The 72,089-nt window shown below is 36.2% G+C and overlaps 1 protein-coding gene across 1 annotated transcript; it reads right to left on the reverse strand.

Moving 5' to 3' along the window:
• Window positions 1-3,339: 3,339 nt before the first annotated feature.
• On the reverse strand, window positions 3,340-31,249 carry LOC121969915 (protein DETOXIFICATION 33-like). The gene is made up of 8 exons (XM_042520233.1): window positions 30,975-31,249; window positions 4,890-5,431; window positions 4,712-4,798; window positions 4,580-4,636; window positions 4,246-4,484; window positions 4,049-4,167; window positions 3,703-3,789; window positions 3,340-3,593 (listed from the first exon to the last, which is right to left on the reverse strand). The coding sequence occupies exons 1-8, from the start codon at window positions 31,227-31,229 to the stop codon at window positions 3,543-3,545; spliced, it is 1,437 nt and encodes a 478-aa protein (XP_042376167.1). The 5' UTR covers window positions 31,230-31,249; the 3' UTR covers window positions 3,340-3,542.
• Between the last annotated feature and the right edge of the window lie 40,840 nt (window positions 31,250-72,089).

Below are 72,089 nucleotides of genomic sequence, written 5' to 3' on the forward strand. Positions count from 1 at the left end.
TAGACGTCGGAGAAAAACCTGAAGATATAATATAACTAAGCATACAATCCTCAAAACACGAAGAGAGAAAGAGAAAGGATGCCTATCCAACAACGACGAGTGATCTTCCGATCCAATCATTTGCTTCTGGAGTCGATGTGGTGATGAAGGATCGCTAGACGGAGGTTCTGGATGGCGTAGAATGGCACCAAGCCGATTCTCCCTTTGACGGCTCGCCCCCCCAAGGAGAAGGGTTAAAACCCTTCTTATAGGCTAGGGCACGACGTCGCGCTGCATGGTCATGCCAATATGGCACGCCCGTGTCTTCTTTTGTCTCTGGTCATGCTGCACGGTCGTGCCGATTGGCACGGCCATGTGAATCTGGGACTCGGCTCCTGGGACACGGCCGTGTAGGAATTGCACGGCGTTGCACTGCTTGGCTGTGGTCGTGGGGGACACGGCCATGCAGGATTGCATGGCTATGCAAAGATCTGTCTTTGGTTGGCCGCATGGTCCTGCACTGCTCCTCTTCTATTTGGCCACACGGTCGTGCGAGGTTGCATGGCCGTGTTCTCTAGCTTATTCCGGTGCATCAACAATCGTTATTTTTTCTCCAAAAGGTGTCCCTGTCAATACAAAACTAAACAAAAAATAGATATCCGAACAAAAAAAGTATATATGATGAGTATATGATAAAAGAGACGATCATGCAAAAAATATATACGTATAGAGCAAGTGAATGTACGTTAAAACATGCATAAATGATCATAATATTTACGCATATCAGGGTCCTCCAAACCTATCGAGTCCACCTACTATATGTCAGGTCCACTTGATCTATCTAGACTTCTTGCCTGGTTCTGTAATCCGCTAAGAATTTTCTTGTCTAATATCAGGTGCAGCTAACCTACTAGGGCTTTTTGAGTTGAGCATCCTGTACACTGATTAATTCATCATATACTAACAAAACTTAACTTGAAGTTTTAACAATATCAAAACATAGGTTTGATTATGGTGCTCCCTACATCAACATAAACATCACAGGCAACCACAAGAAAACACATGTTCTAGACATAACCATAGATTAAAACTTCATTTAGGAATTATACTTGTAGGATGACGTTTAACGGAAATGGCATCAACTAGCAAGACTCATAAGACTTGCCTCTATTTGTATCCACTCCAAGATTTCTTCAAGATGACTTCGAAAAGCCACAAGTCGTGTCTCTGTTTCAGTACTAACCCAAGGGAGAAGATGGCACTATCTAAAAGAAAAACCCATGGTTCGATTTGGTGCCCAGCAGTAATTGCAACTCGGCAACACCAAAAGGAAGGCACAACAACCTCTTGGCTATTGTCTGACAACTAGAGGTGTTGCTATCGGTAGTTATGGATGACAATAGTGGGTCCGAAGTGCCTATAAGAGCCAGTGATAGGGCTGTTGATGGCTGAACTAGGCTACGGAGACACAAGAAGGGGCAAGCCCCTTTTGGTCGGTGGCAACAATAAGAGAGGGAAAGGGAGAGGAGGAGAAGAAAATAAAATCTAAAAGTTTTTCTATTCTTTAATTTTTTTCCCATGGAGGGGTTTTTATGCATTTTTATTCGGGTTTGAAAAGAAAGTCCAAACCTATATACCCAATAAGCCAACCCAATCCATTACCAATAAGCTTAGTTCAAAACAAAACCAACTTAGTTTAAAACTAAAGTAATTTTGGTTCATAACTAAACCAAAGTAGATCCAACTCGCCTATAAGAGGTGTGGCCCACTAATGCTTCTGACCCAACAAATACTTTCTATATTTGCCCTTAGGACTGTAAATGAACCAAACATTCATGAACAAACTTGGTGTTTGACTTAGTAAGATCTTGTTTATGTTCATTCAATATATACAAGATCAATTAATTAAATAAGCTTGAACAATTCATTAAACTAAACAAATAAGCTTGAATATATATGTATTCATCTCATTAATATTTGTTAACAACGTTCATGAATAATGTTCGTAAAGAATGTTCATAAACCATGTTCATTAATAAATCTCTTATCAATATGCTAAATAAATAAAATAAAATAAACAAATAAGTTTAAATTATCAAGCTCAATAACCAATCAAAAAAGTAAAAGTTTCAAACAATCAAATAAGTTGAATTGAGAACTTGATAACATCCAAACGAATCAAGCTTGAACCAAACTCAAGCCAAGCTTGAATTGAGAGTTCAATAACATCTAAATGAACTAAGCTCAAGCAAAGCTTCAAACAAATTCAAGTTCATAAAAAATAAATCAAGTCAAGCTTGAACAATCATTTCAAAAGTTTGGTTTATTTTAAGCTCAGCTCTTCTTGGCTTGGTTATCTTATCAAATAAGCTTGAACATCTCAAAGTCTGGCTCGACTCGGCTTGTTTACTACCCTATTTTCCCTTCATCTGGGCCTACCAGACTTAATATTTCTTAATTTGAGAATCCCATTCTAAAACTTTTTTTACATCTTTTAGATATTCACATAATGCTTGTGACCCAATAGATTTTTAATTATGTTGGTCATTCGTAATTAACTATTAATTATGAATATATCATAAGTGGCATCTAGTAGTACATCATGACCAATAATTGACCAGAAAATCATAGTTGATCCCAGAATAAATTTTGAACCCTTCAGTAGTTACAGTTATCAATGTGTATATTCCTTTTATTCATTTTATACCCACTTGGTTCAGGACATAGTCTAAGTGCCAATCCCCACTAGGCTGACTACGTAACCCTTAGCCAAATTATAATTCATTGTCTTGTGAATTCAAATTACTCAAACACATGTCTAAGAAGATCATCCTCTTAGCATATTTTGCTTTAGTCAAAGACTTATGAGTAATAATTCTGATAAAAGACCTTAAAGTATACGTCTCCTTTATAAAAGGATTAGTGAATCCTCTGTGGGATATTCAAATATCTTTGGATATATTGACTTATATCTAATATCCCAAACCTACACCTCCTATGAGATATTTTGCTAAAATGTCAAAATATAAACTTGCATTACCAAGAAGACTTGAATACTTGAAGTCTAAGGAAACTTACACTCGAGCTATAATGAAATCTTCGTTGACATATAAAGAGCCACATTAAATCTCATAGCAAGTCACATATGATAAATTAGTTACCCTTAACTAGCATCCACATATTAATTCTCAACATCTCAATATTTTCTGCCAATAAGGATCAACTACTTGGTTAAATCAATGAGTATAACATATGTTAATCTCACAGAATTGGCGATGTTCAGTCTCATCAATTCATTGACTAGGGAATATTTGAATACGTATATAATTACACATGATGAGACATCCATTAATTGTGATCTAATCACAGTTTCTCTCATATAATGCATTGTATTGTGCACATCATTAATTAAGTTTAAGATCAAATCACATACATATAAAATGCACCTTCAAATAGTTAATTTTATTTATCAAATAAATAATATAATTTTTAAAGCGATTGCATTTTGGGCACTCTCAAATATAGCATTTGTTCCTCGATATCCTTTATTGGTTGGCTCATGATTAATTCACAGAGCTTCCCCACTTTCTTATCCTAGATTGTGCTTCCTTTGCCTGTATGCATGAATTCATGGCCAATCTTAATTCAACTTCAAATGAGTTTTAATTAGTTATATGAATTCACAAAGAAAACATAAATAGAGATAGTTGAATCAATGATCACCTCCTTGTCCCAGTTTGTTCCCACTGTAATGCCAATGAGCACTAAGGTTTGCAGTCCTACTCCTATGAGCATTCCATTCCACATCCCCTACATCCAAAAATCATTAATGAGAGAAATGAATTAAAAAAAAAGATAGTTCGGTGTATAAAGCTCCCACCAATATGACGTCCGAGGAAGGATTTATTGTATACAATTTTATCTTACTTTACAAACAATTATTTTTGAAACTCGAATCTATAACCTCTAGGTCACACAACAACAAATTTACCGTTGTGCCAAGACTCCCGAAGAAATAAATGGTAAGAAAAAAAAGGATTATGATATCATATCAAATTCTTATATATACCTTCACTCCCAAATCAAAATAAAATGATAGAATGTAACCAGCAGGAATTCCCACAAGATAGTAGCAGCCTAAATTGACATAAGCCACCAATGTTTGCCATCCTGCTCCTATTGCCACACCTGCAAATGCTCAGGTAATTAAATGTCGAGCTGTTGCTGAAAATTAGGAAATTAAGAATTGATGATTGCCAAAAGAACCTGTAAGAACAGGTTGGATGCTGCTGAGAAGAAGTGTGCAGGCAAAGACCAAAGCAAGGTCAGTGATCGCATGCACAACTTCTGGGCTGTTAGTGAAGGGTATGCCGTAGACATCCCTGAGAAACAAAACCAAGGAGAAGAAGAGGATGCCAAAGAAGAGTGATGACACAATGACTACCAGTATCGAGAACTTGGCAGCTCTAGGCCTGCGTGCTCCCAGCTCATTTGAGATCCTGACACTGTATTGAATATCGATTTGTTTTAGAAGGAAAAAAAAATAAATATGAATATATATATATATATATATATATATATATATATATATGTCAATCACCTGATTGCAGCATTGAAGCCAACGAACACCATAATCTCCCAGCCATATAGGTTCATGCTGGAAGGGGAGAGTCAATTGGTCACACAAGTTAATTGCTAAGAAACTAGAATACTTAAGCAGTTGGAGACTAACCATATTGAAATAGCAGCCACTGCAACTTGTGCGTTCTTCAGGTTGCCTGCTAGGACAATGAGGAACATGTAAAACCAGTACTCCACGCTGCATAAATAATTAGAGGCAAATGCATTACTTATTACATTATGTTGTTGAGTATAGACGAGGCAATTTAACGATCAACTTGTGTGCGTACCACATCATGACTGCAGAAGCTATGGAGAGCCTGGAAAAGGCCGCGAGGTCCCTGAAAGCGCCCCAGCTAAAGCCATTCCAAGCACCAGGGCAATGCCCCATGGCGATGTATGCGAACTGGCCGAGCACCACGAACCACCACGCGACGTTAAGCGAGATGGCCGCCCCCACGAGGCCCAGGTTGAGCTGCGCAATGAGGAGCCAGCTGAGGAGGAGGTGCAGCAGTAGGGCCACTGCAGAGACGGCGGCCATGGCCATGACCTTGCTCTGGGCTTGCAGGAACTTTTGGAGGGGGAAGTTGAGGACATAGGCGAAGAGCTGCGGGATCATGTAGAGGGAGAATTTGCCGGCGAGGAATGCAATTTGGGGGTCCTGGTGGAAGAAGAGGAGGACCGGAGTGGCGAAGACGTAAATGGGGAGAAGGCAGATGGAGGTTGCGGTGAGGATGACCCAGGAGCGCTGCATGTAGACGCCGAGCATGTCTAGCTGCTTGGCTCCGAAGGCCTGGCCGCAGAGTGTCTCCAAAGCACTGCCCATGCCGAGCTGCGTCGGAGAGAAGCAGATGAGATGGTGTGTGATTCTTGAAATTAACCTCAAATAGGTAATATTGTCAAATTTAGTAATTGGCTGTTAGAAAAAGAATTATGGGAGAAGAAATAAAAGAAAATATGAGAGAAAAAGATATGGAAGAGGAGGAGAATCTTTATGTAGAAGAGAAGGAAAATAAAATAAAAATTCAACTTGCTTCATTCATGAAAAAAAATATACATATTTATAGATTTATTGAATAAGCATCAAACTTAGATAATCATGATCTTATTATTATTATTATTATTTTATCTTCACGAAATTCTTATTCCTATCATGATTGTCACCTCATCTATTCTATCTCCACAAAATTTTATCAACAACTTTTATATCTAAAAAAAACAAGTTTAATTTCCAACACCCCTCTTAAACTTGATTTTATGACTCTAAGCAAATATCGCATCTTGATGAAGTCTTCAAATTTGAGTGGCTTGGTAAAAATATCAGCAACTTGATCTTGAGACTTTATGTATTCCACTTGCACCTCTTTTCTTGTAATACATTCTCTGATATAGTGAAAGCGTGTATCAATGTGTTTGCTTCTATTATGGAAGACTGGATTTTTTGCTAGTTATATTGTAGACTTATTATCAACTCGAATCTTGGTTGCCTCTTCTTGTGGTAAACTTAACTCATTCAATAAATTTCTGAGCCAAATAACATGACAAATACATGAAGTCGCAGCTACATACTCCGCTTCACAAGTAGAAAGTGTGACAATTGGCTGTTTTTTTGACATTCAAGTGAAAGATGTATCTCCCAAAAAGAACACAAATTCTGTAGTACTCTTTCTATCATCTATATCTCCACCCCAATCACTGTCGCTATATCCTTCAAGTTTGAAGTGGTTAGATGTTGAATAAAGTAATCTAAAATCTATCGTACCTCTAATATAGCGCAAAATTCTAAGGTGGGTAGTAGTTGGATCTTCCATGTAGCGACTAACAAGTCCAACAGCATAAAGAATATCAAGCCTTGTGCACGTCAAGTATCGTAAACTTCCAACCAAACTTTTAAAAAATGTTGGATCAACTTTTTCTTCTTCATCATGCTTTGACAGCTTGACTCCACATTCTACTGGGGTATTTATAGGCTTACTGTTATCCATCTTGAACTTCTTTAATATCTCTCTTGCATAACCTGCTTGTGAGATGAAGCTTCCATCTTCCCTTTGGTTCACCTCAATGCCCAGATAGTATGTCATGAGCCCAATATCAGTCATCTCAAACTCTTTAGTTATCGCTTCTTTAAAGTCTCCAAACATACTTGAATTGCTTCCTGTGAAGATCAAGTCATCAATATATATGTATACCATCAAAACATCTTTATCCTTACTCTGAATGTATAATGCATGTTCATAAGGACATTTGATGAAGCCTTTCTCTTGCAGGCACTTGTCTATTCGGTTATTCCATGCCCTTGGTGTTTGCTTTAGCCCGTAGAGAGTCTTTCAATTTTAGAACTCTGTATATTTATCCTTTAACTTCATAACCTAATGGTTGCTGAATATAGACTTCTTCTTCAAGAACTCCATTTAAAAAAGCAGATTTTATATCCATTTGATGTATTTTCCACTTATTTTAAGCTACTAAAGCAATAATTAGTCTGACAATTTCTAATCGAGCAGCAGAAGCGAATACCTCATCATAATCAATACCAGATCTTTGACTGTAGCCTTTTGCCACTAATCTTGTTTTATATCTTTCAACTTCTCCTTTGGCATTCTTCTTTATTTTGTACACCCACTTCATACTGATCGCCTTATGTCCTTTAGGAAGTAGTTAACTCCCATGTGTCATTCTTCTCTATCACCTTGATTTCTTCATCCATCGCATCTTTCCACCTTTTAGTCTTTATAGCTTCTTGGAAATCTATAAGCTCGTAATACGCAAAGAGACAAAATAGAGTAATATTATCTTGATTTTCAGTTACCTCATAAATGTCTCATAAGCTTCTAAAGCGTGGTACTCTCTCACCTAAATTTTCACTTGAAGTTGATGCAGATGAATTTCCTTGAGTACTTGATGTTGGTGTTACTAGTTGAGTAGTAGATTCCTCTCTTGTTTGCTCCACCCTTGGTTGCTCCACCCTTAGTTGCTCCACATCTTCTTCTTCAAAGTACGGGAAGAAGTTGTAATCTTCATTTCGAGATTCTCAATTCCATTCTTCTTCTTCATTAAATATGACATCTCAGCTGATGATTGTCTTCCCAGTATCTGGATTGTATAGTTTATACCCTTTTGAGTTAGTATCATAACTAATAAAAATAAACTTCTTACTTTTATCATCCAATTTGCTTCTTGCTTTATCAGGCACATGAACGGGGTTATACTTCCAAAAACTTTTAGATGAGAAATCTCAGACTTCCTTCCACTCCACGCTTCTTGTGGTGTCTTGCCCCACACACTCCTTGTTGGTGATCGGTTGGATAAGTATACTGCACATGCAACCGCTTCTGCCCAAAGTTCCTTTGGTAGCCTCTTGCTTTTGAGAATGCTCCTTGCCATGTCAAGGACAGTTCGATTCTTTCTTTCTGCCACTCCAATTTATTGAGGGGATCTTGGAACTGTCAAGGGTCATCGTATTCCGTTGGCTTCACAAAATTCTTAAAATTCTTTTAAGGTAAATTTTCCTCCTCGATCAGAACGCATAGCTTTGACCTCGAGACCGCTCTCCTTTTCTATGGTAGCTTTAAATTTCTTGAATATGCCAAGACCTCCGATTTTTACTTCAAGAAGTATACCCAAGTTTTTCGAGAAAAGTCATCTATGAAAGAATGAAATAATTACTCTTACCAAGTGAACTTGGCTTTATCGGACCGCAAGCATCTGTATGTATAAGTTTAAGAGGCTTTTGAGCTCTTGAACTTGACTCCTTTGGAAAACCTCTTCTAAATTGTTTCCCACGTAGACATGTTTCACATACTTGATCAGGATGTTTGATACAAGGTAGTCCTCTCACCATCTCTTTCTTTGAAAGCAGTTCTAGTCCTTCGAAATTGAGATGTCCAAATTGAAGATGTCATAGCCAAGTGATGTCTTTGTAACAAATTTTGAGACAGTTGATAGCATCATTTTGAATATTAAGTAAGAACATTCTATTTTTTGACATAGGCACCTTAGCAATTAAGCAACCAATATGATCTTTCAAGATGAGCATACCATCTTTTAGATGAATATCATATCCTTTTGCCAAAAGTTGTCCTATGCTTAGGATGTTGCTCTTCATATTTGGCACAAAGAAAATATTTGAGATAAATTCATGGTTTCCATTCTTCAAATAGATGAGAATGTTACCTTTGCCTTTTACCTCAATCTTTGATTCATCTCCCAAGGATACATTACCACCAACTGATTTATCAAGCTCTACGAACATGTTTCTTTTCCCACACATGTGATTGCCTACACCAGTGTCGAGATACCAAATTGTATCTTCTTCTCTTTCATTATCTTTATACGCTAGCAGTAGGGTGTTATCTTCTTCTTTTCTTTCTTCCATAATTTGCTCTTTCATATACTTTATTTTTGAGCAATCTACATTCTTTTACATAATGCCTAAATTGGTCACAATTGTAGCACCTAACTTGAGATTTATCATACCTCAAGTTTGTGTACCATCTTCCACGTCCTCTTGTTGAATGTTCTCCTCTTTCATTGTTGTTGTTGGAAACCCATCTTTGCTCATTAGGACGGCCTCATCCATATCCACAACCTCTTCCACGTTGACTTCTATTGTTACTGAAGCTTTCATCTTTCTTTGTCTGTTGAAGAGTCGTCTTTAGGAGTTGTTGAGTAATTTCTTCATTTATCTTCTTCTTTTCTTCATGGGCTTGTAATGAACCCAGAAGTTGCTCAATCATCATGACTTGTAGATCCTTGGTCTCTTCGATGATGGTTGTAATGCTATCAAATTTTGAATCCAATGATCGAAGAATTTTCTCAATAATAGTTACTTCTTCTAGTTTCTCACCATTTCTCTTTAGTTGATTGGAAATGGTAGAGACTCTAGAAAAGTAATCGGATACTAACTCACCTTCTTTCATACAAAAAGCATCAAATTGACTTCTTAATGTCTGAAGTCATACCTTCTTTACTTTTTCTTCTCCTTGATATGAGATTTGGAGCTTTTCCCATGCTTGCTTGGCCGAAGTCGCACTTGAGATTTTCTCAAAACCATCCGCATCTAAAGTTTGATAAGTGAGAAAAAGAGTCTTCTTGTCTCTCTTTCTTAAATCTCTCAGACTATCTTTTTTTGTCAGAGTTAATATTGAGTCATCACGTGGCTCAACGTAGCCTTTTTCTACAACCTCCCAAACATCATGAGCTCCAAGAAGCACCTTCATCTTGATACTCCAATTGTCATAATTACTTGCTTTGAGTACTGGAACTTGGAAGGGAACCATACCTCCATTAGCCATGGCTCTGATACCACTTTGTTAGAAAAAGAATTATTGGAGAAGAAATAAAAGAAAATATGGGATAAAAAATATAGAGGAGGAGGAGAATCTCTACGTGGAAGAGAAGGAGAATAAAATAAAAACTCAACTTGCTTCATTCATGAAAAAAAAATACATATTTATAGCCTTATTGGATAAGCATCAAACTTAGATAATCATAACCTTTTTAGTATTATTATTATTATTTTATCTTCACGAAATTCTTGTTCCTATCATGATTACTACTTTATCTATTCTATTTCCACAAAATTTTATCAATAACTTTTATATTGAAAAACAAGTTTAATTTCTAACAGAGACGACCAATGGGTTGGATACGATATGGCATGAAGCAAAGGTAATTTACCAGAAGACACTTTTAACTTTCAGATTTTTGGATGCAATTGTTTCTCACTTTATTGTCAGTGATATTGTATTGAAATGACAATGTCATTCGATTTTAAAGGATAGCATAATTGTGGTATGCCAGTTAAAATGAATTTTTTTTTAATTTTTAGAATTATTATATCTAATTTTTAGGATAATATTATATTTTATGAGTTAATTATATTCTTTCTCACCTATTTTCAATTTTCTAAAATAATAGACTAATTAATTTTTTTATTAATAATGCTTAATTAATTTTTTAACTTAGCTTAATTAATTATTAATTAGATAAATTTATTTTTTTAGTAGCCAAATTCTAGCCATCCAAACTTATCGATAGTTAAATACAATACTACATTAATATTGATTTTTAAAATACATTATGAGTTATGAGTGTTGTTCTTTACAATTCAGTATCAGCGTAGTATTTCTTTAAATTTTCTTTAAATGCAACACCAGTATTTAGTGGAAAGAATAGAATAAAAAAATAAATGTAACCTTCGAGAAATATAAAAATTAGGTATGTCTTTGAATATTTCTATAATTTTAAATGTGTGTTTGATTAATTTCTACATGAAACAATGCTCAGCACAACCCAACTTTTAATATTTCTATAATTTTAAATGCGTGTTTGATTTATTGCTACATGAAACAATGCCCAGCACAACCCAACTACAAAATAGATTGAGTCAATCCGAGATCATTATTGGCGTAGGATGGTGCTATAGGATGGGGTTCGTGGACTAAGATAGCACGGGCAACATGAGTTCGGGCCGAATATGACGCATATTATAGGCTCAACTCCATGAGTCTGCTTGTTTTAAACTAATTTTTTCTAAATTCTAACTATGTTTAATATTTCTATTAACTAATACTATATTATTTATTAATATATTTATATCCACCTTTCTATATGTCACTCTTGTTGTCATAATCGGCAAAAAGGTGGAACCGTCACCCTAGCGGTCATAATCAACAAAATAAGACATAATATTTATTTTTTAATGAAAGGTGGAACCACCAACGGCCCCATTAGAATTGGTCCCATGGATTAACATATATAAAAGATGTACAATATTAGTCAAGGATAGTTATTTATATATGATGAAATATTATATCTTGAGTAGATATCCAAGAATTGGTATACATGAATTTGTACTTTTTTTAAATCACCTCTACATCAAATCTCACACTCTCAAACAAAGAATGGTTCCTTATCATCCATACATAATGGATCATGGGTGACATAGTAAGGTATCAAACTTTCAACAAGCTACTAGTCCCATAGTAGTGGAGGATGAAGACCATCAGCATCCTACGATATGTAGACATCTTCTGTCTCATCTGCAACTAATATCTGATCCTCCTCCATAACTATTTGAACAAGTTGTATGTGAAGAACAGATGCTCCTACAACTCCTCTAATCCACAAAAGGTGCAGCTCTTGCCATCGATGCAGTCCAGCCTATCCCTAGTAGGCAGTCTCTTGTATGCTAGCATCTATAAGGTGAAGGCATGACTAGGCTGTAAGTAGGTTATCATCTTCACCTATGGCTTTCTCGAACTAGTACCTTTGAAATAATCATATGCCTTTTGTACTCTCCCCTCCCTTGTCCGGACTAAACCATGATGTCAAACACTGTACTACAACCTATTAGAATCCAACTGTGGCTATGAAACTATCCCTAATCTACAATAATCTCTTGATGAGAGGAGTGTATGTGTGCTTGGCTTGCCAATCCCAAAAATATATATTCTTGAGATAGTGGTGATGGATCCATCTTATCCATAATTTATACTACTTCTGAATCTACCAATAGAATTGTCAGATGGGTCGATCAGTAGTGGGACAGACCAACCCATGGCGGACCTACCATTTAGTGGGGTGAGACAGGACAGGGTGGGACAAGGTGGGATAGGGTGGGGTGGGGCAGGCTGACCCATCATCTTGACTGGTTGGGAAATCCCCAACCCACGATGGGTTGCGGGTTAGGCAGGCCAATCCACAAGCCCACCCAAAAATAAAAAATATGTAAAAAAGATTAAAAATTTTAAATTTAGATTACAGATTAAGCGGGTTTAGAGCTTATGGCTTTCATGGAACTATAATCAAGCAAGGTTTTGTGTGTTTATTATCTTTGGAGATTCATGTCAACAAAGAAATTATGAAAGGATTAATAATTTGCAATACTTATTTGGTTATGGTATATTAATTTTTTTCCTAATGAAGAGTATAATTCATATTTATTTTTTTCTAAAATTTAAGTACACAAAAAGAGCACCTCTAAATCTCTTATTCCTGCTTCTTTTATTTATTTGAGAAAAAAAATTCTTTGGAGAATTTTTTTCTTCTCAATCTGCTGGCCAACCCAAACTTGCCACAGACTGATCAGCACGAGTCACGAGATTCAACTGGTCGACCCACCTAGATGTAAGTACCCCATGGTAGTTTTGGTATGATCAACCAAGTCAAATTAGGTCCTGTTATGTTCGATCCTTGTGTCTAAGTGTACAGAAGCTTAGGAGCATAAGAAATCGAGCGAATAACTAGCAAAAAGGATGGCACAGGAAAGAGTTGACGAGCTCAATGCGTCTGAGGAATGAGGTGCTGCGGAAGAGTACGCTGGCGGACGAGAAGAGTACAACATTTTCGAGGGATGAGAAGTCAGAGCGGAAGATTGCTTGAAGAGAAGGCCGGAAGATGGGTTCGAGTGAACCCAATTCTGGATGTCCAAGATCACCCAAGCGACAGAGAAGGCGTTGAATGGTCAGCACAAGGCTAACCAATCCAGGTGCCCGAACCACTTTTGTTGGATCGAGACCGCGTTAGAGGGGGGTGAATAGCGCTCGTGGCTTTCACGCATTTCGGATTCATAAAACGATCGAGAATTAAGCATAGTGGAAATAAATAAACAAACACACACAGAAGACCAAGGTATTTACTTGGTTCGGAGCCTGTGGCGACTCCTACTCCAAGGCTCGCGATCGTTGATCACTTTTTGGTGGGCAACAACTATAATTTCGTAAAAGTGTTACAAACTAAGTACAAAAAGAAATTATACCAACGACAATAGAAAACAAAAATTCGAAAGCTCTGGGTCGTCGGCATCGAGTTGTAGCTTTGTCGGACTGTCTCGTTAGCAGCTAATCGAGGAAATATTGCTTGTCAATTGATATCTTGAAGTGCTGCTCGAGATCTGCTTATATAACCTGCTGAAGGCACCTCCAAGCATGTCCGAGGCGCCTCCAAGCATGTCCGAGGCGCCTCCAACTTGCCGAGTCACCCGCGTGGATCAGAACAGAACTGGTCACAACTTATCCTCTTGAAGGTGCCTCCATCACCCGTTGAGGCACCTCAAAGCAGCGGTCCAAGCTGCCTCCAATGACCATTGAGGCGCCTCCAGCTCCTCTTCGCAGCCAGCTCACACTCTGCACCCGAGGCGCCTCCAAGCTCCATGGAGGCGCCTCGGATACTGTTCATCCGAGGTAAACTTGGTTCTTTTGACCCTGCAAGACATGTTAGTCCCAAAAGCACACACATATCCTGCAAGACAAGGTTAGTACATAATAATAGCATATTTATAAATGTTTGACAGTCACCGGACTGTCCGGTTCTAACTTCGGATTTTCGACCGGAAACCCTAGGTCGAACCGACGCCTACTTTTCCCTCTTTCGGGGAACGCACCTTCACCTACTCCACTCAGGAGATCATACCTGTTGCCAGTCCGGTCCTCCAGACTGGCTGGACTTTCCACCTAGGGTTACCACCCGCTACGACCTAAGGTTACCACCCCTAGGATTTTTCTCCACCTAGGGTTACATCCCCCTACGACCTAAGGTTACCTCCCCTTAGGATTTCTCCTCCACCTAGGGTTACCACCCCCTAGGACCTAAGGTTGCCGCCCTTTAGGGTTTTCCTCTACCTAGGGTTACCACCCCCTAGGACCTAAGGTTACCGCTCCTTAGGGTTTTCCTCTACCTAGGGTTACCACCCCCTAGGACCTAAGGTTACCGCCCCTTAGGGTTTTCTACCTGCCTAACCGCAGTTAGGACTTTCTGCAAACTTATTCACACATATCAGATCACAAAACAACTTAACTTGAACCCTTTGTCATAATCAAAACATCGGTTCAGTCGTCGGATGCTTCCTGCACCAACAACTTTATTACTAAAAGGGTGCCTCAATGAAATGGATCAACTTTGGGTCCACATCATCAGCAGTCCAGGTGCTTGGAGTGGGTCTGAGCGCCTGAAAGTGAATAAAACTTTATCACTTGGTCGTTGCATGGAGATAGAGTTTTTCCATGCTGGGGGCGCTCGGAGACTATTCGAGTACCTGGATTGTGCCACATCAGTAAACGATCAAATTCGACTAGCAGACTATAAATAAAGCCCTGGTCATAGTGGTTCCAAAAATACACTTCTATATTTTGAAATCCATTCTATTTTTCATTTTCAAGCTTCACTTTCGTGTATGAGGTTTCTCCGCCTCCGATATTTTATTTGAGAAGGAGATCTTTATAATGAGCATACTTTCTTTGGAGTAGCAATATTCTGATTGTAAACCAAGTAAAATTATTTATCTCATACTCTTCTTAATTCTATTATCTTTTTGTTAAATATGTAATTATTTAAGCCCAATAGTTTGAGAAAGGTATACTTATTTTTTTATTTACAGGGCAATTCACCCTCCTCTTGCCGGTCACATAGGATTTACAACTGCTATCAGAGCCCAACTGCTTTGAAAGAACTAACCGTGAACCGAAGCACAGAAGACAATGGCTTGAGCAAGTATCCACCCGCCTAAGTTTCGAGGGAGACATTGCCCACTAGAAGAAGAAAATATAGGTATATTTCAAAATAGATTTCGATATCTTTTTAATTTTGAAAAATGATTTTGTAGTACCAACCGATAGCAATGGTGAGCTAAAGAAAGAGGAAAACTGGACAAAGAAGGAACAAGCCGAATTTATGGCTAATGGAAAAACATAATTCAATCTGCTAATTGTGCTGCCACCACAAGAGGTCAACAAGATCAGAGTTTATAAGTCTGCAATAGATATCTAGAAAAAATTCCTATAGCTTCAGGAAGGATCCTCCGAAATCAAGCTTGCAAGAAGAGATCTACTTCGGAGCCAACTGACAAATCTTCGACTAAAGGAAGGTGAAACGATCCCTCAACTACACGCCAAGCTAAAGTAGTTAATAATTGAACTCAAGAATCTCTGGGAAAAGGTAACTAATAGAGATTAGCTAAAGTATGCGCTTAACTCTTTTCCAGGAACACCAAAATGGTCAACCTTAGTAGATGTATACTACATCTCTAGAGACTTAGAGGTAAGTAATCTAGAAGAGTTATTTTCTAATTTTGAAATTCATGAATCTAGATGTACAGATCTAAAGAAAGAGCCAAATCAAAACATTACCTTAAAGGCAAAAATGGATGAACCAGATTCTGAAACATCTCTCGGCAATGACAAAATGATATTTATGGTAAGAATTTTTTTAAAAAAATAGATCTAATAAATTCAATCAAGTATAGGCCAAAAGAAGAAAAAGAAAAGTGAGATGCTATCACTGTAATGAAGAAGGGCACCTCAAAGACAACTGCTCAAAATTAAAGAACAATGATAAGGATAAAAGACTAACCCAGAAAAAGTACAAAAACCTAGAGGCGACATAGGATGAAACATCGTTAGAGTTAGAGATTGAAGCCTACGTCGGACTTGCATTGATGGCAAGTCACCAAGAAGATAACAAAGCAAGCTCATCTGAAATTAGCATCGAGAGCATTGATGAAAGGGGAGCAATATTAGAGAGAAGCAGTCCTACAAGGGGAGGATCATATAATGAGATCGACAAGGTAAGTCAGGTACAATCTCTACCTCCTGACAAGTTATATAGGTTTATTAAGGTACAATCTCTACCTCCTGACAAGTTATACAAGTTTATTAAAATACTGTCTAAGAATTTTTGTCAATTAGAAATGAAAATAAAAAATTATTAAAGGAAAACAAAGAACTAAAAGAAACCTTAGCAAAATTTTGTTGATTAGAAGATTTTGACAAGATGAAATAAAATGAAAGATTGAAAGAACAAATAGAAAATTTTAAAAATTCTGCATGTTCAAATTTTACTACTTCAAATTATCAATGACTAAATTAGTATTATAGATATCATAAGGGCTAAATTAGAAAATAATCATGAAAATATGTTTCTAAAAAATTTCTCATTAATCTAGTAGGTAAGAACCTATATTGGGTTCCAAAATCATGCTTAGGCTAAATTTTCATGTATGTTCTAACTTTTATTTGCATTAATATTTTCATTGCATGCTTAAAATTATTTTTTTTAAATAAATTGTTTCATTTGATTTTTTATAAAATTAATTTTTTTTAATTTTTTTTTTTTTGAAAAAGGATTTTATTACTTATCTGTTGGAAAAAATTTAATTTTTTTGAATGTTGTATTATTTTTATGAAATTTTTAACAAAAATTATATCTTTAAATTTAAAATTATTTGACAAAGTTATTTTTGAAATTTTTATTTTTTATAATAAAATATCATCTTCTTTGTAAAATAAAATATTTTTAAAATTATTTGATCATTATTGAATTTTTTATAAAAATATTAAGTTTTAATATTAAAAAAATCAAAAACTCAATCTTAAAAACTTTAATATTTCTAAAGATATAACTTCTGTTTTATATATTAACAAAAAGATGCAAGAATTTTTTAGCTCAAAATATACTTGTTATGTATTTTTAAAAAAATATATATATATCTTTCTATAGAAAATAAATTATTATTGCTTATATTAATTCCATTTATTCATGGAAATTTATCACTATTTGGATATTCCTGTTTACCAGTTACAAAAATTTTCAAAATTTTTCAATGATTAAAAATATTTTTTTCTAAAATTGATTTATAAATCACAAAAATTTAGATATTTGAAATATAGACTTCATAATTTTTCTGAATGTTATCACTGTTTTTGTATCTCTTAGAATTTATTTTAAATTTATTTTCAAAGAATATTTTTATTTTTAATGTGATCAACTAGGGAGAATTATAGATTAAGTATAGGAGATGTATATTTTTTGTATTGCATAACATGTTTAGTAATTGCAAATTATTTAACTATTATTTTACTACTTTTTGTTTGATTTTACCCTAACTTAACTTGGATTGCTCACATCAAAAAAGAAGAAATTGTAAGTATCCCGTGGTAGTTTTCGTGTGATCAACCAAGTTAAGTTAAGTCCTATTATATTTGATCATTGTGTCTAAGTCTGCAGGAGCTCCCGAACTGTTTGAGCGCCCGGACAAGATGGTCTAGGCACCTGTACCACTTTGGTGCTGAAAGGGTGCCTCAATGCAATGGATCAACTTTGGGTCCACGCCAACAGCAGTCTAGGCGCCCAAAGCAAGTTTAGGCGCTCGGAGCGGGTTCGGATGTCCGAAAGTGAATAAAACTTTATCAATTGGTTGTTGCATGAAGATAGAGTTTTGTCATGCTGGGGGCACCCGGAGATGGTCCAAACTCCTAGATTGTGCCATATCAACAAACAATCAGATTCGACCAACAGGCTATAAATAGAGTCCTAGTCACAGTGGTTTCAAAAACACACTTTTGTACTTTAAAATCCATTCTATTTTTATTTCTGATATTCACTTTCCTGTATTAGGATTCTCCACCTCCAAGTTTTGTTCGAGAAGGAGATCTTCATAGTGAGCCTACTTTCCTTGGAGTAGCAAATAGACCTTTAAAGGATTATGTCGCACTAAGCGCTAGAGGCTTAAGGTCTACCATCACTAGACCCTCGATTAAGATGAACAACTTTGAACTAAAGTCTGTTGTGATCTCAATGGTTCAACAGAATCAATTTGGTGGAGGACCTACTAAGGATCCCAATCAACACTTAGAAGTATTCTTAGAGATATGTGGTACCATGAAGTATAATGGTGCCTCCGTAGATGTTATTAGATTGTTTCTATTCACATTCATGTTATGGGATAAGGCTAAGGCTTGGCTAAACTCTCTTTCAGCATACAACATAACTACATGGGACCAATGTGAACAACGGTTCCTCGAAAAGTTTTTACCTCACTTGAGGAATCTTATCACCAACTTTATGAAAAAAAAGATGGAGAATCCTTATTCAAACCTTGGGATAGATTCAAAGGACTTTTACACCAATGATCTCACCATAGATTAGAGAAGTGGCTCATCGCCTACACCTTCTATAATGAAAGTACCTACCAGACGAAAGTGTCCCTAGACTCCGTAGTTGGTGGTGCTCTAATCAATAAAGGGTTGGATGAGGTTGAGGAGATCATTGAGAGAATGATACTTAATCATCATAAGTGGGTGTCTGAATCATGTAACTTTGCCAAAGCCATTGGTAAGTATGATGTGAACACATTTGACTTGATTGTAGCCAAAATGGATGTGTTAGCTAAGAGGTTTGATATGTTTAATGAAAATTTTTTAAACCTTACTAATGCATCTTATGAGGTATGTGGTGATGCAGGGCATGCAGCAGACATATGTCAACTGGGAACTATTACTGCCCAGCTAGTGAAAATTGAACAAGCGGATGCGATAAACAACTTCACTGCAAGGCTGAACAATCCCTACTCAAAAATATATAATCCTAGTTGAAGAAATCATTCCTTTTTTTTATACTAGAACAATCAAAATCAGGGAGGGCAGAGAAATTTTAGGCAAGCTATGGAAGTTTAATTTTCCTCCCAACTAGATAGAATGGAGAAGATGATGGAAGGTTTTATAGCCAAGCTATCCCAGAGAAGAGAAGATGTTAAACAACTGAAAGGTATGGTCAATAATTTTAAAAGTCAAATTAAAGTACTTAAAACTTAACTTGCATAGGTTGCTAGCTCCTTGACGAGAACTCTGGGGAGATTTATAGGACAACTGGAATCGAATCCAATTGAGCATTGCCACACAATTGTCCTGAGAAGTGGTAAAGCCCTAACTGAACCTCCTGTGCCTCAAACGAACAAAGAAGGTGACCAAGTCCACATGGATAGATATACTTAGAAGGACTTTGATGATGATCATACTCAAAAGGAACTTGAGAAGAAGAATGATAAATCTAGCCACAATCATACACTGAGAACCTATGTACCTCCAATGCCCTTCCAATAAAGGCTAGTGAAAGCTAAGAAGAACGAAGAATTTGAAAAAATTTTGGAGAAGATCAAGGTGTTGTGCATAGATATACCTCTCTTTGATGCTCTAGACCAAGTGCGAAAGTTTGTCAAGTTTATAAGAGACATCATTTTGTACTAAAGAAAGAAGGACTTTGAGACGATATCATTGAAGGAGGAGTGTAGCGCACTGATTCTGAACAAGTTGCCTCCAAAGTTAAAGGATCCAAGAAGCTTCTCTATACCATGTAACATCGGTATAACCAAGATAAGGTAAGAGGTTAACCTTTTATACCAGTTGTCCAACGTTAAAGGATCCAAGAGGCTTCTCCATATAAGTTGTCCTTGGTTGAACCCTTTGGAAATTGGGTAAGACGTTAACCTTTCATACCATGCCCTAGGTGTTTGTTTAAGATCATATAAGGCTTTCTTAAGTTTAAATACATGGTCAGGATGATCTAAACTCTCAAACCCAGGTGGCTGACCTACATAAACTTTCTCTTTTATTAGGCTATTTGAAAAGGTAGATTTTAGATCTATTTGATAAAGTTTAAATCCTTTATGGGTTGCATAGCTAAGTAGCATTCTAATGGACTCTAGTTTGCCTACTGAGGCATATGTTTCATCATAGGCAAGTGCCTCTACTTGACTAAACCCTTTAGCAACTAGTCTAATCGTATTTCTAATAATCTCTCCATTTTCACTTAATTTATTTCTGAATACCCATTTTATTTCTATTATCTTTTTATTTTTAGGTGGTGGTACTAAGTCTCATACTTCATTTCTCTCAAATTGGGCTAACTCTTCTTGCATAGTTATGATCAGTCTGGGTCAAGTAAAGATTCAACTATTATTTTGGGTTAAATTTTTAAGATTATGGATATCTGACTTAAGTTTCTGAAGGATGACCTAGTCTGAACTATTAGGTATGGGTCACCAATTATTTGGTCAATTGGATGATTTGGGTTGACTCTTATGGTTCTAGTAGGTTCATTCATTTGAGGTTGATCTTCTTCTTCTTGAGTTAGATTTTCATTGGCTCCCCCTTGATTAGTGTTACTTTGAATAAAACCAATTGATTGAATCTAGGTTTGTTCTAAATTTTGGTTGGATTCTTCAAATTTTATATTTGAGGTTTCTTAAATTCTTAGTGTAATTTTATTATATATTCTATAACCTCTATTGTTTAATGAGTATCCTACAAAGATCCTATTTTCTATTTTTGGTGTAAATTTTACTAACTATTCTCTTGTATTTAGTATGTAAGCTGGCACCTAAATACTTTAAAGTATTTAATATTAGGTTGTTTGTTATAATATATTTCAAATAAAGTTTTATTATCAGTTTTATTTATTGTGGTTCGGTTTTGTACATAGCAGACTGTGCTAACAGCTTCTGTCCAAAAGTATTTTGGTATGTTATACTCATTTAGCATCCTAGAGGCTTTAAGTAGAGTTTTGTTCTTTCTTTCTACTATTCCATTTTGTTGAGGTGTTTTAAGACATGAATATTCATGATGGTAACCATTTTCAAGGCAAAATTAGTTAAAGTTATGATTTTTAAATTCACCTCTATTGTCACTTCTAATTCTTTTAATTTTTAGGTTTTTTTCATTTTCAAATTGTTTGCAAAAATTAATAAAGATTTCAAATGTTTCATCTTTATTTTTTAAGAATTTTACCCAAGTGAATCTAGAGTAGTCATTTATTATTACTAGGCAATATAGGCTAGTAACCACTATCCCCAATCATGTGTTTGGAGCAACCACTGTCCAATATCTACTTAGTTTCCTACAATAGGTAGGAGTTAAGATTAGTTTTATTTTAAGTTAATTTAAATTTTAAGTTAAATTTAAGTTAATTTTAATTTTAAGTCAATTAAAGTTAAGTCAATTTAAGTTAATTTAAATTTTAAGTTAAGTTTAATTTAAGTTAAATTTTAAGTTGATTTAGTTAAGTTAACTTTTAATTTTAATTTAAGTTTTAGATTAAGTTAAGTTTTAGTTAAGTTAATTTTTAATTAAGTTAATTTAATTTTTTATGTTTAAGTTTTTAATTTTAAGTTTAATATAATTTTTAATTTTAAGTTTAATTTAATTTTTAAGTTTAAGTTAAGTTTATTTTTATGTTTAATTTTTTAATTTTAAGTTTAATTTAATTTTTAATTTTAAGTTAAACTTAATTTAATTTTTTATTTTAAGTTTAATTTAATTTTAAGTTTAAGTTTAATTTAATTTTTAAGTTTAAGTTTAATTTAATTTTTAAGTTTAAGTTTACTTTAATTTTAAGTTTAATTTTAATTTAATTTTTAAGTTTAAATTTAATTTAATTTTTAAGTTTAAGTTTAATTTATTTTTAAGTTTAAGTTTAGTTTAATTTAATTTTTTAAGTTTAAGTTTTTAAATTTTAAGTTTAATTTAATTTTAATTTTAATTTTAACAATAAGTTTAAGTTTAATTTAATTTTTAAGTTTAATTTAATTTTAAGTTTAAGTTTAATTTAATTTTTAAGTTTAAGTTTAATTTAATTTTAAGTTCTTAATTATCTCACCCGATCTATGTTTTCAATCAGGGAATCCTATAATTTTATGAGATGAGTTAAGTTTAATTTTAGAGTTTGGTTTAACCTTATGTTAGATTCAGGTTTAGTTTTGGGTTCAACAAATAGATATTTTTTAGATAAACTTCTGGGCTATGGTGAGTCACCTGGGCATCATTAGAGTAACTATGTCTTCGAGGTTTTTCAAATAGTCTCATTCACTAAACTTAGTACAAAAGCTTTGTCTAACTAGTTAGTTTTCGCAAGGGGTAACTTCAGTTAGTTCCATTAAGCCAAATGCACCAGGTCAAAGTCATATCTTCCTAGTCATGCATAAACAAAGCTTCCTTAACCTATTATCATCCAAAACTTTACCAGTACCGTAGGTCTAGTTAAACTTTTGTCCCTTTTTACTCTAATCCTAATTACCCTATCAGGTAGGTTATTTTTGGAGGTGTCAACTAGTTTGGAGCCTCCCCTAAATTATTGATCTGGATTTCTTAAGTTTTGGTTTTCAGTTTATATCGGTTACTTTTGTAATTATAATAGACTTGATGAAAGTTTGGGTTTGAGTTGGTTCTATAGTTCTTTCTATGATTTGTCTTTTGTTTAGTTGATTTAGTTTTATGTTTTGGACTTTGATTTGGATTATTTGATTTTACATAATATAATTTATTTTTGGGTATATAGTATTGATTAATTCCTACTTTACGTGGTTATGCACGCTTTTGGAACCCAAGCTTTAATTTGTGTTTTATTTTGAGTTACGAGTGATATGAATAATTTATTTGTTGACTGGACTTATATCCAAGCCTAGATTTGTTGTATACAACTTTTTGAATTTTAAGAATTTGATTCAAGTTTTTAGATCTAGTTGTAAAATTTTCTAACAGTCGTTTAAGTTTGTTAATTTTAATTTTTAATGTTGAGTTTTCCTTCTCAAGTTTTACAACTTGATTTGGATTAGAATTTTTTATTTATTCCTTGAGGTGTTGATTTTCCTCAAGAAGTATTTTATTTTAATTTCCATTTTTGATTAATTTTTTATTTAAGCATGTAATGATTTTGAAAATTTTTTTGCTTAAATTAAGGTATACCTCATCGGAACCTTCAAAAACGAGTACGAACTCGTGACTCGATTTGGATTCGGACTCGTCTTCTAATTCACCTTCGATTCTGATTCACAGGCCATTAGTGTAAGGTAACTTCGGTGCTTCTGTTCTTCGGTGTTCGATTCATCCGAAGATGATTCGTCCCACGTCTCATTGATTGCTTTCGTCTTGGTTTTGTCATTCTTTATCTTTGAGCACTCGTTCTTGTAGTGCCCCTTCTTGTTGCATCTGAAGCAAGCCACGTTTTTATTGTTAGAATCGGTGGTGGAGTTGATCTTCTGCAGGTTATTTCTACTAAAATTCTTCTTTCTCCCGGTGAACATTTTTCTTACCAAGTTCACTAGGTATTCTTCATCTTCTGGGTCTTGGTCAGACTCACATTCAAGTTCAGGTTTGGTTCTTAACTTGTCTTTAGAGGAACCTGCTAAAAGGTAAATTCTTTTCTCGACCTATTTTGAGTTAGTTTGTTCATGGAGTTTAAGTTCACAAAATAGTTCATCTAACTTTAATTTGGAAAGATTATTCGAAATCTTGTAAGCATCCATGATGGATGCCTACAGTGCATTTCGAGGAAACCCGTTAAGGGCATACCTTATCAGGTCGTGGTTCTCCATCTAGTAGTCGATGTTGTGAAGCCCGTTGAGGATGTCCTTTATCCTCACGTGGAGTTAACTTGAAGTTTCTCCTTCCTATATTTTTATATTAAATAGTTTGTTTAGATAGAGGTATCTTTTGGTTACCTTCGCGTAATTGGTTCCCTCGTGCAATTCGATGAGCTTGTCCCATAGTTCCTTCACATTTTCGTGTGGGCCGACACAGTTCAGTTCTTCTTTTGTTAGCCCGCACTGGAGGTGTTGAGAGCCTTAAAATCTATTTGGGCTTTCTTCTTTATCTCTGGATTCCACTATTCTGGGTCTATCGGAATTCCGACGTTAACGACCCAGAACCTTGTAGCCTCTGGTGATGTTGAACCACTGGTTAAGTCAGTCTTCAGATAGACCTCCATTCACTTCTTCCAGTACAGAAAGTCATCACCGTTGAAGAGGGGAGGACGGACAGTGCTGTATTGCTTGTTTTAGGCTATAACTCTTGCACACAATAAAGAAAAACAAAGATGGTCGCAAGACTTGTAATCTTGGATTAGTAGTGTGGGATAAAATAAAAATATTAAGATTGAATTGGTGTTGCACCAATTCATATTGGTTTGCTACGAGAAAATGTTTCCAAAAAGGTAATTGTACCAATTTGGATTATGTAGAAAAACTTAAAACTAAAAATAAGAAAACAAAAATTTTCACCCCCTTTGCCTGATTGGTGGTTGCACCAAATCAGAGCGGTACCTGCTCTGATACCACTTGTTGGATCGAAAAGAACACTAGAGGGGGGTGAATAGCGATCGTTGAAAAATCGTTATCGAGTCAAAGTATGCAGCGGAAAATAATAACAAAAACAATGCTAACACACCAAGTTTTACTTGGTTCGAAACCTTCATTGACTCTTACTCCAAGGCCCGCATGTGAGAGTTTTTGCATTTGGCAATCCACTAATAGTTCGCAAAAGAGTTACACAATAAGTATAAGAACTATAAAATAAAGTTATAAACAACAAGGAAAATAAAAATTGAGTTGCAGGTTGTCGGAGAAGCTTCACAGCGTCGTAGGAGCGTCTTTGGAGCAACACACAAGAAAGCAATTGCATAGAGAAGTTATGTTTTGTGCTCCTAGTGGAAGGCTGCTTATCTAGGCAGTTTTGGGCACCTGGACCGTGACGTCAGCTATCCAATTAACGGGCTCCAAGCTGGCGAGAAGATTGATTTTAAGCATTCTGGGTGCCCGGATCACTTCTGGGTGCCCGAATCACTTCCAGGCGCCCAGACCACTCCAAGCGCCCAAACCACTCCGAGCGTCCGGATCCCTTCCGGGCGCCCAGACCACTCCGGGCGCCCGGACCAACTTTTTTAGCAACCTTTATTTCATGCAAAATGAAGTTAGTCCGAGACAATAAAACTTATATGACCCTACAAAACAAGTGTTAGTATAATTATAGTCCAGAGTAGTAATTAGATTTTGTCTCCTCGAGACTAGAATCTAGTCAAGATCTCAACTTAGATTTCACAAATGGATCTAAGTTGGATCGACGCCTACTGTTTCCTCAAACGGGGAGTGTGTCCTCACCAAGTCACTCTCCTCTAGTGAATTACCTTAACTTACTGCTTTGCCAAACATTCGGTCAGCCCGTCGATCTGTCTGGACTTCATGCCAGTTATTCAGTCGACCCATTGACCAAGCTAGACTTCGTGCCAAATATCCGGTCAGCCCGTCGACCTATCTGGACTTCATACTAACTATCCAGTCAGTCTGTCGACCTAGCTGAATTTCTTGCTAGATATCCAGTCAGCTCATCGACCTATCTGGACTTCTCTTTGTCGACCTAACTGGATTTCTTGCCAGATATCCGATCAGCTCATCGACCTATCTGGACTTCTCTTGCATACTTAGTTAAATTGTTAGATCACATTAAATCTAACTTAACTTACTTTGTCATTTATCAAAACCTGAGTCAGACCGTTAGTACAACTTACACCAACACTTCTTAGGAGTAAAGATCATTAGAGATTGATCAAAAAAACTTTTGGGTTTGTCTTATGAGGCTTATATTACTAAGATACTAATTGCAACCTTGAACAAATACTTGCAGTAAGAGGTACTATTCTGAATAAAAGTATGTATCCCAACACTCCGAAAGAAATAGCCGAGATAAAGAAAAAACCATATGTCAATGTCATTGGTAGTTTAATTTACACTATGTTGTATACTCATCCTAATATAAGATATGTTGTTGACTTAGTTAGTTGTTTCTAATCAAACTCATGATTAAGAAATTGGAAAGCGGTGAAAAGGATATTTAGATATCTCAAAGGGACAACAAATTATTGTCTCTATTTTTAATGAACAAACATGAGCCTAAAAGGTCACACAGATGTAGATTGGGTGGGGGACCTTAATGATACAAAATTCACATATGGCTATACCTTATTATTGAATGATGATGTCATCTCATAGAACAATAAGAAATTTACTTGTATAGTACAGTCAACAATGAAAGCTGAGTATGCGACTTGTGTAGCTGCTATGCAAGAAATTGTTTGGTTAAAAAGGTTCCTGAAGCATTTGAAAATTGTTGAAGATAGTGAGAGTCCTGTTATAATATTCTGTGACAATCAAGCTACTATAGCTTTTTTTAAGGATCCCAAATATCACAACAAAGGTAAGCATATAGAAATTAAGTATAATTTTATAAGGAATATTATTGATAAGAAAAAAGATAATTCTTGAGTATATCCCTACACTTGCTATGCTTGTAGGTTTTTTTACTAAGCATTGACTAAAGAGTTATTTCAAGAATATATGAAGTCTTGGGACTTTAAAATGTAACACATTATAAAATATCATGATTTATTCAGTGTATATGTTGTTATTACATTTTGGATAAAAGTTTCAGTGAGCATGTTGACAGGTTGAGATTGGTCTACTCACATGTATAATTATCTCTATTTGTTAAGTATAAATAGTGGTAAGACCATTATTTATTAAACAACTAATGTAGATGTGAATAGAGATATACTCATAAGTTAGGGTCACCTTCATAGATGTGTCAAAATTGGATCATTTATCTATTAATAATGATCAAAGTAAATGAACACACCATTTACTAAATCTACTAAAAGCCAAATTAGGATTCATAAGTTGAATTCAGGATTAGACATTAGGTATGTCTAAAATAAAATCTGTACGATATTAAATTTTGAGAAAAATATGCACTCTTTATTGGTAAAGAGAAAAACATCATAGCATGTGATTCATATCACATGTGCAAAGTATGTGAGACCCTTGAGATTATAAGTTAATCTCAGTTTACTCTAAGTGACTATTTAGCTGTCTACTTGAAGTTCTAATCAATGTCTGCTACTTTAACATGTATTGGCTATGAATGATTCGATCTATGGAGCATAACTAGGAAAATGACTGATTAGAATAAATATATTCTAGCTAAAAAGGAAGATTAAAATATATTTATATTTTTGACATTTATTTACTGGTCGACCAATTATTTTTTTTAAGTATATAAAATGTGATTATGAATAATTGTATTAATTGAAGATATTGAACATGCTATCGATATAATAGTCATTATGAGAAATTAGAGATGTTCATATTGATATAAATGATTTAATCTGGGGTAAAAGTAAGATATTGATGTTTCTGATTCGTTTGATAGAGCATCTAAGTTAAGTATAACAACTTTCTTAGCAGTAATTGTTTAGTGTGCTTGTTGTCACACCAATTATTTCTCCTGAAGTATGAATTGAATGTTTGTACATGATCTTTGTGACTAGATCACATTTATTGATTGATTTGGATGAGTGGGAGATGTTGGATGTGTGCAGTGACTGCACACATTAATGAGAGAATGGGCGTTACTTGTCCATTCCTCTTCCTGTCGATTTTTCTTCCTCCTTTCCTCCTATATATGCATCCAAGGCAATCAGAGGAAGAGTGTGCAAAGAGAACATCAAGAGGGATTTGGTTCATGAACTGTGAAGGGTTGTTTGTTCATTCGTGATCACTCTTCCGACGACAAATTCTTCACCGATTTCTTCTCCAAGAGCACCATAAGTTTTTGTTTTGTACGGATTTCTTACCACAACATAAATTCTTCAAACTAAAAATGTTTACAATTTAATAAAAACATGGAGAATTAAGAAAGAAGAAAAGAGTGGTCTTGGATTCCCATATGGGCTTTAATTAGTCTCATATCAAGAATTTGGAGAGAATTTAAGGTATTTAAATTTAAATTGTCACAAACTTGCGTTAATAGAATAAGTCGCTTTCTCATACATGTTTCATACGTTGAAATCATATTCTAGCCATGTTCCATGATACCCTAAATAATGATTCTCTTTCAGCTCAGTAAGCCGGCCGAGCTCACATGGTTCGAGTTCTATATTAGCAAATCCAACACACATGGTATCAATCCGCCTCCTGGCTTAACCTAAACCTTTGAGTCATTGACAGGACTCAAGTGTTCAGCATCTCTAAGATGCTCAACGGCCCAAGCATCTGTCTTGACCTCTAGAAAGCTCCGCAGCCCAAGCAGCCTCTAAAGTCCTCGGTACCCTAAGCACTTGTCTAAGCATTCAGGGTACTTGGCCATCCGAGTGCTAGCTCCAACTCAGCATCCTCAGTGCTCGACAACTTGAGTACCTTGACTTAAGTGTCACAAATTCAAAAAGATCCGCTCAAAGTATGATCGAGCTTCATGCGCAACTAATATCGCAAGCATGCATGCTTCTCAAGCCTCGCATGGTGGTCTAGCCCTTTAAAAGGCCACAAGCCCCGATCATCCTTGACCGTACAGGCAGAACAAATAAATAATAATTAGACAAGCATTTTGTAGGAGGAAGCTGCCTTAAGATCCAACCAGAACGGGCATACAGACGCCTCGAACAATGGTCTACGATAGAATGTTTTCTTTAGTTAAGATATTTAAGAGTTAAGAGTCTCAGTCTCGATAAATTAAGGATAAATTGTTTTTAATAGATGATTGATTTAAAAATACTAGGATGGTAGATCATTCGCTATGTGTATTTTTCAATTTATCGTAATAACTGATAAAAAATTATCATAAAGTCAGATCAATCACCTCTAAAATTAATATAAGTTAAATACATAATTCTAACTTAACAAAAATAAGCAGACAATATATCCTACCAGAAATGGTCACAAGAGGGAGGACATTAATATTGGGAGGGGACTTAGATCTTTACTGGATAAGCACCTCTAGATCCATATCACAATGACTTCTCACTTAGGAAACAAATAACCATATGGATCACAAGATTAGACTCGACTACAATTTAGAGTCGTTGTCTTAATCTTAACTATCAATGATAATTATATTAGTTCATGATTTAATTCACGGTTCGTAATGATTTAAGATAGTTCAAAATTATTATTATATTTTAAAATAATATTAAAAAAATTATAAATGTATAAAAAAATTTAAAATAAAATAAAAATAAAAAATCAACCGCCCAAATCGCGTCCAACAGCCAAAACCAACCATTGATTGGTTTACAAGTATAGGTTGGCTCTGGTTTAGACCCGTCCAAGGATATATATATAGTATTGATATCCTGCGTGACGTGCATAGTGCGCGACTGTGTGCGTCGCGCAGGATATCAACCTTTTTTTTATTTTTTTTAAAAATTTTGAATTAAAATATTTTTTAAAATTTTATTTCTAGGATTAATTCATGCTTTCCAATTGGGTTATAATTTGTAAGTTATTTTCTTTTTTTAAGATTTTACCTCTAGGGGTTAGATTTTTCAATTGGGTTATAGTATTTAGTAAAAAAATAAATAAAAATGAAATAAATTTAAGTATTTATTGAGTATTGTAATGTGTTTAGAGGATATATTCATGGATTAAAGATTTATATATAAGGAAATATTGATTTTTTTAAATTAATTTTTTAATTCAAAAATAAAAATAAAAAAAAAAAAGTTGCTTAGATATCAAATATCAATATATATATATATATATATATATATATATATATATATATATATATATATATATATATATATATATATATAAAAGTTATATTTTTTCATTAATTTTATTGGTTCATAGCTTTTAGCTATAGAGATATAATTTTATTGTTAAATAAATTATGTTTATTAAATATATTATATAAGTTAAATATTTTTTATAAATTTAATATTAAATAAATAAAATAAGTCTATTGAGTAAATAAGAGTGTTCAGTAAGATTAATAAATTTAATGAGTTAAAATAAAATAGACTCAATTTATTAAAAAATTTAAGATATATAAATTGAAATTTTAACTTTAATAAAAGAAGGGTAGAATAATTTCATATCAAACTAGGTTAAAAATATTAATTTTAGTAGAGATATAGAATATCTTAATTCAAGATAAATAAGTTAAAAATATTAATTTTAATAGAGATATTGAATAGGTTAATTAATATTGAACGAAAATATTAATATTACTAAAATATAATAAATATTATTAAATAAAAAATTATAATTAAGAAAATCAAAATAAAATTATTAAACATAAATTTATTTAATAAATTGACTGTAACCGGTCCATTTAGAGACTGGCCGATTATATATCAGATCTGTTGAACTAGATAATTGCTCGGTTAACCCGGTTAAGAGTCCGATCGGATCTAGCTAGGTTCAGCCAGGTCCGATTCAGACCCTGGGTTTCTGCACACGATCAATCATTAGAAAAATAGATCGACCGATCGACGACACTGAGAGAATCCATATTTCATATACTCCAACTCCTCTCCTTTATGTTTTTATTTTCTCTTTCAAGTTCACGCTCTCAGATATATAACTTAAGCATTAAAAAAGATTTCTTGGATATTTTCCACACCCTTTAATGCGTGCTAATTCATGTAAGTTCATCTAAGAAACTTTAATAGTTTTCAGTATTATACCATATATAAAATATCATTCAGATATTCATAGTTTGATCTTTAGTTATATCATATTTTTAGGAATTTTTCTTCCACAATTAAAGAATATTTGATTTTTGGATTGTCCACTGTGCATTTTTCGATTTATCCTTGATGTCCAATAAAAAATTTTCATGAGACTGACCAATCACCTTCAGAAATAACCAATAAAATTAACTAAAATTATATATATTTTTTATCCAACAAATTTTACTACCAGTTTCGCCCAAGAATTAAATTTCGATCACATCATTATACTTGATCTTTTTATTTTAATGAGAAAAAAAGAATATTACCATGATTCCGAAGGCGAGACCGGCGATGACCGAGTTCTCTGTTGAGACGGCATCAAGCTCGAGGGTACTGAGGTGGCCGGCGAAGATCAGGGTAACGGCACCAAGAGAGTACTGTGCGATTGAGGTGAAGATGGCAGGCGCCGCCAAGTACCACAGCTTCTTATTCTCCTCCACTCCATGCCTGAGCAGCTGCCCAAAGCTGCTGATCTCCTCCATGTCTGCATCCTCATCAACGCTCCTAAGCAAACTCTCCATCCGTTTCTTGCCGACCTTTTCTGAGTGTTTGACAACCTTGTCGGGGAGCATCTAATATACCAAAAAAACGTACACATTATTCCCATTATATCCCTCCTAAAGATTATTATTATTTTTCTTTTTCCTTTATTCTTGATATGTACGTTATTAGTAGGGTGTAATCTGTCATGTAATATAATCAGGATTATATTACAAGATTGATTATTTTATTTGATTTAACTTTAAATTTTAATATAATTTAATCTGGATTACAAAAGATAGTGAAGTTTTGTAATCCATATTATAAAGCAAATACTATGTAATCCGATTGCATTATGAGTTCATTGTTTAATCAAAATTTGAATGTTAAATATACCCCTAGTCAGTCATCGCCCACCGATAGCTCGTCGCCCGTCGATCGTCGGTTGCCCATCGCTGACTGCCGCCACCGATCGTCGCTGTCGTCGACCACCGTCGCCAGTCGCTGCCATTGACCGTCGTCGCCGGTGCCCAAATTTTTAAGAAAAAAACTCCTTCCATTGTTTATAAGTTAATTTAATAATTCATTTTTCTTTATATAATCTAGACGGATTATGAGAGACGTATCGTACGTATAATCACATTTTAATATAATAATTTTTTTTCTTTTTAAATTTAAATTAATTTGTTTTCTCTTATTTGCATACCTGCAATAATTACTGTGATACTTTTTTTTTCAAAGTCAACACAACATTTTAATTACGTTAATATATATCATGTAATGCTTATTTTTAAAATTTAGTACTATGACAGTATTGATTTATAAAAATCAACATCATTCAATTGTTTCTAAAAAGTTGCACTACAATAATACTAATATGCTAATATAAAATGATCCTATCTTAAAATCATAAAAAAAATTAGTTGGAGATGTGACTCTTCGATTAATCGTGTGAAGATTTTGATCCACTCTATAACATAGGAAACATCAGTATCGGGTCAAAGAAGGGGTACCGACGTTGGTCCTCTGACACTCAAGTCAGTCACTGAAACAGTAGAAAATGAAGCAACATAGAATAACGCATACCTCCACCAGTATATGAACCCCTCTTTATATAGTGTTACAGTAGGCGATATGCACACTCCTTAAGATATGGACACGTTTTTCCAACTATCCTATGAAAGGACATATCAATAAAGTGTCTCTGATACCATATTTTAACAATACATGCAAATCCCTTACATGACCATATAAACTTTCATCGTATGTAGGGATGACAATTGCACCCGAACCCGATGGAGGATCCGACATCCGACTCGAATGGAGGAGGGTATGGAGGGACTATCAATATTCGATACCCAACCCGAATACCCGATTAAATAATATATATACTTATATTAAAGAAAATTTTCTTTTCCCAAAATTAACTTACTATTTTTGTTGATATTAGGAGGAGACTATATAGATGTTTAATCTATTTTTTTAATTATATATATATATATATATATATTAATAGATTGTTAATTTTAATATATTTTTGTTGAATGATAATAGTTGGAAAGAAAAAAGAAAAATTATAACTCTAGAAGATATCCGATCATTTAATGGGTATGGGTATACCCATCAGAGATCCTATACCCGATAGGTATGGGGACGGAGGATATAGAATTCGACCCGAATCTGACTCATTGTCATCCCTAATCGTATGATTTACTTGTTGACCATGTCCTATTGTCAGTGACACTACCTCCCAAAGAGATATTGAGTGATATGGGAGGGGTCCCACTGTTTGTCCGAGGGGGAAGCCGATTGGCCGGGGATCCCCGCCCGGTCGATCTCAGTCGTTCTTCTCCATAATCTCTTGGCTCAGTAGATTATTTCTGCCCGACCGGACTAGCGCTCCGGTCGCCTTAGCGTTCCTCCGATCTGTGATGAGCATCTAATGTTCTTGTCGTAGTGCTCTTGCTAGACAGGTGATTTGCTCACACAAGCCGCTTGGCAGATCGGACACTTCAGGCCCAATCGACGGTTGAAGTCGATTTTTGCTCGGCCAACTTTGGCAGGACCATTGACTACCGTTGACCATGTTGACCACTTAAACTTTGACTTCCATATCGACTGCTATCTCCGTCCTTGACCCGCACTTAGTGGGCCCCTCTTATCACCGCATCATGTAATTATTTTTTTAAAATAGTAAAGATAATGTAGGATCGGAAAGGCCCTAGAGGGGGAGGGGGTGAATAGCATTCTTCAAAAAAAGCTCGATTTAAAATTAAGTTACGCAACGAAAAACAAAAAGAAAAAAAAATGCTAACACAAGTTGGTTTTACTTGGTTCGGAACCTTCGATAAATCCTACTACAAGGCTCACACTCGTCGAGTACTTTCGTTAGGCAATCCACTATCAGTTTAAATGGTTACAGATTGAGTACAGGAACTATATATGAAAATTACCAACAACAAAAAAAGTAAGAAAATCTTGATCACCGATTGTCGGAGGTGCGTCACAACGTTATAGGAGCTTTTCCGGAGCACCGACTAAGAGTGAAAGTCGTAGCAACTGTTGTTTTGAAGCTCCTGGTCGAAGGCCTTTATATAGGCCCATTTCAGATGCCTTGAACCCCTCTAGGCGCTTAGACCACATGGCTTGGCCAATAGACGTGCTCCGCATCAACTTCTAGATGAATTTTACGGTCCGGGTGCTTGAACCGACTCCGGGCGCCCAGATTGCCAGGGCTCCCCAGGTACCAGTCGAGTGAGCTTGGTCCAGGCGCCCGGACCCCCTTTTTCAGCTCCTTCTTTTCCTACAAAAAAGGATTAGTCCTAGGCAACAAAAATAGGGTCATCCTGCAAAACAAAGTTAGTACAACTCAATAGATAGGAGTAGTAATTAGATCTTGTCTCCTAGAGACCAAGATTTAGTTAAGATCTCAACTTAGGTTTCTCAAATGGATCTAAGTTGGATCAACGCTTATAGTTCCCTCAATGGAGAACGCGTCCTCAGTGGATCTCTCCTCGAGTTACTTATCTTCACTTACTAACTGCAGTCACTTGACTTGCCTTTGACCAACAAGGTCTTCTTGCCAATTGTCATATCCGTAAACCCTACTAGATTTTGACTGGTTGTCAGGTCCTACAGACCTAATCAGACTTCCTATCGGATATCAAGCCCTCGGACCTATCTAGACTTCCCACCAGCTATCGGGTCCCGCAGACCTAGCTGGATTTCAACCTGATGCCAGGTCCTTCAATTCAGTCAACTCCTGCACACTTCGTAGAAGGATTAGACAAACAACACATCTAACTTTAACCTATTTATCATACATCAAAACTAGATTATCAGTGCAATTTGCACAAACAAATAATATTTGGAGTCCTAAATACAATAGAAATCCACAAGAATTGGAATGACTCAAATTGGAGCTCTCTAAGTCCATTAATGAATTTTGACCAAAATTCGTTGATGAACTTACGAAATTTAGATTTTTGAAAAATTAACATGTAATATAAGAGGATAGTGCAGTGAAAATATTTATGATGTTAATAAATTTTTCTAACATCCTTTTATATGCATGTTTCAATTATCTTAAATTCATAAACTTTGAAAACTTTTGAATCACTATTGTTAATGACTTCAAGCTACTATATCTGAGCATACATATACTCTGAGACACTTCAAAAATCTGTAGCATTTGAAATGAATCCAATCGAAATTCTCTAGGTCTATCAATGAGTTCTGATCAAAACTTATTGATGGGTCTAAGTGTAACGCCCCGCCCCAGGCGGGCCCCATTGGAATCGAACCGGGCACGCCACCCAAACCGAACTGGGGTGTTACAATTTATCATTTCAACGTAGCACCTTTGAGCTGCAAGTTGGTCCCTCATAACCTCGTCGATCGAATTATCCACAGAAAACTTGATCTTCTGACAAAACGTTGAAATGACCACTCGGAACTCATTCAGTGTCGATCGACCCAATATGATATTATAAGCGGATGGAGCATCCACTATAATGAAATTTGTTGTTCGCGAAAGTCTCTTGGGGGCTTCCAGATGAATGAGCGAAAAAAGTCATCATCTATAAGTCCTTTGGAAAAATAACTTACCAAGATCTCCGAGGTGGCCGATTGGACATTCATGGCCACCTGGTTGAATCTCTTAATGTAGGTCCGCAATACTTTCTTGGCCCCTTGTTTGACCGCGAACAGGTTCACGTTCGTCATCTGATAGCAGTGATTACTTGCAAAATGTTGTAGGAAAATCGTTCGAAGTCTTTGAAGTTGTAGATGAATCCTATCGGCAAGTGTTTGAACCACCTCTGCGCTGACCTGAAGAGCGTTATGAGGAATACTCGGCACTTAACTTCGTCAATGTATTGATGGAGCATGGCCATGTTGTCGAATTTAATAAGATGGCCTTCAAGATCGGTGGCGCCAGTGTACTCCTCGATCATCAATGGTCTATAATGGGGCAGCAATTGATCATCGAGAATCTCTTGGGAGAACTGCTTATTGATATGCTCGAGAGAGTTGTCGAGTCGGGGTGCTTTTCCCTTTCGACCATCCCTCGCGATAGGATCCTTGTGTCCTTTCAGCTCGGTCATGCTCCTTCAAGGGTGTACAGAATAACACCTAATGATATGGCATCGACACATTCAGTGCCTTCTGGAATGCATCGGCCAGTTTGTTGTTTGATTTGTGGCTGGCTAGGTCTTCTGCTCGGACTCTCTGGTCAGCTCACTGTCCTGTCACCAACGCGATCGGGTCATTCGACACTCAACAGTCGACAACGATTTGTTGTTGTTCCACCATCTTCACGGCTCGGGCTTGTATCAGCATCTCCAAATCTTCTTGGATTAGCATCACAGTGGTGAGTCATCCAGCGTCCTCCATCTTCATATCTCAGATGCAAGCGAAGTTCCCACAGACAACGTCAAATATGATCCTATCCGAAAGCAGAGAAGATGGCTAGCTAGGGATGTGACTCTATGGTTGACTTGATGAAGACTCCACGTGGTCCTACAAGATTAAAAGCATCAGTGTCAGGTTGGGAAGGAGTTCTCGGTGTTAGCCCTCCGACGCTTAAGTTAGTTCCTTGCACAGTGGAGAATAGCAACCAAACTATAGCAGTGAACGTGTTGACTAGTGAAGTAGCGCATACCTCCATCTATAAATGTCAACTCCTTTTATAGTATCACTGTAGTGTCTGTGCACACATTTCAAAGCATATGGAAATTTTCCCATACGCCCTAGGAAAAAACAAGTAAAAAAGTGTCTTTAATACCTTTCCTTAAGCAGACACATAAATCTCTGATGTGATAAGCTAGAAGCTTTTGAAGTACGATTTACATGCTAGACATGCTATGTAGTCGACGGCATAAACTACCAAAAGAGTACGATGAGATACTTAAGTGGGTCCCATTGTAGGTCGCCTGGGAGCCGCTCGGCCGTGTTTCCTGAGCTCGGTTGTCTTGAACAAAGCTATCATCCTATCTTCTACTCGACTTTACTAATGTCGGAAGGCTACCTTTTGTCCGACCAGACATGTCATCCGTTTGGCGGGGACGGGGGTCCAGAGATTTATCTTTTGTTAGAACTGTACCTCAATCACAAGCTTTCTCAGAGGAGGGTCGTCCGGATCGCCATGTCCGAGCGGCTTCATATGTAACGGCCGCCCCTCATGGATACATAGACTACCCTAAAGGGACGGGGTTACTTAGACTTACTTGACATATACATGGATATGGACTCATGGCAGCGGAAGACATATTTAGAATTTATTAATTTTTTTCTTTGTCATATGCATCTTACCCTAAACATGGCATGTAAACAGCATACTTGATTCATATCTGTACTTGAACATAATTCATAATGTCATGAATATACTAACATGAATAAGATATCATAAGTGCACCACATACTAGCTCAAGTTATCATCACAAGTATAAAATCCAAACTTAGTTCACATGCACAACTTAACCAAATATAAGTTTTAGAAATATAATTAGATCTATTCACCATGCCACTTCCGCACACAATCTTGCCCTTCCTGCTGCTCCCCTTAGTTCATCCATTCCTTCCCTTTTTCTGCAGTACAAGGAAAAATAATCTATAAGCCCATAGACTTAGTGAGTTCCTTTCCTACTCATAAAACCATGAATCATACATACACATAAAAGCATATACAAGCATGTGGGAACATAACATAAAACATATCATAGCATGTGAGTACATAAATATAAAACATATCATGGCATGTGAGAACATAACATAACATATCATAGCATGTGAGAACATAACATAACATATAACATAATCATATCCATATTCTCAAGGGCATCTTTAATAAGTGTAAAGGAAAACATATGGCATAAACATGTAGATACAAGATGTTCCTTTGAAAACATGCATAATGACATGAACATATACAACATGTCCCTTTTCCTTTTTTTTTTTTTTAAAAAAACATATTGTATACATGAATATAATCTCAACATGAGGGCCCGACTATGTACCACATAACATGAATGCGCAAATCCCTAGGACAGGGTAGCTAGCCCCGAACCTACTAGGAAACTAGGTCCGTACTACGGCCGTCGACCTAGGGGCGTACTGAGGAGCCCATCTCTTTACTAGACCCGTTCATAGTCCGTCGGCCTAGGGGCGCTTATGGAGCCCACCCTTGGTACAAGCCATACAAAGTAAAATAGCATGTCATACATATCATGTTTCTTATCATATCATTATACATATCATGTTTTTGTCATATCATGAAGAGTGCTCTTGATCCCCTCTCAAGGGAAGCATCTCTTAGGCTTTTCCTCTTGCATAAGCCTTTCATAAACATATATCATGAAGCATAACATGTTCTTATCATAGCATAGAGCATAACATGTTATTATCATATCATCAAGCATGGCATGCATCATATCATGAAATATGGCATATCTTATCATGAAGCTTAGCACATCATACCATGAAGCATAGCATATATCATATCATGAAGCATAGCATATCATATCTTGAAGCATAGCATATCATATTAGAAACATAGTATATATTATATCATGAAGCATAGCATATATCATATCACAAAGCATAGCATATCATATCTTGAAGCATAGCATATATCATATCATGAAGCATGGAGACTTAACTAACCATATATCAAGAATCATATATCATGGGAGAACCTAAGCATGCATAGTTAGGTTCAAAACTTTTCCCTAAACCTATTCATTCAATCTTGGCCGAATCCCTATAGTAGAACTTTTTACACTTTGACTACTACAAGAAGCATGAAACTTAAGCTAACACTAGATAAATAATCATACATCACAAAGAAGCATAAACAAGCATGGTTAGATTTCAAGACCTTGCTCTAAGCCTCATATACTTGCTTGGCCGAACCCTAGGGTGAAGTTCTAAGGTTCATTTGTACAACATGTAGCATGATAACTTATCTAACAATATACCAAAAGATCATACATCATGTAAAAACATAACTAAGCATAATTAGTTGCTCTAAGCCTCATATACTTGCTTGGCCGAACCCTAGGGTGAAGTTCTAAGGTTCATTTGTACAACATGTAGCATGATAACATATCTAACAACATACCAAAAGATCATACATCATGTAAAAACATAACTAAGCATAATTAGTTGCTCTAAGCCTCATATACTTGCTTGGCCGAACCCTAGGGTGAAGTTCTAAGGTTCGTTTGTACAACATGTAGCATGATAACTTATCTAACAACATACCAAAAGATCATACATCATGTAAAAACATAACTAAGCATAATTAGGTTTCAAAAACTTTACTCTAGGCTTTACATTCTATCTTGGCCGAAACCTACAAGTAGGGTTCCAATCCCTCTAATGCAACATGTAGCATAAAGACTTAACCTAACCACATACAAGATATCATACCTTATGAATAAGCACAAACAAGCATGATTAGGTTTTAAATTTTCTTCTTGCCCTAAGCTTCACATCTCATCTTGGCCAAAACTTTAGACTAGTGTTCTTATATATATATTTTTTAATATGAAGCATGGAAACCTAGGCTATCAACACATAAGAGATCATATATCATGAAAGAGCATACACAAGTATGTTATCATTTGAAAACTTTGCTCTAAACCTCATTTCTATTCTTGGCTGAAACTTGAAACTAGGGTTCTCCTATATTTTTTTTTATACAACATGGAGCATGAACCTAAGCTATCACATATAAGAGATCTTTCATCATGAAGGAGCATAAACAAATATGTTTCCTTTTCAAAACTATGCCCTAGACTCTATAATGAATCTTGGCCGAAAACATTAAGTTAGGGTTCTCATATTTTTATACAACATGGAGCATGAAAAACCTAAACTATTAACATATAAGAGATCATACATCATGATGGAACATAACTAACATGTTTCCCTTTCAAAGTTTTACCCTAGACCCCATTTCCTATCTTGGCCGAAACTTCCAAGATGAGATTCAAGACTTTTTGGTTACAACATCAAGCATAACTCGTAAACTTGCTAACCCTAAGTGACCACAAGTCTTTATCTTGGCCGAAACATGCAAGAAAATCTTTACGGTTTCAATAGCATTTACATACAACATTCGATAACTACTTGTAATGCAGTGAGGGGATACTCACATCCTCTCGCTTAATTCTCTAAAAGAAGAAATCCTTGGTTGTGAAACTTTTCCTAGAGAGCACCCTTCTTGCTTGGTTCGGCAATGGTGAGGGAGAGGAGAGGGGTTTCGGTGTAGAGAAGGAGGAAGGAGGAAGAGAGCAACCAAATGAAAATTTTCATTCTTTCCTCTTTTATTCCTAATGAAAGGAAGAAGGGAAAATGTGTTTTTCCTTCTCCTTTCTTTTACTCATCCATTAAGGAGAAGAGAAGCAAGAATCATCTCTTCATTTGAGAGGAAGAAGGCAACTCCAACTTCTCCTTCTAAGTGGAAGAGAACCTTTTCTTACTCTTAATTATATTATCCCTTCCCTTTCTAATAATATCTCTTACTGGTCTATTGGTTACACTATACATGCTTCTAACCAGAGGTTCAAGGTTCATGCCTTGGTCTTGCCCTTTTTAATTCCATTTTATTTTATTTTTGCTAATATTCACATAAGGCCTATATTTTTAACCATGGTAAAAATATATGAAATTGCTAGGAACCCTATGGGTGTTACAGTTCCCCATACCTCATAAAAGTTCGTCCTCGAACTTCGAATAACTCAGGGTATTTTCGTTTCATACCTTCCTAGCGTGGCTCAGGACTTCCTGCTGACTGTATCGACCACTCTGTTTGCTTTTCCCGGATGGTAGAAGATCTCGCAGTCGTAATCCTTGACCAGTTCAAGCCATCTACGTTGTCTCATGTTCAGGTCTTTCTGTGTGAAGAAATATTTCAGACTCTGGTGATCTGTATAAATCTTACACTGGGCCCCATATAAATAATGCCTCCATATCTTGAGAGCAAAGACCACAGCTGCCAACTCTAAATCATGAGTGGGGTAATTTTTTTCATGTTCTTTGAGTTGCCTAGAGTCATAGGCAATGACTTTGCCGTTCTGCATGAGTACAGCTCCAAGTCCTAATCTGGAAGCGTCACTGTACATATCAAATCCTTTGTTGCCTTCAGGAAGAGTGAGAATTGGAGCACTGGTCAGTCTCCTTTTCAATTCCATGAAACTCTTCTCGCAATCGTCTGTCCACTCGTATTTCTTATTTTTTTAGGTGAGAGATGTCATAGGGGCTGCAATTCTGGAGAAATCCTCTACGAACTTCCTGTAATAGCCTGCTAGTCCGAGGAAACTCCTGATTTCGCTAGCATTCTATGGCCTGTTCCAATTACTTACAGCTTCAATCTTGATTGGGTCCACCATTACTCCATTCCTAGAGATAACATGACCCAAAAATGATACTTGGTCGAGCCAAAATTCACATTTGGAGAATTTCGCATACAGTTGCTTCTCCCGAAGAATTTGTAATACTATATCCAGGTGTTCAGCATGCTCTTCTTGGGTTCTCGAGTAGATGAGGATGTCGTCGATGAAAACTATCACGAATTTGTCGAGATATGCCGAGAATACCCGGTTCATCAGGTCCATAAATAGAGCAGGAGCATTTGTCACTCCGAAGGGCATTTCTACGAACTCATACTGTTCGTATCTTGTTCGGAAAGCTGTCTTCGGTATATCATCTTGTTTCACCTTTACTTGATGATAGCCAGATCTCAAGTCAATCTTAGAAAAGATGGTGGCACCCTTCAACTGGTCAAACAGGTCATTAATCCGTGGTAAAGGATATCTGTTCTTGATTGTAACCTTATTTAGCGCTCGATAGTCGATACACATTCGCATAGACCCATCCTTTTTCTTCACAAACAGTACTGGAGCTCCCTATGGGAAGTGACTAGGGCGAATAAGTCCCTTGTCGAGTAATTCCCGTAGCTGTTCCTGAAGTTCCTTCAACTCAGCTGGCGTCATACGGTATGGTGCTTTAGAGATCGGTTTAGTACCAGGAATCAATTCGATCTCAAATTCAATTTCTCTATCTGGGGCTAACCCTGGTAGTTCATTAGGAAATACCTCTGGGTACTTGCATACAACTCTGACATCTTCCAGCTTCAGTTCCTCTGTCTGACTTGTATCAACCACGTGTGCTAGAAACCCAGTGCATCCGTTGTCCAACATCTTCCGTGCCTTTAAGGCTGATAAGAATTTTTTAATTTCTTTCCTTGTCTCTCTGATAAATTCGAAAGTCAGTTCTGCTTCAGGTCAGAAAACCACTTTTCTCTTACGGCACTCTATTGAAGCACCGTACTTGCTCAAGAAGTCCATGCCCAATATAATGTCATAATCCTTTATGTCAAGCACTATCAGGTCACAGTAGAGTTCTCTGTCTGTGATTCTGATGGGTGCGGCTCGCAGCATATGAGTGGATGACATCACCTCTCCCGAAGGTAAAGTCGTTAAGAACTTGCAATCTATGGCTTGAGGTGGTATGTCTATCTTTCTTGTGAAAGGTGTAGAGACAAATGAGTGTGTTGCCCCAGTGTCAAATAGTACAGTAGCATGCTGACTGAAAATAAATATCTGACTGTGACAACCGTAGAAGCATTCGCCGCATCTTCCTTGGTGATGGAGAAGATTCTGGCATTTGTCGTCACTGGCGGAGCTTCCAATCTCCCTTGGCTTATCTGCGAGCCTTCTAATGCAGCTTACATCAGGTGTAGCTATGGGGGAGCACCTCTGTTCTGGACATACTACGGTGTCTGAACTTGGGTAGGACAGTCTCTGGCCATATGTCCTTCCAATCCACAGTTATAGCATTTATTCATGCCCACGCGACACTTTCCCAGATGTTTCTTTCCACAGGTGGTACATTGCGGGAACGTAGGTTGCTTGTTTGTTGGACCATCCTTAGAATCGTTCCACTACTTTCTTTTACCGCTGTGGTTTCCTTTCCATCCAGTTCTGATATTCTGAGGTTTCTGTCCTCCTGATTGGCCTCGACTCTTACCTTCATGCAACGCCTTTAAATAGTGTTCGGTGATCAGTGCACTACTGATTAGTTCTTCGGCAGTCTGCGGTCTATTAACTCCGCCGGCCACATTCAGAGCTATCTCAGGTCTGAGCATCTTCAGCATAAGTCTGACCCTTTCTCTTTCAGTGCTAACCAACTCTGGGCATAAGCGCGTTAGACGGTTGAATTTCTTAACAACTTCGTTAACCAACAGGTCATCTTGCCGGAACTCGGTGAACTCGTCATAGTGCTTGTTTATCACCCTCATATGGAAGAATTCTTTGAAAAATTCCGTCTCGAAGTCTGTCCATCTCATCTGATTTATTTATCTTTTTGCTTTGACTCGGTCCCACCACATTCTAGCATCGCCCGTAAGGCAGAACGATGCACACTTGACCTTCTCGTGTTCAGGCCAATCCAATAGCTCCACTATGCTTTCCACCGTTTTGAACCAGGCTTGGGCATCCCATGATTCACAGTTGCCAGAGAAAGTTTCTGGTTTCAATCTTTGCCACTGAATCAGATATGCCTCCTGACGAACCACTGGAGCTGGGCCTACTGGTGGTACAGGTACCTGGGGTACTAGTGTAGCTACCGGTATGACTGGTATCGCGTTTTGATTCCCTGGTGGGGTAGCAGGATTCCCCTGCTGATTCATCAGAGTAGTGATCATCTGTTGCTGTTCTGTAACCTGACGCTGGAGCTCAGTGACTACATGCATCAGATCAGGTGGAGGTACTGTCTCATCGGTTCTAGTATTGCGTCTTCTAACTATGTTTATCTTCATGAATGACAACAAGGCTAGCATAAGTTATTATTATTCCTAATCTACCATCATGCATACTTAAACTAGAACTGTAACTTATCAAATAATAAAATGGAGTAGACATGTATACTTAATTTAAACATTTCTTATCATGCATAAAAGAACTAGAGTAGGCATAGAAATTTTTACTTGGAACGGCAGGATGTAGGCTTGATGTGTGTGTAGTGGAAAGGCAGACTTCTCTCTGATATCAAACTGTAACGCCCGCCCCTCATGGATACATAGACTACCCTAAAGGGACGGGGTTACTTAGACTTACTTGACATATACATGGATATGGACTCATGGCAGCGGAAGACATATTTAGAATTTATTAATTTTTTTCTTTGTCATATGCATCTTACCCTTAACATGGCATGTAAACAGCATACTTGATTCATATCTGCTACTTGAACATGATTCATAATGTCATGAATATACTAACATGAATAAGATATCATAAGTGCACCACATACTAGTTCAAGTTATCATTACAAGTATAAAATCCAAACTTAGTTCACATGCATAACTTAACCAAATATAAGTTTTAGAAATATAATTAGATCTATCCACCATGCCACTTCCACACACAATCTTGTCCTTCCTGCTGCTCCCCTTAGTTCATCCATTCCTTCCCTTTTTCTGCAGTACAAGGAAAAATAATCTATAAGCCCATAGGCTTAGTGAGTTCCTTTCCTACTCATAAAACCGTGAATCATACATACACATAAAAGCATATACAAGCATGTGGAAACATAACATAAAACATATCATAGCATGTGAGAACATAAATATAAAACATATCATGGCATGTGAGAACATAACATAACATATCATAGCATGTGATAACATAACATAACATATAACATAATCATATCCATATTCTCAAGGGCACCTTTAATAAGTGTAAAGGAAAACATATGACATAAAATGTAGATGCAAGATGTTCCTTTGAAAACATGCATAATGACATGAACATATACAACATGTCCCTTTTCCCTTTTTTTTTTTTTTTTAAAAAAAACATATTGTATACATACTTGAATATAATCTCAACATGAGGGCCCGACTATGTACCACATAACATGAATGCGCGCAAATCCCTAGGACAGGGTAGCTAGCCCCGAACCTACTAGGGAACTAGGTCCGTACTACGACCGTCGACCTAGGGGTGTACTGAGGAGCCCATCCCTTTACTAGACCCGTTCATAGTCTGTCGGCCTAGGGGCACTTATGGAGCCCACCCTTGGTACAAGCCATACAAAGTAAAATAGCATGTCATACATATCATGTTTTTTATCATATCATTATACATATCATGTTCTTGTCATATCATGAAGAGTGCTCTTGATCCCCTCTCAAGGGAAGCATCTCTTAGGCTTTTCCTCTTACATAAGCCTTTCATAAACATATATCATGAAGCATAACATGTTCTTATCATAGCATAGAGCATAACATGTTATTATCATATCATCAAGCATGGCATGTATCATATCATGAAGTATGACATATCTTATCATGAAACTTAGCACATCATACCATGAAGCATAGCATATATTATATCATGAAGTATAGCATACCATATCTTGAAGCATAGCATATCATATTAGAAACATAGCATATATTATATCATGAAGCATAGCATATCATATCATGAAACATAGCATATATCATATCATAAAGAATAACATATCATATCTTGAAGCATAGCATATATCATATCATGAAGCATGGAGACTTAACTAACCATATATCAAGAGAGAACTTAAGCATGCATAGTTAGGTTCAAAACTTTTCCCTAAACCTATTCATTCAATCTTGGCCGAATCCCTATAGTAGAACTTTTTACACTTTGACTACTATAAGAAGCATGAAACTTAAGCTAACCCTAGATAAATAATCATACATCACAAAGAAGTATAAACAAGCATGGTTAGATTTCAAGACCTTGCTCTAAGCCTCATATACTTGCTTGGCCGAATCCTAGGGTGAAGTTCTAAGGTTCATTTGTACAACATGTAGCATGATAACTTATCTAACAATATACCAAAAGATCATACATCATGTAAAAACATAACTAAGCATAATTAGTTGCTCTAAGCCTCATATACTTGCTTGGCTGAACCCTAGGGTGAAGTTCTAAGGTTCATTTGTACAACATGTAGCATGATAACTTATTTAACAACATACCAAAAGATCATACATCATATAAAAACATAACTAAGCATAATCAGTTGCTCTAAGCCTCATATACTTGCTTGGCCGAACCCTAGGGTGAAGTTCTAAGGTTCATTTGTACAACATGTAGCATGATAACTTATCTAACAACATACCAAAAGATCATACATCATGTAAAAACATACTAAGCATAATTAGGTTTCAAAAACTTTACTCTAGGCTTTACATTCTATCTTGGCCGAAACCTACAAGTAGGGTTCCAAACCCTCTAATGCAACATGTAGCATAAAGACTTAACCTAACCACATACAAGATATCATACCTCATGAATAAGCACAAACAAGCATGATTAGGTTTTAAATTTTCTTCTTGCCCTAAGCTTCACATCTCATCTTGGCTGAAACTTTAGACTAGTGTTCTTATATATATTTTTTCAACATAAATCATGGAAACCTAGGCTATCAGCACATGAGAGATCATACATCATGAAGGAGTATACACAAGCATGTTATCATTTGAAAACTTTGCTCTAAACCTCATTTCTATTCTTGGCCGAAACTTGAAACTAGGGTTCTCCTATATTTTTTTTATACAACATGGAGCATGAACTTAAGCTATCACATATAAGAGATCTTTCATCATGAAGGAGCATAAACAAACATGTTTACTTTTCAAAACTATGCCCTAGACTCTATAATGAATCTTGGCCAAAAACATTAAGTTAGGGTTCTCATATTTTTATACAACATGGAGCATGAAAAACCTAAGCTATTAACATATAAGAGATCATACATCATGATGGAGCATAATCAACATGTTTCCCTTTCAAAGTTTTGCCCTAGACCCCATTTCCTATCTTAGCCGAAACTTCCAAAGTGAGATTCTAGACTTTTTGGTCACAACATCAAGTATAACTCGTAAACTTGCTAACCCTAAGTGACCACAAGTCTTTATCTTGACCGAAACATGCAAGAAAATCTTTACGGTTTCAATAACATTTACATACAACATTCGATAACTACTTGTACTGCAGTGAGAGGATACTCACATCCTCTCGCTTAATTCTCTAAAAGAAGAAATCCTTGGTTGTGAAACTTTTCCTAGAGAGCACCCTTCTTGCTTGGTTCGGCAATGGTGAGGGAGAGGAGAGGGGTTTCGGTGGAGAGAAGGAGAAAGGAGGAAGAGAGCAACCAAATGAAAATTTTCATTCTTTCCTCTTTTATTCCTAATGAAAGGAAGAAGGGAAAATGGGGTTTTCCTTCTCCTTTCTTTTACTCATCCATTAATGAAAAGAGAAGCAAGAATCATCTCTTCATTTGAGAGGAAGAAGGCAATTCCAACTTCTCCTTCTAAGTGGAAGAGAACCTTTTCTTACTCTTAATTATATTGTCCCTTCCCTTTCTAATATTATCTCTTCTTGGTTTATTGGTTACACTATACATGCTTCTAACTAGATGTTCAAGGTTCATGCCTTGGTCTTGCCCCTTTTTAATTCCATTTTATTTTATTTTTGCTAATATTCACATAAGACCTATATTTTTAACCATGGTAAAAATATATGAAATTGCCAGGAACCCTATGGGTGTTACATCATATGACAGTTCGGCCGACTTTCCCCGATCTGTAGTCCTGACCTTTCACTGTTTGACTTTGACCTTCACGTTAGCCGTTCTTCGTTGCTTTAACCCATCTTTGGTGTCCGCTCTTCATTAACTTATCATTATGCTTATTAATTTCTTAGAGTGAAATTAATGCAATGTAGATTTCTAAGTTGAACACAATGACATCACATTATTGTTATTTTGCGCCACTGCTTGACCACAATCATTCTTAACTCTTAGTTTTTTTAAATAATTCATGTATCTAATTCCTTGAATTGATTAATCCTGAAGATAATTGATCCGGTCTTATGAAAATTTTTCATCGATCACCAGGATAAATCAAGAAGCGCTCATGGAAGCTCATTTAGATGGTCAACATTCTTCGACCCATTTCTCACTAGAGGAAAAAATCTCTTGCAATATGCTAGACTTAAGCCTTAGATCTCTTAGTTATCTATTGAAAGGTGTAACTACTATTGCCCCCAGGCAACTTTTAATATTACAATTCAGGAGTCATTGTGATAATGCATTAGCATAAATGTATAATTTGTGTCCCCACGTGAGAGTACTCATGCTCTAAAAAAAATTCTTTCCACCTCTTAGTCATTTGACGGATGATTATAAATTGATCTTGTGATTTACCTCTCTTCATGTAATTCAAAGATAGATCGTGAAAGGTAATTATTTTTTTGCTATAATAATAAATGTAGATTTTTGCATTTGACGTTGTTAATTTTAAAGAAATTATTAGAAAAGCATCAAAAGATTTTTAATACAAGTATCAAGATACGCATTGAGAGAAATATATAACTTATAGGTGGTATCAAGGTATGCATTGAGAGTAAAATAATTTCATCTCAGCATCAGTAGGAATAAGAAGACCCGGGCAAGTTGAAGCTGACCTTCAACTATGCACTGCAAAAGAAACTGAATTCTTTATTTAAATTACTTGTTTGTTCATCTTCTGTCACATTCCTAATTAAGATTCCACGAGATTATAATTGCATGTGATGCCTTCTTGTTTGTTGCTCTAGTAAAAAGTTTCATTCATCGTGCCGATGGTTTCATTTATCTGAGAGATCAGTAGTTGTCACATATTGAAGAATTTTGGTAGAACTCTTGAGGAGAAAGAGATATTTTGTTTTCTATATTCTAAACTTTTGATTACAAAGCCTTTATATAGACTTGAAAGAAACTTAGAGGGTAAGTAAGTTTAAATGCTAAGTAACCGTTTAGCTTATCAAGGTGACTCTTTAGCTTATCAAGGTGACTCTTTGATTCATACAACAATTGCATGCACGATGGAAGAGTGATGGTCCAACTTCCTCATAATGATGGTCAACACATTAACTTTAACACTCCCCCTTAATGTGTTGTCGGATTCCAAGTTTGGCTCGGAGTTGTTCAAATCTTTCTCTCGGAAGTGCTTTTGTGAAGATGTCAGACAATTGCTCCTCAGATCGACAGAACTCAAGTTGAATTTCTTTATCTTCAATTGTCTGTCGAATGAAATGATGCTTGAGTGCTATATGTCGAGTTCGGCTGTGGTGAACTGGGTTCTTAGCCATAGCGATTGCAGATTTGTTATCGCAGTATAGCACGGTTCCTTCAATCTGATGATGACCGAGATCAGCTAAGATTCTTCGAAGCCAAATTGCTTGTGAAGTGGCTACTGATGCTGAGATGTACTCGGCTTCCACAGACGATTGTGCAACACTTTGTTGTTTCTTGGACAACCATGAGAATATTGCTGAACCAAAAGAGAAACAGTACCCCGAGGTGCTTTTCATGTCGTCTAAGGATCCACCAAGATCACTGTCACAATAACCGACAAGGTTAAGTGCGTGATTCTTTTGAAAGCTTAGACCGAGGTCGGTTGTCCCTTGAACATATCGTAAGACGCGCTTTGCTGCACCGAGATGAAAATGGCTCGGACTCTGCATAAATCTTGAGAGTAGACTTGCAGCATACATGAGATCAGGTCTAGTTGCTGTGAGGTATAACAAATTACCAATGAGGCTACGGTAATGAGTGACATCCGCTGCTTTTCCTCCATCTTCCTTTTTCAATTTCTCCCCCATAATGAGTGGTGTAGAGACAGGATTGCATCCCAGCATGTTGAATTTCTTCAGAATCTTTTCTGCATATATCTTTTGGCAGATAAATACTATCTCTTCTTCTTGGTAGATCTCCATGCCCAAGAAATGTCGAAGTAGACCCATATCGCTCATTTCATACTTTTGAGTCATGTCATTTTTGAACTCTTCGATCATCTTCTTGTTGCTTCCAGTGAAAATTAGATCATCAACATAAAGAGTGACTATAAGAACATCATTACCTTGATGCTTGACATACAAAGTTGGTTCACTCTTGCTCTTCTCGAATTTTGTTTGGTTGAAATAGTTGTCGATCTCACTGTACCAAGCGCGAGGAGATTGTTTAAGTCCATATAGCGCTTTCTTAAGTTTGTAGACTTTTCCTTCTTTTCCTTTTAGGATGAAACCCTGAGGTTGATCTACATACACTTCTTCCTTCAATTCACCATTGAGAAACGCTGACTTGACATCAAGCTGATAAAGTTTCCACCCTTTGCTGGCGGCGAATGCAATTATAGCTCGGATTGTGTCAAGCCGAGCTACTGGGGCAAATGTCTCCCCATAGTCAATTCCAGGCTGTTGAGAATAACCTTTGGCAACTAGTCTTGCTTTGTGTTTTTGAATGGATCCGTCTGGGTTGTGCTTGACTTTGTAGATCCATTTAACACCTATGACTTCTTTATTTGTCGGTTTATCAACAAGCTCCCATGTCTGATTTTTTTCAATCACACGGACTTCCTCCTCCATTGCTTTTTTCCACAATTCTTCTTTGATTGCTTCATCAAAGTTCTCAGGCTCAATGGAGCAATAATTGCATGTAGCATATATATCATCTAATGATCTGTACCTTTTTGGAGTTGTGCTCGGGGATGAGGAGTTTGATGAAGTTGGATCAGTTGAGCTTTCGTCATTGGGTTGAGATGAGCTTGAATCTGGTGTGCTTGGCTCAATTTCATCTTCTTTGTCAGTACTGATCAAAATGTCTTTCTTCTCAACTTTGTTTTCTTCCCAATTCCATAAAGCATTTTCATCAACTTGAACATCTCGGCTAATAATAACTTGACCCAACTGTAGGTTAAATAGTCTATAACCTTTGCTCATGGTACTGTAGCCGACAAAAATACATCTTTCGCTAGATTCGTCAAGTTTGCTTCGTTTCTCTTTTGGAATTTGAGAATAGCAAATGCTTCCGAATACCTTGAGATGGTTCACCGATGGTCTTCTACCACTCCATGCTTCAAACGGAGTCTTGTTTGGTATGGCCGTGGTTGGGCATCGATTGGATAAGTAAACGGCTGTGTAGACTGCTTCAGCCCAGAAGATTTTGGGTAAACCTTTCTCGTGCATCATTGATTTTGCCATTTCAACGATTGTCTGGTTTTTCCTCTCGGTAACACCATTTTGTTGAGGGGTGTACCTTACCGTTAGTTGCCTTTCTACTCCTTCATCTTCACAAAAATTATGAAATTCTTTAGAAGTGTATTCTTTGCCTCTGTCACTTCTTAAGGTTTTGATGAAGCATCCACTCTGTTTTTCGACGAGACTCTTAAACTTCTTGAATATCATAAATACTTCCGACTTCTGTCTCATGAAATAGACCCAAGTCATGCGAGTGTGATCATCGATGAAAAGAATGAAATACCTATTCTGAGCATGAGAAAGGGTGTCCATCGGTCCGCAGACGTCGGTGTGGATAAGTTCCAACTTTTCTTTAGCTCTCCATGATACTCCTTTCGGGAAAGGAAGTTGATGTTGCTTTCCAAACGCGCATCCTTCGCATATATGTTGCTTTCCTTCTATGTGAGGAAGTCCTTGCATCCGTTGTCTAGCAACCATTTTCCTTGCTCCTTGTTGGTGGCTGTGTGACATACATAGAATGTTCCATGTGTCTCCTCAGCTGTTTGATTTTCTCCAACCTGATTTGCCTGATAAGAGTTCCTACTTCGGCAATCTTTGGTGAGGTGACCAAATCGATTGCATATTTTGCATCTCGATTGGCCTTTGAACCAACAGTCCTTCTCGGAGTGCTTTGGCTTATTGCAGTTGCTGTAATTCGATGAGTTATCTTTTCCTCTTCCTTTTGAGTTACGTCCACCTCGTCCTCTTGATTTCCATCCACCTCGTGATTGGCCCTCTCGTTCGTTGTTACCAATTTTGAGCTTTGATTGGAATGCACCCTCTATTGGCTTTTCAGAATGTCTGGACAATCTTTGCTCGAACGATTTTAGGGACGCCATCACTTCTTGAACTGTGAGTGTTGTTAGGTCCTTTGTTTCTTCAATGACGGCAACAATGGGATCATATTTCTCAGGAAGACAGATGAGAATCTTTCGTACCAATCTCTGATATGTAATATCTTCACTATGAGATTTCATTATGTTGACCAAATCAAATATTCTGGTTGAGAATTCCATGATTGTTTCTTTCTCCTGCATCTTGGCATTTTCGAATTCCTTGAGTAGTGATTGGAGCTTAATCGCTCTCACTTTCACATCTCCTTGAAATTCGCTCTGCAAGATCTCCCATGCTTCTTTAGCAGTGTCGGCACGCATGATTCTGGGAAATATAGCCTTAGTGACTGCTCTTTGAAGGATTGAGAGAGCACTTGCGTCGGCTTGTCGAGACTTCTCTAATTTCTTCAGACCGGCTTCGTTGAGGGCAGTGGTTTCCTCGGGCTCTTGCACTCCATTCTCCACAATCTCCCATTGGTTAAGAGATCGAAAGATGGTCTTCATCTTTACATACCAGAAATCATAGTCTTCGCCATTAAACTCTGGAATGAGATGGTTGATGTTTGTTAAGCTCGAGCTGGCCATGGATTTTGATTGGTAGAACCTGGAGGCTCTGATACCAAATATTGAAGAATTTTGGTAGAACTCTTGAGGAGAAAGAGATATTTTGTTTTCTATATTCTAAACTTTTGATTACAAAGCCTTTATATAGACTTGAAAGAAACTTAGAGGGTAAGTAAGCTTAAATGCTAAGTAACCGTTTAGCTTATCAAGGTGACTCTTTAGCTTATCAAGGTGACTCTTTGATTCATACAACAATTGCATGCACGATGGAAGAGTGATGGTCCAACTTCCTCATAATGATGGTCAACACATTAACTTTAACATCACAATAATCCAATATCTGATGTGCTTCGAATTCGATGATCTCTTTTGAACATGTAATTTCATCCTCACAAATACCTCTGTTCTAATTAGACTTGAGAATTTTTTCCTCTTAATTAACAATCATTTAACACATGATCTTTATAAATAAATAAATGTCTGGATCACCTGATCTTTACTTTTGCCAAACAATGATAAGTTTTCTGGATGGCATGTACTTCCCACATGGTTCATAGCATCTATATCAGAAATATGGATAGTAGGATATTTGTTTCTTCTTCAGGAAAGGTTCTAGTATGATTGTTTTAAAGTCCCGCCTAATTGATTAAAGGGCAATAAGATAAAAAGTCAATTTCGATAGCCGCCGCGCATACCCTAAAAGATATATATCCTCTTGCTCATAGCCAATTAGCCTAGAGACATAACCTAGGGAATAGGTTGTAAAGAGCATATAACGTGAGCGTAATCAATTTTATATATATATAAAATAATAGGGATGTCTAGTGATCGGCTGTAAAGGGCATATAACGTGAGCGTAGTCAATTTTTTATATATATAAAATAATAGGGATGTCTAGTGATCGGCTGTAAAGGGCATATAACGTCAGCATAATCAATTTTTTATATATATAAAATAATAGGGATGTCTAGTGATAGGTTGCAAAGGGCATATAACGTGAGCGTAGTCAATTTTTTTTATATATAAAATAAAAAAATATGCGTTGAAGGAATGTTTAACAGAGTTTGTGTCGTGATTTTATCTGTTTGCACTCCAACAATCTTTAAATATGATATTTGATGGAGGAATAAAGAATGAAAACGATTGGCATTATAATGTGTATTTTGTTATTAAATAAATAAAATTCATCGTTTTATAACTTTTTTTTACTAAGAAGTATATTAAATTTATTTTTATAGGAATAGTTGTAGAAGGATTTTGAAAATATAATTAAATAAATAATTAGAAAATATAATTATATGTATAAATTCAGTAAAAAAAGAAAGAAAACGTAATCTTAAATTTGTCAAGTGTCAAAATTGTGTGCTATATTTAACAATTATCTCAATATCATATAGTTTTTAAACCCATGAGTATTCCACACCTACAAATGATAAATCTGCGAATTATCCCAATAAAAAAAAAAATATATAACCTCTGCTTATATTGAATCAGATGAAGCACTAATTAAGTCACGCTCATCAACGTGATCCAGCACATTTTTAATTTCCTATTTATAAAAACATCACGAGAGAGTATTTCAATTGTGCAAAATTTAAAAACAAGAATAAACAATTGCGCAATGGAATATCACATCAGTATTACTCTACCAACTCACACAGGTACTTTCCTTCTTTAATTCTTCTGTCTTTGCTAGATTTATTATTATTCATGGAGCATATCCGAGCATGTGCATACAAAACGTAGACTATAGTATTTCCCTGTTCAAATAACATATAACATACAAAAGACTGAACAATAAAGATAAAAATAAAAATATACAAGACAAAAAAAAATCCATCAGTAACGCAAATATCTAATCCACTTTGAAAGCATATTGTTAATGTATCATGTATGTTTTTTCAGTTCAAGTACCCAACGATTAAGAAAGCAATATAAGAAAAACAATAAACATATCTTTGGTCTACAACATCAAGGACTATTATGTCTTTAGAATGAATCGGATCTAGACAATTTAATAGCTTAAGTTAAAAAACTAAAAGAATCTATGGAAAAATAGCAAAAGGACGAAAGTGATATAACTACTCAATCAGACCTAGAAATTATATTAGCTTAACATTATGGCTGTCTTTGATAAGGTACAATTTTATTTTATTTTAATCAGGATTATATTTTAGGGTTGATTATTTTATTTGGTACAATTTTAAATTTATAATATAATATAATTTGAATTACAAAACATAATGAAATTTTGTAATAAGATTATAAGATAAATACTATATAATCTGATTGTATTATAAGATAATCATTTAACTAAAATTTAAATATCAAATATATTTCTAATTCATGAATAACACGCCGGTCGATGAACAACGACAGTCGACCAACATGAGTAATGTAAATAATCCACTCAGTTGTCTCTTCCATTAGTCTGTACCTCCATACCTCCAGAAAAAAAGGCATTCAGGAATAACCAATCACGAGAAGCTTTAGTGGAGATAAAGTGTAAGTTTAACATTGACAGGTACTTAAAAATAATAATAAAGCAAAAAAGAAACTATGACAAATTATGTGTTGCATGGACCTACAAGCTACACCGACGTAGTATTTGGTGTTGGCTAGCAGGAAAGAAGTAAAGATAACTAAGCAACTTTTATGCATAAAGTAATCAAAAATCGGTTTCAAAATGGAGTGCAAGGGCTGATTTGAAAACCCTACTATAACAAAAAAGGTTACATAATTTAACAGTTAGGTGTCAAACTATTTCGCAAGAGATTGCAGGATATAAGGTTTTTACAAACCGAGTACCTAAGGAAACAAGATAGCAATTTAATAAGAAATAGTCATGAAATGAGATAGCCAAAAAGAAACTCCAAGGGAATTGAATAGACCGCAAACCAATCTAACCCAACATACAATGGATGGTTCTTTTGTCCTACTATACACATTTATGTTCTATTAAGGGGACACTAATAATGAATTCCTTTGTTTTCTCTTAGTTATTGAAAGGTGAGAAACACAACTGTTTAAGTCTTCAAGCACAGAAGTGAACAAAAATGTAACAATAATCTTGCTAGACTAATAATCTGTATATACGTCTTAAAATTAAAATAAAATTGCATAGTTACAAGCAAGTTCAACAAAGAGACGCATGCATTAATAACCCCTGGCAATTCGATTAACAAGCAATACAAATACAAAGAGAACACATGTCGGAGGATGTTTTAAAGGAAACAATACAATTGAAATGGTTGGAAATTCTCTTAACATTAAAATCAAAGATATATAAATCAGGAAAAAATAAGAAAGGATCATTTATCAATTATTAGTTTTAATTAGTTTTAATTAACTTAAATTAGTTTCCTTATTATTTAATTTTCTTTTCATTAGTTCCTTTCTATTGTAAATTCTCTCTATAAATAAGAGAGTTGTGTAACTATTCTTTTACATAAGAAATTATTTCTTGTATCAGAGTCATGTCAGAAGTCACATCCGAAACCATTACAATCCCTACCACTATGGTAAAACCTTCTGAGACCCTGCAACACCATTCCAACTCTCATTCAGTCTAGATTACCAGCATCCGCCTGAATGGTGACAACTTCCTCCAGTGGTCACAATCCGTTCAAATGTATATCCATGGGCAAAAAAAATCGATTATATCACCGGTGATAAGAAGGCTCCTGCTCTTAATGATCCGCTGCATGTCATATGGGATGCTGAAAACTCCATGGTTATGACATGGCTAGTCAACTCCATAGAGGAGGATATAAGTACCAATTACATGTGTTATCCGCAAAATAAGCCGACTTAGGTCCCTTCAACAAAGAGCAGATGGATCAACTCTTGAAGCTGATAAAATCCAACTTCTCATCTCGTATTCCTAGTGTTTCCTTGGCACAAACAAGTAGCAATCCTAAAGCTCTCCACATGTCTAAAGCTCTCTCCTGTTTAAACTCCTCTCCGTGGATTATAGATTTTGAAGCCACATACCACATGTCTAGTTGCTCTCACCTATTTGATACTGTTGGTCCCTTTGGAGGACAACAATGGCCCTGAAAAATAAATTAACACTTTCTCGACTTATAGCTAAATTAATAATACTTGTAATTAAAAAATAACGAGACTAATTAAACAGGAAATAGACACAAAGGAGTTACTTGGTTTACAATCAGAAGATTGTTAATCCAAGGAGAATGAAGAGCACTATCTGAAGATCTCCTTCGGGCGGAGTAACCTCTTACAGCGTTAACAGGACACAAAGAGAAATAGAGCAAATAGAAATGGATTACAAGTTGTTGTCCAGCTTATTGGATCAAAGCTATATTTATAACCTTGGTTGGTATGCCTGAAAGGCTTCCAGACGCCTGAGAGGGGATAAAACTTTATTCCTTTTCGCATAGATCGCGTTTGACCGCGATCTGGATAGAATCTTGATTCGGGTGCCTGGAAGGGTTCCGGGCACCTTGGATTGGTCCGGGCACTCGAAATGGTTCCGAGCGCCCGGACCAAGAAAGCCAATAGAGTTGACTTTTTTCGGTCCAGGCCCTTTGCTCCGGTTCAGCTCACCTCGGTCTGGGTCTTCCGCTCTGGCTCCGCTTGCTTGAGTGATCTTGGCCATCCGGAAAAGGGATCACCCAAATCCAAGTTCCGGCATTCTCCTCGAGCAGCCTTCCTCCCCGGTTTCTCGTTCCTCGAACGTCGCGTACGTTCTTCTTGTCCATCGGTGTACTCTTCCGCGGCTCCTCGTCCCTCGGACGCACCGAGCCCGTCGACTCTCTCCCTGTGTCGTCCTTCTCGCTAGCCGCGTCTTCCGCTTAACTTCTTGTGCTCTTAAGCTCCTGCACATTTAGACACAAGGGTTAAACCAAACAGAACCTAACTTAAGTTATTTGATCACATCAAAACACCTTGGGGTTCCAGCAATCTCCCCCTTTTTGATGTGAGCAACCCAAGTAAAACTAGGGTAAACTAATGCAATGTAAAAATAATTAATTTTGTAAATAAGTGTAAAAAGATTTTTTAGATTATACCATACCTCCCCTTAGACTTAATATATATATATATATATATATATCTCCCCCTTTGATTACATAAAAAATGGGGGTTCTTAACAAGTCTAAGGTTAACTTTAACACTTAAAAAAAAATAAGAAAATTTTCAGTCAGAAAAAAAAGAAAATTTCTAAGTAAAAACAATTTAATTTTCTAAGTTAAAAATAAAATTTTTGTGCTAAAAAAATTTTAAGTGTTAAAAAAATTAAGTGAGAAAATTTTCAGGCAGAAAAAATTTCTAATTAAGAAAATATCTAAGTAAGAACAATTTACTTTAAAAATAAAATTTTTATGCAACGGAATAAATAACTTAAAAAAATATTTTTAACAGAAATAAATTAAATATTGAATTTTTCTAAGTGAATTTTTTTTTAAAAAAATTTTAATAAGTGTTAAGCCATTAACAAATATTAAAAGCAATTAATTATTTTATGCTTATCAGTTTGTCAATTAAATATTTTAATTCAGAAATCGGCTTCTAGACTGTGGCGAGACACTAAGCCTTCTTGGTTATTGGATCATCAATCACTTCTAGACAAAGCCTTTTAATGAATTCAAATATTCAATTTTCTACCTGAAAGCCCTTAGTCTTAATTATTCTTTTAATTTAAACATATTTTTGGAATTCAATAGAGATTCCTTCCTACAGGGTTAATCAGGTATTTTCTAGGTACATAAGTTTTTGATATTTTTCTGATATGACTTTTGTGAAACCTATAGTACTAGTTTAATCCTTTATAGTTTCTATAAGCAGAAATATTTGAATAAGTAGAGTTTTTCAAGTTTCCTATTTATTCTTTTAATTTATTATTTTCAAGTCTTACTTTATCAAAATCTTCTATCAGTCATGATTTTACTAAAATTCTTTTTATTTTTAAGTTTTCATTCTTTAATTTATTATTTTTACTTTTAAATTTGTACATAGATTTTTCCATAGATTTAATACCATAATAAAGCTGATCAGGAGGTAAGAAGCATACCTCACTTACCATATCAAACTTGAAGACTGACTCTCCCCCTGCTTCGCTAGATTCATCTGAAGTCGCTCCCCCTTCATTGATGCTGGCTTCTGATGTACTTTTCCCTTTATAGCTCGTCATCAGTGCTAGTCCGACATATTCTTGTATTTCAGACTCAGATGATAAATTGTCGTCCCAAATAGCTTTCAGATTCTTGTGCTTCTTGGGTATCTTGACTTTATCCTTCTTAAGTTCTGGGCAATCCTCTTTTAAGTGTCCTTCCTTTTGACACTGGTAGCAATGAACCCTTCTTCTATTTCTTGAATTTTTCTTATTTTGCATTTCTTTAAATTTATTAGATCTAAAGAATTTTTTAAAATTTCTTACCATATAAGATTCTTGATCTTCTTTTGAGTCTGACTCGAGTTCATCCTTCTTGGTTGCAATTAGCGTCATAATCTGACTTGATTCTTTTGTTGTCTTTGCACATCTGGTTTCATGTAATTCTAAAGTGGAAAAAAGTTCCTCTAGGGTACTTACCTCCAGGTCCTTTGAGATGTAGTAGGCATCGATTATTGAAGTCCAATCTGGAGTCCTCGGAAAGGCATTGAGTGCATAGCATATCGTGTCTCGGTTGGTTACCGCTTCTCCAAGGTTTTCAAGTCCGGTGATTAGTTCTTTTACCTTTGCATGAAGATCGACTACCTTCTCACCTTTTTCCAGACGGATATTTATCAGTTTGTTCCGAAGTATATCCCTCCTTGCAAGTTTGGCTTCGGATGTGCCTTCGTGGAGTTCCAGAAATTTTTTCCAGAGTTCTTTAGCCTGCGAGTAGCTTCCTATGCGGTTGACTTCTTGAGGTGGCAACACGCTCAACAAGTGATATTCCGCCCAGTTATTTGCCACGGAATCATTTTGTTCTTTCTTCATCCAAATACTTTCTTCTTTTTCCTCTCCATTTTGATTCGTAAGAGCTACAAAACCATATTTTATTATTAAACAAATTTCAAAATCTATTTTCAGAAATACCACCATACGACGTTTCCAGTGTGCAAAGTCTCCCTCGAATTTTGGTGGAACGATGCTTGGTCCGACCATTGGTTGCTTTACTTCGGTCGGCGGTTAGTCTTTCTGAAACGTTCTTGCTCTGATATCACTTGTTGGTCCCTTTGGAGGTCAGTAAAAGGAGAGGGGTGAATTGCCCTGAAAAATAAATTAACCCTTTCTCGACTTATAGCTAAATTAAGAATACTTGTAATTAAAAAATAACGAGACTAATTAAACAGGAAATAGACACAAAGGAGTTACTTAGTTTGCAATCAAAATATTGCTAATCCAAGGAGAATGAAACACACTATCTGAAGATCTCCTTCTGGCGGAGTAACCTCTTACAGCATTAACAGCACACAAAGAGAAATAGAGCAAACAGAAATGGATTACAAGTTGTTGTCCAGCTTCTTGGACTAAGGCTATATTTATAGCCTTGGTCGGGACGCCTGGAAGGGTTCTAGGCGCCTGGAGGGGATAAAACTTTATCTCTTTTCGCATAGATCGCGTTTGACCGTGATCTAGATAGAATTCTAGTTCGGGCACCCGAAAGGGTTCCTAGTGCCCCGGACTGATCCGGGTGTCGGAATGGTTCCGGGAGCCCGGACCAGAAAGTCAACAGAGTTGACTTTTTTTGGTCCAGGCCCTTTGGTCTGGCTCAACTCGCGTCGGTCTGGGTCTTCCGCTTTGGCTCCGCTTGCTTGGGTGATCTCGTCCATCTAGAAAAGGGTTCACCTGAACCCAAATTCCAGCCTTCTCCTCGAGTATCCTTCCTCCCCGATTTCTCATCCCTCGAACGTCGCATACGTTCTTCTCGTCCATCGGTGTATTCTTCTGCGGCACCTCGCCCATCGGATGCACTTGTTGGTCGCTACTTTGAATTCCGTTCTGCTTCCCCTGTACAAAAATTTGTACAAGCACAAAACTTTCCTAACAACCTATGTGTTCCTCATGAGTTAAACTTGAATTGGAAATGGAACTTAACATTTTTACTTCAAGTTCAACTCATGTGTTCTTCAGTAGTTAAAACTTGGATTGCAAATGATACTTAACATTATTAATCCAAGTTCATCCTATGTTACAAAAGTTGATTAAATATCTATTTCATGGATTGACTTCCAGGTTAAATATGGCGAGACACTCGACCTTCTTGGGTATGAGATCATCCACTACTTCCTAGACAAAGCCTTCAAAGAAATTGGATATTTAAACTTCTTACAGCAACCCTAGGTTTAACCACAAAGACCTCAATAGAAGTACAAGATCAAAACAGTAAATCAAAATACAAAAATGAAACATGAAATCACTTGCCTCTTGTGTTGGAATTTCAGGATCCATACAAAGAAAAACTAGTTTCACTGCGGAATTAAGAACTAGTTATACCTTTCTTTGTAAACAAAGACCTCTTGATCTTCTGCTGTATTCCTCTCCTCCTCTTGGACGTCGTGTGGGCGAAGATCTACCAAGATGAAATCCACCCGAACCACTTCTTCTCCTCCAAGAAATTCGGCCACCAAGGGAATGCCAAAATAGGAAACTTCCTTCTCTTCTCCTTCTCCTCCAAGTAACCGACCACCAAGTGCTTCTTCTTTTCTTTCAAGTTTCGACCACCAAGAAGAGATGAGTGCCGACCTTAGAAAGAAGAAAGGGAGAGAAGAAGATGTGCCGCCGACCTTAGGGAAGAAAACAAGGTGAAGGGGAGAAGATGAGAGAGCCGACCACACAAGGAGAAGAAGAGGAAGAGGTGCCGGCCCTAAGGGAGTAAGGGAATTATGGAGATATCAATGTCATAAGACACCCTCTACCTCTCTTTTATAATCCTTATTCATGGCAAAAAAGGAAATTTTAATAACAGTTAAAATCTCTCTCTTTTAAATTTCCTATTGTAATGGTTAAAAAAGAAAAATTTTAAAATTAATCTCTCTCTTTTAAACATTGTAGATGACTACAAAAAAGGAAAGATTAAAATTAAAACTTCTCTTTTAAATCATGGTTACAAAAAGGAAAATTTTATCAAAATTAAAACCTCTCTTTTAAATATTATAGATAACTACAAATAAGGAAAGATTTTAACAAAATTAAAATATCTATTTTAATCCTTTGTAGATAGCTATAAAAGGAAATATTTTAAAATTTAAAACTCTCTTTTAAAACCATGTGGATGGCTATAAAAGGAAATATTTTAATAAAAATAAAATCCCCTTTTAATCCTAGTGGCACCAAGCCATGCTTTGGCCGACCATTTCTTGGGCTCCAAGCTAATGCTTGGTTGGCCCCCTTGCATCATGCAAGGATGTGTCTGACCCATTACTTGGGTAAGAAGTGGACTTTGTAGATACAAGGCTTTATAGAGGCTACAACAGAGACCGAGAGGAGGAATTTGTTTTGGTCTCCCGATGAGCTTGAGCTTCTTGTGTTCAACCCGAACACCCAACTCAAATTCATCAATAATAACTCATACCACTAAAGAGTTATTATTGAATTACCACACCAATCCTATATTACATTATGGGCTCCTTCTTATTATGAGTGCGTTAATCTCCCTGTGTTTAAGATATCGAATTCCCATTAATCAAATGAGTTACTGACACTCACTTAATTAACATCTAGTTCCAAGAGTAGTACCACTCAATTTTATTGTCATACCGGACTAGGTCTATATGCAGGGTTTACATGACAATCCTTATGATCTCTTCAAGGGGACATCATCAACTTAGATTATTAGGACACAATTTCCTTCTATAATCAACAACACACCATATAAATAATATTATTTTCCAACTATCAGGTCTATTGATCCAACTGAATAAATCTCACCCATTAATAAATTAAAGAAATAAATACTAAGTATATGTGCTTGTTATTATATCGGGATTAAGAGCACACACTTCTATAATAACAGAGGTTCTGTTTTTTTATGCAGTCAGTATAAAAAGAACAACCTCAAACGATCCTGCTCAATACACTCATAGTGTACTAGTGTAATTTTATAGATAAAATAAACTAATACCAAATTATACTACGACCATTCCAATGGTTTGTCCTTATCCATTTTTGTTGTGAGCTACTATTTATAATTTATAAGGAACTGATAACATAATCTTCTGTGTAACACCACACACCATGTTATCTACAATATAAATTAAATGGACAACTACATTTAACATAAATGTAGACATTTGATCAATATAATTCTTATTTCAAAATAAATGTTTATACAAAATCTAGGCTTTTAGTATACATCCTAATAGCACTGAGCCCGTCAGCTCTCTCCCCGTGCCGTCCTTCTCGCTAGCCGCATCTTCCGCTTGAGTTCCTGTATTCCTAAGCTCCTGCACACTTAGACACAAGGGTTAAAACCAAACACGACCTAACTTAACTTGTTTGATCATATCAAAATACCTTGGGGTTCCAACAGATACTTATTCCTCTTGTTCTAGAAATGGAAAAATTAGAATCGTCGATAGTAGTTTTTCACCTATTGCAAGAAAAGGATTTATCAAACTAACCGAACAATTTAATCTCAATTCTTTTCTTCATGTTCCTAAATTAGCCTGCAATCTTTTGTCTGTCAGTAAACTATCTAAAGATTCTAATTGTCATATTATATTTTTTGAATCACATTATGAATTTCAGGACCAAAACTCGAGGATGATGATTGGGCGTGCTAGGGTGATTGAAGGTGTCTACTAGTTGGATGAAATTCTTGTTAGTAATAAAAAAGCTTAGAGCCTTAACAGTATTAGTTCAAACTCAGTTCGAGAAAAAATAATGCTATGACACTATAGACTAGGACATTTTAGCTTTCCTTATCTAAAAATCTTATTTCCAAAATTATTTAAAGGCATTGATTGTTCTTTGCATTGTGAAACTTATTTTTTTTTTTGCAAAAATTCATCATTCAACTTATTTGCCAAAAAATTACCAAGCCTCCAAACCTTTTTACTTGATTTATAGTGATGTTTGGGGCCATCTAAAATTACTACTCTTTTTGGGAAAAATGGTTTGTAATATTTATTGATGATTATACATATTTATGTTGGATTTATCTAATGAATAAAAAATCAGAAGTGAGAAATTTGTTCAAAAATTTTTACACTTTGATTGAAAACCAATTTCAAGCTAAAATTTGTATTTTACATTTTGACAATTGAACAGAATATTTTAATGAGCACTTGGGTGTTTTTTTAATGAAAAAAGAATTTTTTATCAATCCACTTGCCGAGATACCCCTCAACAAAATGGCATTGCAGAACGAAAAAAAAAATTTACTTGAAGTAGCATGTGCCATAATGTTTTATATGAATGTTCCTAAGTATTTATGGGGTGAAGGAATTTAAACATCCTCTTATTTGATAAATAGGATGCCTACTAAGGTGTTAGAGTACAAAACATCTTTTAATTGTCTTAAAAAAATTCCTGAAATTAGATTATTTTCTAATTTGTGTGTCAAAGTTTTTTGATGTACTGTCTATGTTCATATTCATGTTAATTTCGTTCAAAACTTCAACCACGTTCTACAAAATGTGTATTCTTGGGTTATTCATCAAACAAAAAGGGATATAAGTGTTTCGATCCTCAAACGATTTTTTTTTTGCGCATGGATATGTCCTTTTTAGAAATAAAATCCTATTTTTCTAAAAATTCTCTTCAGGAGACGATAAGTGAAGAAAAAGATAATTTTTTGGACATTTCTAACCCATTTCTCAATATCATTTTTCTCAACAATCTTGAAAATAATCACCCACCTCTAGTGCCTAGTGTTGGAAACTCTCGATTAGGGGGAGAAATACTACAAACTAATCGTTGTGATCTAAATTCTGAGCTTCAGATTTATACTAGAAAGAGATTTCATCTGAGGAATAAAAACTCGAATGTCAAGCCTGCACAACACCCGTCTGAAAAACCGAGCTCTGGGTTCAAAATTCTAGGTAACCTTATCACAAGTCCAGCTTTGATTCCTCTTATTGTGTCTAATTCTTCACCTACTATTCCTGATCTTGATGTTCCTATAGCAATTAGAAAAGGTGTTCAAAATTGCACTAATCATCCTATTGCAAATTATCTTTCCTAGCAAGGACTGTCAAAAAACCATAAAGCTTTCAATTCTAGGATTTCACACTTGTTTGTTCCAAGGAATATACAGGAAGCGTTGGATGATCCGTGTTGAAATTTAGCAATCATGGAAGAGATGAATGATTTAAGTGTTGTGATGTATACTATAAGCCTAGCTTTTGTATGGACATCTGTTTTAAAATATTTTGAAATGAGAATCACTTTGGTCAAATGTTTGCATTTTATATTTATATATATGTTAATGCAGTTGTCCAATTAATTTATATTGTAGATAACATGGTGTGTGGTGCCACACAGAAGATCATGTTATCGGTTCCTTATAAATTATAAATAGTAGCTCACAACCAAGATGGATTGGGACAAACCATTGGAACGATTGTAGTGTAATTTAGTATTAGTCTGTCTTGACTATAAAATTACACAAGCACAGTATGTGTGTATTGAGCAGGACCATTTGAGGTTGTTTGATTTGCACTGACTACATAAAAGAATAGAACCTCTGTTATTATGGATGTGCGTCCTTTTAATCCCTATAAAATAACAAACACGTATACTTAGTATTTATTTCTTTAACTTATCAATGGGTGAGATTTATTCGTTAAATCAATAGGCCCGATAAGTTAGGAAATAATACTATTTATATGGTGTGTTGTTGATTATAGAATGAATCTATGTCCTAATTATTTAGGCTGATGATGTCCCCTTGAGGAGCTCATAAGGATTATCATGTAAACCCTGCAGGTGGACTTAGTCCGACATGATAATAAAGTGGAGTGGTACTACTCTTGGAATCAGATGTTAATTAATTGGGTTTATAGTAACTCAACTAATTAACAGACATATGATATCTTAAACACAGGAAGATTAAGACATTCATGATAAGAAGGAGCCCATATTGTAATATGGGACTGATGCGGTAGTTCAATACTAATCCTTTAGTAGTATGAGTTATTATTGATGGGCTTGAGTTGGGTGTTCGGGTCGAACACAGGAAGCCCAAGCCCATCAGGAGGCCTAAATTAATTCCTCTTCTAGGTCCCTGTTGTAGCCTCTATATAAAGCCTCACATCCACCCATCCACAACTTGGTTTGGTTCAATTTTTCTCTACCTTCCTAGGGCCGGCGGCAAGGGCTATAAAAAGGAGTAAGTGGTGCCTCCTAAAACCTAATTTTTCTACAATTCTCTTTTCCTCCTTGTGGTCGGTGCCCCTTCTTCCCTTACTAGGGCCGACGCCCATCCCCTCCTCCTTGCTTAGGGTCGGCGCCCCCTCCTCATTGCCAAGGGCCGGTGCCTCTCCTCCTTGCTAGGGCCGGTGCCCCTCCTTGCTAGGGCCGGCGCCCCTCCTTGCTAGGATCTCTTGGTGGGTGGTGGATTGGAGAAGAGGAAGAAGAGGAGAAGGAAGAAGATTAGAAGGCGCCCCATCCTAGAGCTTCCTTGGTGGCCGTCGGTTTGGATCCAAAGAGGGGAAGGGTGGTTGTTATCTTGGTAGATCGTCATCCACACGACGTCTAAGAAGAGGAGAGGAATACAACAGAAGATCAAGAGGTTTTTAGCTACAAAGGAAAAGTACAACTAGTTATTTATTTCCGCTATGTAATTAGTTTAGTTTTCTTTGTATCGATTTTGAATACCAACACTAGTGGCCAACGATCTTGTACTTCGATCAAGGCGTGCTTTGATCCATCAAGAACTTACTTGATTGATCAAACACATATCTGATTGAACATGTGGGTTGCTAGGAAAAGTTTTGTACTTGTACAATTTTTGCACAGGAAAATTTAAATAGAACGGAATTCCAGCGCCTTCAAGTGGTATCAGAGCATGTTTTCTGGTTCTGTGTGATTGGTTTTTGGTTAAATTTTGCACTGCTCATATATAAGTTTAGGTCGGATAATAGTAGGATGTACAATAAAGATTAACTCTGTGGTTGTAGGTGTCATAAGTCCAACTATTATGGCTTTGTATGTTTGTGTATGATTTGAACCCTCGGGCATGTCGAAGTTGTTTTATGTTGTACATGATTATAATAATTAAATACAGTCGGTTGCTGTATTATTATTTTTTTTACATTTTGTTCGATTTAGATTATATATAAATTCCTTTATGGAATATAGGATCGATAAATGTAATTTTTTATTTTTTTTTGTTGTGACTTGTATCCTTGCTATGCGTTGTGCTATTTTGAGGACTGGAGGCGCGGTGAAGAAGGAAGTAGATAGACACGACGACTTGATCCATTAACGACATATTGGAGGATGGCGTTGGATGAGACCATAATAGTTGGAAATTTTATTTTTATATTTATTGCCTTCATATGTTGTTTTTATGTGTTGTGATGCTGTTTTTATGTGTTGTGATGTGTGTGCATGTTAAAATTCCTCAATTTAAATAACTAAGTAGGAGAGAGATTATTTAAATAAATTCCACGGTCTCCATAACTAGTTGGCTTTAAGTGCCTTTCTCCATATCGGATGAGTTTGTTTGCGGATCACTAGATCAAACTTCCTCTATGGATGATTATAGAAAATTATTTAGGAATATGTGATCTTCTCTATCTGAAGGGGTATAATCCTAACTAATGGACTAAGTATCAAGTAATGGTATATACTTAGGCGTATTTAATAGTATCCTCCAGATCAGAGTCACTGCTATTATTTGTGTGACCGAAGATGAACTAACTATTAATTTTATTTATCATAAAGTTAGGTTGACAAGATAATAAAATTAATAGGTAAAACCTCTTCTTACAAACATTTGAATTAGTATACGTCCACACTATCGTGGCATACGAAATTCATGGTATTTTGAGGTGTTGATGAATTTAAATTATATTGTTTGAGGAATCAATATTGTTTTAAATTCTAAAGTTTTGATCAAATATTTTGTGATTCTCAGGATTTCAAATGACTTTTAATCCTCTTGCTGTTAATTTAAAAGAAAACAAACTTACTAGTCCAAATTATATTGATTGGAAACGGAACTTGGACATTATCTTAACTGCTGAAGAATACAAGTTCGTACTTCTTGAGGTTTGTCCTAGCGTTCATGATAAGGATTCTAGTGAAGAGGAGATAGAGAAACATAGGAAATGGGTCAAGGCAGATGAGATGGTGCGGTGTTACATTTTGGCTTCTATGTCAAATGTGCTGCAACATCAACATCAGGCTCTACCCACTGCCTATGACATGATGCTCAATCTTAAGGAACTCTTCGGACACCAGAATCGGGTTGCCAAGCAGGAGGCCATGAGAAACTTAATGACGACCACCATGACTGAGGGAACACCCGTAAGGGATCATATCTTCAAGATGATGACTCATTTGAATGAGATGGAATCCTTAGAGCTAAAATTGATGGGGAAACCCAGGTCGATATCATTCTCCAAACACTGCCAAAGAGTTTTGAGCAGTTTCGCCTGAACTACAACATGAACAAAGGGTTTATTCATTGGCGGAACTTCTGACAGAACTCCAAGTGGTAGAAGGGCTATTTTGTCAAAGTTCTCAAGTTCACATTGTTGAAAATGTTTCTGCCTCTGAGCCGAAAGGTGGAAAGAAGAAGAAGAAACAAGTTGGTTCAGCAAAGAAAGTGATTCAACCTCAAGGGACTGGTTCGCAGGCAGGTGTGAAGAAGCCAAAAGGCAAGTGCTTCACATACAAGTAGCCTGGACATTGGAAGGTGGACTGTCCTCGCAGAAAGGAGAACAATAAAGGTATATCTTATTCATTAGTTGTTGAAATATGTTTAGCGATGTTATCTACCGGTACCTGGTGTGTAGATACAGGAGCCACTGATCATGTCTTCATTTTATTGCAGGGGTTCCATGAAACCAAACGACTACATGAAGGGGAGATAACCGTCTACATGGTCAATGCTACGAGAGTGGAGGTTATTACAGCGGGAGATGTTTATTTATCTTTTGATAGGAATAAAACTTTGATTTTGAAAAATTATCTTTACGTACCATGTTTTAGAAAGAACTTGATTTCAATTTCTAAATTATTTATGGATGGATATTCTGTTTCTTTTTATGACAAAGTGGTTGTCAAGAAAAATAGGATGGTTATCTGTTTTGGTGCGTTGGTTGGCAATATGTATACTCTAAATCTAATAACTCCCACGATGCAACAAATGGAAATTAATAATACATCTTCTAATTCTAATAAGAGAAAGCAACTTTCGGAAATGAGCCAAACATATCTTTGCATCTAAGGTTGGGTCATATTAACTTGAGTAGGATTCAAAGGTTAATAGCCGATGGACCTTTGGGTTTATTGATAGTGGAAAACTTTCTGACCTGTGAGTCTTGGTTGGAAGGAAAAATGACCAAGAGGTCATTTAAGGCAAAGGGGTATAGAGCCAAAGAAGTGTTGGAATTGGTTCATTCTAATTTGTATGGGTCTATGACTATCCAGGAAAGAGGTGGTTTCGAATATCTTGTCTCTTTTATAGATGACTATTCGAGATATGAGTATATTTACTTGATGGGCCGCAAGTCTGAGTGCTTTGATAAGTTTAAAGAGTACAAGGCTGATGTGAAGAAACGTCATGGTAAAAGTATCAATACACTATAGTCTGATCGTGGTGGAGAGTAACTCTTAGGAGAGTTTAGGAGTTACTTATCAGAGGTCGGGATTCAATTCCAATTGTCTGCACCTGGTACACCTCAACAGAATGGTCTGGCGGAATGAAGGAATATGACTCTTATGGAAATGGTTAGATCAATGATGAGTTATTCAGAATTATCAAATTCATTTTGGGGATATGCTCTGGAAATGGCGGCATACATTCTGAACTTGGTACCTTCTAAGTCAATAACCTCTACTCCCATAGAATTGTAGAATGGACGTAAGCCTAGTTTGAAACACATTCGGATTTGGGGTAGTCCAACACATGTGCTGAAGGGAGATGCTGATAAGTTGAAATCACGTACAGAAGTTCGCTTGTTCGTGGGATATCCTAAAGGAACGAAAGGTGGGTTGTTTTATAGTCCTAAAGATCAGAAGGTCATTGCTAGCACCAATGCTCGATTTTTAGAAGAGGACTATGTAATGAACGACAAGCCCATGAGTAAAATTGTTTTTGAGGAAATAAGAGAGGACACTTCTACTTTAGTACCAACGGTACAAGATGAGATACCACAAGTAACTGTAACACGTGTCACAAATGATGCACAATTATAGGTAGTGCCTCGTCGTAGTGGAAGGGTTGTTAGACAACCTAAAAGATTCATATTTTTGGGAGAGTCTTTAGACTTGATCCTTGGTGAACATGAAGCTGATCCCTAGACATATGATGAAGCACTCCAAGATAAAGATGCAGCATCTTGGCAAAGTGCAATGAACTCTAAAATAAAATCTATGCATTCTAATCAGGTCTAGAAGCTTGTAGAACCACCAAATAGTGTCAAAGCTATTGGATGTAAATGGGTCTACAAAAGGAAAAGAGGAACAGACGGGAAGGTGGAAACCTTTAAAGCGAGGCTTGTTGCGAACGGGTATACTCAGAAAGAGGGAATTGATTATGAGGAAACTTTTTCGCTGGTAGCCATGATTAAGTCTATCCGAATTCTTTTATCTATTGCTGCTCATATGGATTATGAGGTTTGGCAAATGGATGTCAAGATAGCTTTCCTTAACAGAAGTCTTGAAGAAAACATCTATATGAAGCAACCAGAGGGATTCATTACGAAGGGCAAAGAGCATCTTGTATGGAAGCTCAATCGGTCCATTTATGGACTGAAGCAAGATTCGAGATCTTGGAACATCTGGTTTGATGAAGTGATCTAGTCTCATGGATTCATTCAGTATCCGGATGAGTCTTGTGTATACAAGAAAAGTGACGAAACGTGGTGATTTTTCTTGTACTATACGTATATGACATTTTGTTCATTAGCAACAATGTCAAAGTGTTGTCAGACGTAAGGGTATGGATGTCCAAGCAGTTTGATATGAAGGACTTGGGAGAATGTGGACATATCTTGGGATCAAAGTAATAAGGGATCACAAGAAAAGGATGTTGTGCTTATCCCAAGCTTCATACATCGATATTATCCTAGCTCGTTTTAACATGCAAAACTCCAAGAAAGGTTTTCTACCTTTTAGGCATGTAGTACCTTTATCTAAAAAGATGTGTCTTGACACACCAAAGGAGATAGAGGAGATGAAGGTAGTTCCTTATGCTTCGGCTGTAAGAAGCCTAATGTATGCGATGCTATATACGAGACCGGATATCTGTTTTGCCGTAGGCATGGTTAGCAGATATCAAAGTAACCCAGGACCGGGATATTGGACTGCCGTAAAGCATATATTAAAGTCTCTGAAAAGGACTAGAGATTATATGCTGGTTTACCAGGTAGATGATTTGCTCCCTGTGGGTTACACGGATTCAGACTTCCAATCAGCTAGGAATAGTAGTAAATCAACCTCGGGAGATGTGTTTACTTTGGGAGGTGGAGCCATAGCATGGAGGAGTGTTAAGCAGAAATACGTTTTAGACTCTACCATGGAAGTTGAGTATGTAGCAGTCTCTGAGGCAGCCAAAGAAGCTGTATGGCTCAGAAACTTCTTGATAGACTTGGATGTGATTCCTGGTTTGCCCAAAGTTATCATAATTTATTGTGATAACAGTGGAGTAGTAGCAAACTCGAAGGAACCACGAGCCCATAAGGCAAGTAAACACATTGAGCGCAAGTACCACCTGATACGAGACATCATAAAACAAGGAAAGGTTGTTGTCGTCAAGATTACATCAGTAGATAACCTGGCAGATCCTTTCACTAAGGTCATTCTGGCGAGAGATTTTGATAGGTATGTTGAGGGGATGAGAATCAAATGTATGACAATATTTATGACAACATAGTCTTTTAGTATAAGTGAGAGATTGTTGGGATGTATACTATAAGCCTATCTTTTATATGGACATCTATTTTGAAATATTTTGAAATGAGAATCACTTTGGTCAAATGTTTACATTTTATATTTATATATATATATGTTAATGCAGTTGTCCATTTAATTTATATTGTAGATAACATGATATGTGGTGCCACACAGAAGATCATGTTATCGGTTCCTTATAAATTATAAATAGTATCTGACAACCAAGATGGATTGGGGCAAACCATTAGAATAGTTGTAGTGTAATTTGATATTAGGCTATCTTGACTATAAAATTACACTAGTATACTATGTGCGTATTGAGTAGGACCATTTGAGGTTGTTTGATTTACACTGACTATATGAAAGAACAGAACCTCTGTTATTATGGAAGTGCATCCTCTTAATCCCTATATAATAATAAGCACATATACTTAGTATTTATTTTTTTAACTTATCAATGGGTGAGATTTATTCGTTAAATCAATAGGGTCGATGAGTTGGGATATAGTATTGTTTATATTGTGTGTTGTTGATTATAGAAAGAATCTGTGTCCTAATTATTTAGGCTGATGATGTCCCCTTGAGGAACTCATAAGGATTATCATGTAAACCCTGTAGGTGGACTTAGTCTGGCATGATAATAAAGTTGAGTGATATTACTCTTGGAATCAGATGTTAATTAATTGGGTTGTCAGTAACTTAATTAATTAACAGACATACGATATCTTAAACACAGGGAGATTAACGCACTCATGATAAGAAGGAGCCCATATTGTTGTTGGTGCAATATCCCTCAGGTCAAGGTTGACCTGGGTAACCAAGCTGAGTCTTGGTTTGGGTTTAGATGTTTGACAATAAGATATTGATTGAAGA

Source organism: Zingiber officinale, chromosome 4A (genome assembly GCF_018446385.1).
Source record: "Zingiber officinale cultivar Zhangliang chromosome 4A, Zo_v1.1, whole genome shotgun sequence".
Taxonomy (NCBI): Eukaryota; Viridiplantae; Streptophyta; class Magnoliopsida; order Zingiberales; family Zingiberaceae; genus Zingiber; species Zingiber officinale.

What these genes read in the sequence shown, in the direction of transcription:
- LOC121969915 (XM_042520233.1), bottom strand. Translation starts at nt 31,229, where the DNA reads ATGGAGAGTTTGCTTAGGAGCGTTGATGAGGATGCAGACATGGAGGAG. An exon ending in GTGGCTGCTATTTCAATATG is followed by an intron (nt 4,637 to 4,711) that starts GTTAGTCTCCAA and finishes CTCCCCTTCCAG; the next exon opens with CATGAACCTATATGGCTGGG. An exon ending in ATTTTGATTTGGGAGTGAAG is followed by an intron (nt 3,790 to 4,048) that starts GTATATATAAGA and finishes TTTTGGATGTAG; the next exon opens with GGGATGTGGAATGGAATGCT.